The sequence below is a fragment of the Bombina bombina genome, chromosome 5, assembly GCF_027579735.1.
Source record: "Bombina bombina isolate aBomBom1 chromosome 5, aBomBom1.pri, whole genome shotgun sequence".
NCBI classification, from domain to species: Eukaryota; Metazoa; Chordata; class Amphibia; order Anura; family Bombinatoridae; genus Bombina; species Bombina bombina.
Window position 1 is genome coordinate 529,964,639 of NC_069503.1, and position 72,089 is coordinate 530,036,727.

Here is a 72,089-nt window from a genome sequence, read left to right on the forward strand (position 1 = left end):
ATAATCTTAAAAACGGTACTGCGCCTTTAAGAGAAAAAAAGCATACACGTTCTGCAAAACTGCTTTAAAATACACCAATCTTTTCAAATTTTTGATATCAGACTCAATTTGTGTAGTTAAGTTTGCCCCACAAGAAAAACAAACATTTAACCCTTTATTGTGCAAACCGGATTGATAATAGGCCTAAATCCGGAAAAAAACAACCCAAGCACCTCGCCACAGCCCTGCTGGGCGCCTACCTGCCCTCAGGGATTGTAAAAATAGGGTTAAAGCTTCGATTTGGCTGAAAACTTCCACAAGGGCCCTCCGGAGTTGAAGCTTGCTGCATCTAACTTTGTCTTTACAGCCTCAAAGAACCGCACCAGAGCGGTTTTGAACTAGCCATGTGGGTTCTGAGACATCAAAAAATAAGCCAAGTGTACCCTCAAAGTTGCCAAAAAACGTTATGGCCCAAAAAAACGTTAACAGCACTCCCAGTTCACAAAACGTTTGCCCACAAACATTCAAAAACTCAGTGTCAACCATTTTTTAATTAGCCCTTAGGATTACTGTTTACCCTTACCATCATGGGGATACTGTCAGCCTTTCGGAAATACACAGTCTCTCCAGAAAAAATGACTGAATATACCTCACTGCTATATAGCATGAAAATGTTCCTCACACTGAAGTTTCTTGTACCCCTCAGCCTCTGTGGGAACTGTTCTGGATCTTAGTGACAAATGCTAAGATCATCATCCTCCAGGCAGAAGTCTTCATCCATCTGCTGCCTGAGAGTAAATAGTACACACCGGTACCATTTAAAAAAAAAAAAACTCTTGCTTGAAGAAATTAAAAACTAATATTTTATCACCTTTCACTTTACCCTTCCTAGTACTTAGAGTAGGCAAAGAGAATGACTGGGGGGTGGAGCTAAGGGAGGAGCTATATAGACAGCTCTGCTGTGTCAGTATATTTATGAAAATCTAAGTAGTGCTCTCCAAATAATACATCAGCTTATGGCAGGGTTATAACACACTACAAATAATAATTATCCTTAAAAATAGAAACCCTTAACCAACATGCATCTACTAGAAACCATACGATTAATATAAATACCTGAATTCTTTTATTTAGTTAATATCCATGAACATTTTGAAATATATTTGCAATACCAGAATATGACACAATATTATATGCCCTTGAAAACTATTTAAATATGCTATGCAAAGTTCATACACGCTTACCTTTAAAACCAGCCTTATTTACAAATAGCCTTTCATTCAGTTTACACGAGACTAAAATCTTTATCTTTTAACATCCAAGCGATACAATTCTAACAGTGCTTATAATCAATAGGATATATATATATATATATATATATATATATATATATATATATATATATATATATATTCTGCTATTTAACTGCAATTTATCCTAATACAATATTAATTTACAATATCAGAACTTGCACAGATAAGTTACTTAGACAATCAGATACAGATTTAAACCATATATAGGCTTTCACTACCAATTTAAAATACAATTTATTTCTCTGACTCTGCCAAACCCAGCAACAATAAATGCTTATTTTAAATTGTTTTTGCATACAAACAGGCCAGCTAAGAACTATCCAAAACAATGACACAGTTTAAAAGTACAATCTGCTCTTTAAATCTATTTGTTATAGCAATCTTTTAATACATTACCAAAAAGAGTAACAAATCGATATTCAATATTCCTTGATAGGAATATTTTCACCTCAGAAAATACCAATAAGTATAATTTGCAGTCAATGAGAATAATAGATCAGCTTTGCTTGAGTAAATGGTAGCTTTTTGACCTCTCCTCTTACCAGAATAGACAAACAAGGATGACGTGTGTCTGAAATCTTTAGTTGCTTTTAAATAGAATTTTAAAGCACGAACCACATCAAGATTGTGTAACAGCCGTTCCTTCTTAGAAACTGAATTAGGACACAGAGAAGGAACAATGATTTCCTGGTTAATATTCTTTCGGAAGGAAACCAGGTTTTGTACGCAAAACAACCTTATCTGCATGAAACAGAAGATAGGGTGAATTACACTGCAAAGCAGACAATTCTGTAACTGTTCGAGCAGAAGAAATAGTTACCAAAAACAAAACTTTCCAAGATAATCACTTAATATCTATGGAATGTAAAAGTTCAAACGGAACCCCTTGAAGGACAGAAATAACTAAATTTAGACTCCATGGAGGAGCCACAGGTTTATAGACAGGCTTGATTCTGACTAAAGCCTATGCAAACGCTTGAACGTCTGGTACTTCCGTCAGATGCCTGTGAAACAGAATAGATAGAGCACATATCTGTCCCTTTAAGGAACTAGCTGACAATCCTTTCTCCAATCCTTCTTGGAGAAATGACAAAATCCTAGAAATCCTAATCTTACTCCATGAGTAACCCTTGGATTCACACCAACAAAGATATTTCCGCCATATCTTATAGTAAATGTTCCTGGTGACAGGTTTTCTAGCCTGGATCAAAGTATCTATAACTGATCCAGAGAACCCACACTTAGATAGAATTAAGCGTTCAATCTCCAAGCAGTCAGCTGCAGAGAACTAGATTTGGATGCTTGAATGGACCTTGAATTAGAAGATCCTGCCTCGATGGCAGTGTCCATGGTGGAACAGATGACATGTCCAGAAGGTCTGCATACCAAGTCCTGCGTGGCCACGCAGGCGCTATCAAAATTACCGAAGCCTTCTCCTGTTTGATTCTGGCTACCAGACGAGGGAGAAGGGGAAACGGTGGAAAAACATAAGCCATAATTGAAGGACCAAGGCGCTACTAGAGCATCTATCAATGCCGCCTTGGGGTCCCTGGACCTGGATCCGTAAAGAGAAAGTTTGGAGTTCTGACGGGACGCCATCAGATCCAACTCTGGAATACCCCATAGCTGGGTAAGCTGAGCAAAAACCTCCAGAAGGAGTTCCCACTCCCCCGGGTGAAAGGTCCAACGACTCAGAAAATCCGCCTCCCAGTTGTCTATTCCTGGGATGTGAATTGCAGATAGGTGGCAGGAGTGATCCTCCGCCCATTTGATGATCTTGGATACTTCCTTCATCGCTAGGGAACTCTTTGTTCCTCCCTGATGATTGATTTACGCTACAGTCGTGATGTTGTCCAACTGAAACCTGATGCACCTGGCCTCCGCTAGTTGAGGCTATGCCTGGAGCGTGTTGAATATCGCTCTCAGTTTCAAAATATTTATCGGGAGAAGAGACTCTTCCCGAGACCATAGGCCCTGAGCTTTCAGGGAGTCCCAGACCGCACCCCAGCCTAACAGACTGGAATCGGTCGTGACAATGATCCACTCTGGTCTGCGGAAGCACATTCCCTGAGACAGGTGATTCTGAGACAACCACCAGAGAAGAAAATCTCTGGTTTTCTCATCCATTTGTATCTAAGGAGACAATCTGCATAATCCCCATTCCACAGTTTGAGCATGCACAGCTGCAGTGGTCTGAGATGAATTCTGGCAAAGGGAACAACGTCCATTGCCGCAACCATTAACCCGATTACCTCCATGCACTGAGCCACAGAAGGCCAAGGAACAGAATGAATAACTCGGCAAGTAGTTAAAAGTTTTAACTTCCTGACCTCCGTCAGAAAAATTTTCATCTCTACCGAGTCTATTAGCGTTCCCAGGAAGGGAACCCTTGTGAGCGGGGACAGAGAACTTTTTTTGACGTTCACCTTCCACCCGTGAGACCTTAGAAAGGCCAGAACTATTTCTGTATGAGCCTTGGCTCTTTGAAAAGACGATGCCAGAATTAATATGTCGTCCAGATAAGGTGCTACTGCAATGCCCCGCGGTCTTAGTACTGCTAGAATGGACCCTAGCACCTTTGTGAAAATTCTTGTCCAGAAAGGCGAACCTTAGGAACTGATGGTGATCTTTGTGGATAGGAATATGTAGGTACGCATCCTTTAAATCCACGGTAGTCATATATTGATCTTCCTGGATCAATGGTAAGATTGTCCGAATGGTTTCCATTTTGAATGATGGAACTCTGAGGAATTTGTTTAGAATTTTTAAATCCAGGATTGGCCTGAAAGTTCCTTCCTTTTTGGGAACTACAAACAGGTTTGAGTGAAAACCCAGTCCTTGCTCTGCAGTTGGAACTGGGTGTATCACTCCCATCTTTAGAGGATATCCTACACAGCGTAAGAACGCCTGTTTCTTTGTCTGGTCTGAAGACAAACAAGAAATGTGGAACCTTCCCCTTGGGGGAAGAGTCTTTGAATTCTAGAAGATACCCTTGAGCAACAATTTCTAATGCCCAGGGATCTGGAACATCTCTTGCCCAAACGTGAGCAAGAGAAAAAGTCTGCCCCCTACTAGATCCGGTCCCGGAGCAAGGGCTACCCTTTCATGCTGTCTTGGTAGCACCAGCAGGCTTATTGGCCTGTTTACCCTTGTTCCAGCCCTGCAAAGGCTTTTATGTTGCTTTGGGCTGGGAAACGTTACCCTCTTGCTTTGCGGTTGCAGAGGTTGAAGCAGGTCCGCTCCTGAAGTTGCGAAAGGAGCGCAAATTAGCCTTAAAAGGTCTATCTTGTGGAAGGGCATGGCCCTTTCCTGATATTAAGTAATTGTTTTGGACGACACGTCAGCCGACCATGATTTGAGCCAGAGCGCTCTTCACGCCACAATGGCAAAACCAGAATTTTTCGCCGCTAATTTAGTTAATTGTAAAGCGGCATCTGTAATGAAAGAATTAACCAGCTTTAGAGCATGAATTCTATCCATGACTTCGTCATATGAAGTCTCCCTCTGGAGCGACTCCTCCAGCGCCTCAACCAAAAAGCCGCTGCAGTAGTTACAGGAATAATGCAGGCAATTGGTTGAAGGATACCTTGTTGAACAAATATTTTCTTTAGTAACCCTTCTAGTTTGTTATAGGATCTTTGAAAACACAACTGTCTTCTATTGGTATAGTTATGCGCTTAGCTAGTGTTGAAACTGCTCCCTCTACCTTAGGGACCGTCTGCCACGAGTCCCGCCTGGGGTCAGTTATGGGGAACATTTTCTTAAAGATAGGGGGGGGGGGGGGGGGAACAAAAGGTACGCCTGGTCTCTCCCACTCCCTAGTCACAATATCCGCCAACCTCTTAGGGATCGGAAACGCATCAGTGAATACATGGACTTCTAAAAACTTGTCCATTTTACACAATTTTTCTGGGACCACCATAGGGTCACAATCAACCAGCGTAGCTAAAACCTCCTTAAGCAGTACGCGGAGGTGTTCCAGCTTAAATTTAAACGCTAAGAAATCTGATTGTGCCCGCTGAGAAATTTTACCTGCGTCACAAATTTCTCCCTCAGACAGTACATCCTTCACCGCCACGTCAGAGGGTTGTGAGGGTACAACAGATAAATTATCCAAAACTTCTGATTGCTCATCCTCTGTTCTTAAAACTGAGCTATCACGCTTTTTAAGAAAAACAGGCGGTTTGTATAGAAATGCTGCAAGGGAATTATCCATGACTGTTGCTAATTGTTGCAATGTAATAGAAGCCAATGCGCTAGAGATACTAGGCATCGCTTGCACGGGCGTAACTGGTGTCGACACATGGGGAGAGGAAGGAGGGCTATCCTCATTACCTTCCGTTAAAGAATCATCTTAGGCCACATTTTTAAGTGTCACTGCATGGTCTTTAAAATGTTTGGATATGTTAGCACACTTTAAACACAAATGTAAAAGGGGGGACCGCCATGGCTTTTAAACACATAAAACAAAGTCTATCTGTAGGCTCAGACATGTTAAACAGACTTAGACAGCACTCAAATACAATTTTTGAAAAAACAGTACTGTGCCTTTAAATAATAAAAAGCGCATACTTTTTTTACTAAACCTCCAAAAATCTTTATGAATTTTTCACCATATGATCCTAATGCTTTGAAATGATTGCACAGTAAATTTCAAGTCAATTAACCCCCTACTGCCCAAACCGGAGCAAATTAACCATGCCACAGCCTTTGCTGTGTCCTACCTTCCTTGGGGATTAGTTTTGATCGAATATAAATCTCTCTGAAGTCAAGTAATCTTTGGACCCTTCACATGTATCTGCATGAGGCTGTTTGTAAAATCAACTGCGCAACTGAGGCGCGAAATTCAGGCCCCCCTCCATCTCTCTGGAGTTTGTGGAGCCTTCCCAAGCCAAAATAGGTGTCTAAATATATGCCATGGGGAATAAAACTGATTGAAGAAATAAAAAACTACAAACACCACATTCCCTTTACACTCCCGTGGAGATGCTACTTGTTAGAGCGGCAAAGAGAATGACTGGGGGGGCGGAGCCTGAGGGGAGCTATATGGACAGCTCTGCTGTGTGCTCTCTTTGCCACTTCCTGTAGGGATTGAGAATATCCCACAAGTAAGGATGAATCCGTGGACTGGATACACCAATGTAAGAGATATATATTTATTAATCTTGAAATATATGATTAAAATATATATTTATTAAAGGGCCACTGTAAGTAAATATTTTCTATGCCTGTTACTAACTACCCCAAATACGCTTTTTATCAATAGCATTTCATTAACATCTCTACCATATATCAGAAATCTTGTCTGCAAATTTAATTGTTTTCCAAACCCACTCCGTGAGTATCCTTTGCTCTGTACCAATCCGTTTACAATACCTAGGTTTCAAAATGGTGCTTTAAACACAAAGTTATTGGTTTAAGTATTTTGAACACACAGTGCTGAAAATAGTGGGCAGGATAACGTGACATCATCGGCGAATAAAATATATAACTTTTAGAACGTTATGAAACTTCGTTTTGGAGAAAATATAGGTCAGTAGGTTTTAATTAATGTTTATTAACTTTAATATGTTAGTTGTTTAGCTTAAAAATTATAACAGAAAGTAATCCTTTAACCTTACATATACCTTGACAGCTGTGGTGCTCTTTGCCACTTCCTGTTAGCAGGAGGATAATATCCCACAAGGATGAATCCGTGGACTCGTCGTACCTTATAGAATATATGTTACAGAATTCCCCCCCTGTAGATTGTGAAACAAGCACACTTTCAAAACAAAAACAGGGGGTGTTCAACATCCCACAAGACATTTCATAATTACCTGTGAATCAGACAATTCTTAACAAGGAGTTGTCCTTTTCTTCAGGTCTACTCTCCCCCCCTGCCTAGTTAAGTTTTCCCTTGGGTCACCTAAAGCTTTACTCAATTTAAGTGGTCTGGTGCTCAAATATCCATGAAATAATTCCCTGTGATCTCTTACCCCACATGTGACCCTGCACCTTACCCAGCTCTCTTAGTGGGACACCAAGAACCTGGAAACCTTAAGCTGGCCAGTGATGTGGGTCCTGAATCTGTCCAAGCTGGAGACAAGGAGGAAATCAATGACTCATGATAGCAAACAACCTACCCTTATTAAAAAGGGGTGACGTTTTGTACATGTACAATTTCGTGACCCTCTATGGCTTATTAGATAATAGGGCTCTAAAAACCTGCTACTCCTTATCAATAACAACCCTGTTGCCCAAGGTTGCTGGTGATCCAGATTACAGTAATTCAACCTACTAAAAAAAACAGAATTTATGTTTACCTGATAAATTACTTTCTCCAACGGTGTGTCCGGTCCACGGCGTCATCCTTACTTGTGGGATATTCTCCTCCCCAACAGGAAATGGCAAAGAGCCCAGCAAAGCTGGTCACATGATCCCTCCTAGGCTCCGCCTTCCCCAGTCATTCGACCGACGTAAAGGAGGAATATTTGCATAGGAGAAACCATATGATACCGTGGTGACTGTAGTTAAAGAAAATAAATTATCAGACCTGATTAAAAAACCAGGGCGGGCCGTGGACCGGACACACCGTTGGAGAAAGTAATTTATCAGGTAAACATAAATTCTGTTTTCTCCAACATAGGTGTGTCCGGTCCACGGCGTCATCCTTACTTGTGGGAACCAATACCAAAGCTTTAGGACACGGATGAAGGGAGGGAGCAAATCAGGTCACCTAGATGGAAGGCACCACGGCTTGCAAAACCTTTCTCCCAAAAATAGCCTCAGAAGAAGCAAAAGTATCAAACTTGTAAAATTTAGTAAAAGTGTGCAGTGAAGACCAAGTCGCTGCCTTACATATCTGATCAACAGAAGCCTCGTTCTTGAAGGCCCATGTGGAAGCCACAGCCCTAGTGGAATGAGCTGTGATTCTGTCAGGAGGCTGCCGTCCGGCAGTCTCGTAAACCAATCTGATGATGCTTTTAATCCAAAAAGAGAGAGAGGTAGAAGTTGCTTTTTGACCTCTCCTTTTACCAGAATAAACAACAAACAAGGAAGATGTTTGTCTAAAATCCTTTGTAGCATCTAAGGATAATTTTAGAGCACGAACAACATCCAAATAGTGCAACAAACGTTCCTTCTTTGAAACTGGAAGAAAAAAGAAGGTACGACTATCTCCTGGTTAATGTTTTTGTTAGAAACAACTTTCGGAAGAAAACCAGGTTTAGTACGTAAAACCACCTTATCTGCATGGAACACCAGATAAGGAGGAGAACACTGCAGAGCAGATAATTCTGAAACTCTTCTAGCAGAAGAAATTGCAACCAAAAACAAAACTTTCCAAGATAATAACTTAATATCAACGGAATGTAAGGGTTCAAACGGAACCCCCTGAAGAACTGAAAGAACTAAATTGAGACTCCAAGGAGGAGTCAAAGGTTTGTAAACAGGCTTGATTCTAACCAGAGCCTGAACAAAGGCTTGAACATCTGGCACAGCTGCTAGCTTTTGTGAAGTAGCACAGACAAGGCAGAAATCTGTCCCTTCAAGGAACTTGCAGATAATCCTTTCTCCAAACCTTCTTGAAGAAAGGATAGAATCTTAGGTATTTTTACCTTGTCCCAAGGGAATCCTTTAGATTCACACCAACAGATATATTTTTTCCATATTTTGTGGTAAATTTTTCTAGTTACAGGCTTTCTGGCCTGAACAAGAGTATCAATGACAGAATCTGAGAATCCTCGCTTTGATAAGATCAAGCGTTCAATCTCCAAGCAGTCAGTTGGAGTGAGACCAGATTCGGATGTTCGAACGGACCTTGAACAAGAAGGTCTCGTCTCAAAGGTAGCTTCCATGGTGGAGCCGATGACATATTCACCAGGTCTGCATACCAAGTCCTGCGTGGCCACGCAGGAGCTATCAAGATCACCGATGCCCTCTCCTGATTGATCCTGGCTACCAGCCTGGGGATGAGAGGAAACGGCGGGAATACATAAGCTAGTTTGAATGTCCAAGGTGCTACTAGTGCATCTACTAGAGTCGCCTTGGGATCCCTGGATCTGGACCCGTAGCACGGAACCTTGAAGTTCTGACGAGAGGCCATCAGATCCATGTCTGGAATGCCCCACAGTTGAGTAATTTGGGCAAAGTTTTCCGGATGGAGTTCCCACTCCCCCGGATGAAATGTCTGACGACTCAGAAAATCCGCTTCCCAATTTTCCACTCCTGGGATGTGGATTGCAGACAGGTGGCAGGAGTGAGTCTCCGCCCATTGAATGATTTTGGTCACTTCTTCCATCGCCAGGGAACTCCTTGTTCCCCCCTGATGGTTGATGTATGCAACAGTTGTCATGTTGTCTGATTGAAACCGTATGAACTTGGCCTTTGCTAGCTGAGGCCAAGCCTTGAGAGCATTGAATATCGCTCTCAGTTCCAGAATATTTATCGGTAGAAGAGATTCTTCCCGAGACCAAAGACCCTGAGCTTTCAGGGGTCCCCAGACCGCGCCCCAGCCCACCAGACTGGCGTCGGTCGTGACAATGACCCACTCTGGTCTGCGGAAGCTCATCCCCTGTGACAGGTTGTCCAGGGACAGCCACCAACGGAGTGAATCTCTGGTCCTCTGATTTACTTGTATCGTCGGAGACAAGTCTGTATAGTCCCCATTCCACTGACTGAGCATGCACAGTTGTAATGGTCTTAGATGAATGCGCGCAAAAGGAACTATGTCCATTGCCGCTACCATCAAACCTATTACTTCCATGCACTGCGCTATGGAAGGAAGAGGAACAGAATGAAGCATTTGACAAGAGTTCAGAAGTTTTGTCTTTCTGGCCTCTGTCAGAAAAATCCTCATTTCTAAGGAGTCTATTATTGTTCCCAAGAAGGGAACCCTTGTTGACGGAGATAGAGAACTCTTTTCTACGTTCACTTTCCATCCGTGAGATCTGAGAAAGGCCAGGACAATGTCCGTGTGAGCCTTTGCTTGAGGAAGGGACGACGCTTGAATCAGAATGTCGTCCAAGTAAGGTACTACTGCAATGCCCCTTGGTCTTAACACCGCTAGAAGGGACCCTAGTACCTTTGTGAAAATCCTTGGAGCAGTGGCTAATCCGAACGGAAGTGCCACAAACTGGTAATGCTTGTCCAGGAATGCGAACCTTAGGAACCGATGATGTTCCTTGTGGATAGGAATATGTAGATACGCATCCTTTAAATCCACCGTTGTCATGAATTGACCTTCCTGGATGGAAGGAAGAATTGTTCGAATGGTTTCCATTTTGAACGATGGAACCTTGAGAAACTTGTTTAGGATCTTGAGATCTAAGATTGGTCTGAACGTTCCCTCTTTTTTGGGAACTATGAACAGATTGGAGTAGAACCCCATCCCTTGTTCTGCTAATGGAACAGGATGAATCACTCCCATTTTTAACAGGTCTTCTACACAATGCAAGAATGCCTGTTTTTTATGTGGTCTGAAGACAATTGAGACCTGTGGAACCTCCCCCTTGGGGGAAGCCCCTTGAATTCCAGAAGATAACCTTGGGAGACTATTTCTAGCGCCCAAGGATCCAGAACATCTCTTGCCCAAGCCTGAGCGAAGAGAGAGAGTCTGCCCCCCACCAGATCCGGTCCTGGATCGGGGGCCAACATCTCATGCTGTCTTGGTAGCAGTGGCAGGTTTCTTGGCCTGCTTTCCTTTGTTCCAGCCTTGCATTGGTCTCCAGGCTGGTTTGGCTTGAGAAGTATTACCCTCCTGCTTAGAGGACGTAGCACCTGGGGCTGGTCCGTTTCTGCGAAAGGGACGAAAATTAGGTTTATTTTTGGCCTTGAAAGACCTATCCTGAGGAAGGGCGTGGCCCTTGCCCCCAGTGATATCAGAGATAATCTCTTTCAAGTCAGGGCCAAACAGTGTTTTCCCCTTGAAAGGAATGTTAAGCAATTTGTTCTTGGAAGACGCATCCGCTGACCAAGATTTTAACCAAAGCGCTCTGCGCGCCACAATAGCAAACCCAGAATTTTTCGCCGCTAACCTAGCCAATTGCAAAGTGGCGTCTAGAGTGAAAGAATTAGCCAATTTGAGAGCACGAATTCTGTCCATAATCTCCTCATAAGAAGAATTATTAGTGATCGCCTTTTCTAGCTCATCGAACCAGAAACACGCGGCTGTAGTGACAGGGACAATGCATGAAATTGGTTGTAGAAGGTAACCTTGCTGAACAAACATCTTTTTAAGCAAACCTTCTAATTTTTTATCCATAGGATCTTTGAAAGCACAACTATCTTCTATGGGTATAGTGGTGCGTTTGTTTAGAGTAGAAACCGCCCCCTCGACCTTGGGGACTGTCTGCCATAAGTCCTTTCTTTTTTTAAATATGGGGGGAGGGACGAAAGGTATACCGGGCCTTTCCCATTCTTTATTTACAATGTCCGCCACCCGCTTGGGTATAGGAAAAGCTTCGGGGGGCCCCGGGACCTCTAGGAACTTGTCCATTTTACATAAAGTTTCTCTGGGATGACCAAATTCTCACAATCATCCAGAGTGGATAACACCTCCTTAAGCAGAGCGCGGAGATGATCCAACTTAAATTTAAATGTAATCCCATCAGGTTCAGCTTGTTGAGAAATTTTCCCTGAATCTGAAATTTCTCCCTCAGACAAAACCTCCCTGGCCCCCTCATACTGGTGTAGGGGCCCTTCAGAAACAATATCATCAGCGTCCTCATGCTCTTCAGTATTTTCTAAAACAGAGCAGTCGCGCTTTCGCTGATAAGTGGGCATTTTGGCTAAAATGTTTTTGATAGAATTATCCATTACAGCCGTTAATTGTTGCATAGTAAGGAGTATTGGCGCGCTAGATGTACTAGGGGCCTCCTGTGTGGGCAAGACTGGTGTAGACGAAGGGGGGGATGATGCAGTACCATGCTTACTCCCCTCACTTGAGGAATCATCTTGGGCATCATTTTCTCTAAATTGTGTCACATAAATCACATCTATTTAAATGAGAAGGAACCTTGGCTTCCCCACATTCAGAACACAGTCTGGTAGTTCAGACATGTTAAACAGGCATAAACTTGATAACAAAGTACAAAAAACGTTTTAAAATAAAACCGTTACTGTCACTTTAAATTTTAAACTGAACACACTTTAATACTGCAAATGTGAAAAAGTATGAAGGAATTGTTCAAAATTCACCAAAATTTCACCACAGTGTCTTAAAGCCTTAAAAGTATTGCACACCAAATTTGGAAGCTTTAACCCTTAAAATAACGGAACCGGAGCCGTTTTTATATTTAACCCCTTTACAGTCCCTGGTATCTGCTTTGCTGAGACCCAACCAAGCCCAAAGGGGAATACGATACCAAATGACGCCTTCAGAAAGTCTTTTCTATGTATCAGAGCTCCTCACACATGCATCTGCATGTCATGCTTCTCAAAAACAAGTGCGCAATACAGGCGCGAAAATGAGACTCTGCCTATGATTAGGGAAAGCCCCTAGAGAATAAGGTGTCCAATACAGTGCCTGCCGGTTATTTTACAAAATTCCCAAGATTAAAATAATTCCTCAAGGCTATGGAGTATAAATATGTTTATATATAAATCGATTTAGCCCAGAAAATGTCTACAGTCTTAAAAAGCCCTTGTGAAGCCCTTTTTTACTGTCTGTATTAAAAATGGCTTACCGGATCCCATAGGGAAAATGACAGCTTCCAGCATTACATCGTCTTGTTAGAATGTGTCATACCTCAAGCAGCAAAAGTCTGCTCACTGTTCCCCCAACTGAAGTTAATTCCTCTCAACAGTCCTGTGTGGAACAGCCATCGATTTTAGTAACGGTTGCTAAAATCATTTTCCTCTTACAAACAGAAATCTTCATCTCTTTTCTGTTTCAGAGTAAATAGTACATACCAGCACTATTTTAAAATAACAAACTCTTGATTGAAGAATAAAAACTACATTTAAACACCAAAAAACTCTAAGCCATCTCCGTGGAGATGTTGCCTGTACAACGGCAAAGAGAATGACTGGGGAAGGCGGAGCCTAGGAGGGATCATGTGACCAGCTTTGCTGGGCTCTTTGCCATTTCCTGTTGGGGAGGAGAATATCCCACAAGTAAGGATGACGCCGTGGACCGGACACACCTATGTTGGAGAAAGTCTGTTGTCCTCTATCAATTGTGGGTGCCTCATGACCCTCCAAATGCTCATGTTCCACCCCAAGCATGAGCATCTGCCTTCATCCAAGTCCCCAATGAGTTAGATGTCATCATGGATCACCAGAATCTAGCAATGCAAATACTGATGTTCCTCGAGAGCAAGAGGTTTATAACTGTAGACCGTAAACATTTCATATTGTAAAGAGCCAAAAATAAACACACACCCATGTAAGAGAAGTCAGAGCTTTATTGACACACAGCAACACAACATTTAAAATAGCAGGCAGAGGTCATAAATCCAAATTACATCCATGTTTATCGTTCAAGGTAGTCGAAGAAAAATGCTGCACTTCTGCCATAATCACCTTTTTTTCCCTGTGCGCACCATGTGTGTATATAAGTTTAATTGTTCATCTTTAAAGAGACAGCTATGACAGAACCTGCAATAAAAAAAAAAAAAAAATGAGCACATGGGACAAACATTCATGCCAAACAGAAGTTTCCATCCTACAATACAATCATCTGAACAATAACATAGCTATTTCTTTCTCCCCATACAGGTTTTGAAAGTATTGTTGAAATTCCTTAATAATCTCTAATGGCTGAGTAAGGACTTAATCTTTTACTTTAATGGAAGTTATATTTTTACTCGACTTCTGAAAATTGATCATTTTAGCTAGGAATTTCCCTGTCTTGTTACCATAAGACATGAACTTACTATTCCGCCTAATTTCTGCTTGTGTTTCTCTCGCCATGCACCAGTCATCCCTCATCCCTAAATACCGTTTCCAGTTCTCACTATTATTATTCTGTATATATATTTGGTATTTGTTGATAACCTGATTTGTGAGCTGCAACCAATAGTTATTTATTGCCTTCTTTGTTTTAACCAAGAAGGCTATTATTTCTCCCCGAGCAACTGCCTTAAATGCCTGCCATAGTATCTCTATATTTTCAACTGATTCTTTATTCTTGGCATAATATTCTTCCCATAAACTAGGCAGAAAATTCAGAAATTTCAAATTTGTATATAGGTAATTTGGAAAAGAGAGCCTATTTGGTAAGTTACTGGCGTTAATTATCAGAGAGAGCAGGACTGGTGCATGATCAGAGATGGTAATTGGGTGATTGTTGTCTTTTGAAGCAGGGTAAACAGATTCTTACTGATCAGAAACATATCAATGCGCGACAGAGATTTGTATGCCTTAGTTAAACAAGTATATTCCTTACTGTCTGGGAAAGTATTCCCCCATATATCTATGAGTTCCAAGTTATAACAAAACTGTTTAAATGTTCTAGTGTCTCTATTCCCCAATTGCTGCCTACCCGCATGTTGTTTCCTATGTAATAGTCCAGATGCTACCATATTCAGATCCCCACCCAAAATAACATTTCTGTCTGCCCCCATCAATTTGTCTTGGGATTGTTTTCCAAAAACACCTTTTCTTCTCATTTGGGCCATATATATTGCAGTTATTTTTTTTCCCCCGAACTCCATTTCTAGAATAATAAATCTACCCTGTGAGTCTACTTTTCTAAAAATTTGATATTGCAAATTTTTCTTAAACAGTACGGCCACACCTTTTTTTCTTGTGCGTACCTGGGGCATATACTACTTAGCCAACCCAACCCCATTTAAGCTTCTGACTTTCTCTAACTCGTCAAGGTGCGTTTCTTGTAACATACCTATATCTACTTTAAGTTTGTTCAAATGTTGTAACACCGCTTTCCTCTTTATATAATTTATAATAAAATCAAATTATATTAAATTGTGCAATTTGTGCTTTGGCTAGCTCAAAAAAGGGACACAAGTCAAAATTAAACATTTAAATCTTTATGATTCAGATAGAACATGCAATTTTTAACAACTTTCCAATTTACTACCACCATTAAGATGTGCAGTCTTTTTAGATTTACACTTTGAGTCACGAGCAGCAACACAGTAAGTACCATGGGCTGTTTGGATTAACTTGATTGGTTAAATATAGTGTAATATAATTTGAAAATACCTATTTTATTTGCACTGCCAATTGTACCACAGTCTGCAAAATTTTAAGAACCCCTGTTCTAGACAACTAAACTTTTATAGGGTCCTCTTTATAAAAAGGGATTATAAAAATAGGAATGTATATTTTTATTTCATTAGGACAACACATTTTATTTTTCCTTCTAAAACAGACAAAAATCTTCACTTCCAGTCCAGTGCTTAAACAATACGCTGCATATTAAAAGGAACATGAAACCCCAATTTTCTTTCATTAATTAGAAAGAGTGTGCAATTTTAAACATTCTAATTTACTTCTATTATCTACTTTGTTTCATTCTCTTGATATTCTTTGCTGAAAAGCATATCTAGATAGGCTCAGTAGCTGCTGATTGGTGCGTGCACATAGATGCCTCGTGCGATTGGTTCACCCATATGCATTGCTATTTCTTCAACAAAGGATATCTAGAAAATAAAACAAATTAGATAATAGAAGTAAATTTGAATGTTGTTTAAAATTGTATTCTCTAACTGAATAATGAAAGAAAATTTTTGGGTTTAGTGGCCCTTTAAATAAGTCACTGCTGTGATCAGTCCGATTACAAAGCAAGTGAGCAAATATGCTATTAACCATTCCTGTATGTCAATACACTACCAAAAGCAAAACCGTTCATTCTTACCTAGCTTGATGTCACTGGGCTAAAGTTACAAGTTGTGTTCCAATTATTCAATAGTTGCAGAAAGGCGTTCGATTAGGTTCTCTGTAATCTGAAAAAAAAAAAAAAAAAAAAAAAAAAAAACCAAACACACACTTAGCGTAAGAAACCAGACAACTTGATGCTTTAGGTGCATCAAGTATACAAATGTACAGAGCTGTTGCCTTTCCCATATTAGCATAAAAAAAACCATATCAACAATTTGATTTGAGAAATGTCCTCTGTCTGTTTTGCATGAAAATCTAAACGGTGAAGAATTCTATTTGAAGTGAAAAACAAGAATGACATGAAAAGTTATGGTATGGAAACCATTTCTCTTTTGGGGACTACCTACCCAACTGCTAAGAATTCACAACACATACTATCAGCTCATCACATAAGGGAAAATTGTGCCAAAGGCAACTTCCCTAAAAAACCAAACAATATTGTACACAATATCGTATCAGAGGTGCGCACTCAAATACAATATATGACAGACTGTAAAATATGATAGTACAATCAAAAAAGGCAAAACAAATGATCACACAATTGGGGAAAATTGATTAAAAAGTCAGTTGAGAAATATCTGTGACCAGATGATCTCAATCCAATATTATGAGCAGTCAGCTCTCTTCGAATGGTGAAAAATACAAACGATGTTCTAAAAGACAAAAAGAAGAGATGCCTTATTATGCAGTTTCTTATACTTGGAGATTCACATGTATTCAATATACAGGGTACTCACAAGGAGAACGCACACAGTGCAATTCAGACAAGCCAAGGCTTCGGAGCCGCTCGGCTGTATCACCCTCTCCACCAAGGAGCATGAACGTGCATCGATTCCTCACACCTATGAAAGCATAAGTACCAGGCAAAGAAAATGCCCAATTACACAAATTGAAGTCTTTTCAGATGATTTCTTGTAACTGTTCCATCAAGGTCAGTCATATTCTGAAGACCCCACCGGTAAAGAAATTTCTTTGAACCACTGAAGGTATGGAGAGACAAATAGGAGGGACCATTTACCTTTTGGTCACTACCTACCCAATTGCTAAGAATCCACAACACATGCTATCAGCTCATCACATAAGGGAAAAGTGTGCCAAAGGCAACTTCCCTAACTATGCATGGCCAAAAGAACCGATTACACTCTGCTTCCACTTCCCATGACCACAGAATGTGGGAACAGCCGCACTCTGCTCCCACAGCCAGTAGACACAGTTCGCAGTCACAGAATGAAATGTTTACCTTCGGACCATGTTGAGAAGACATTTCCCTACCTATATCCCTTAGGCTCAGAGAGATAGCACATGAAGTAAACATTAACAACTGGGTCTGCGCTCAAGCCATAAAAAAAATAAAAAATAATAATATTGTACACAATATAGTATCAGAGGTGCGCACACAAATACAATATATGATAGACTGTAAAATATGATAGTACAATCAAAAAATAAAATAGATCACACAATCGGGGTAAATTGATTAAAAAGTCAGTTGAGAAATATCTGTGACCAGATGATCTCAATACAATATTATGAGCAGTCAGCTCTCTTCGAATGGTGAAAAATAAAATGTCCTAAAAAAGACAAAAGTAGAAGAGATGCCTTTTTATGCAGTCTCTCTTATACTTGGAGATTCACATGTATTCAATATACAGGGTACTCACAAGGAGAATGCACACAGTGCAATTCAGACAAGCCAAGGCTTCGGAGCCGCTCGGCTTATTCACCCTCTCCACCAAGGAGCATGAACGCGTGTTGATTCCTCACACCTATGAAAGCATAAGCACCGGGCAAAGAAAATGCCCAATTACACAAATTGAAGTCTTTTCAGAGGATTTCTTGTAACCGTTCCATCAAGGTCAGTCATCGGTCACATCTTGAAGACCCCACCGGTAAAGAAATCTTTCAACCACTGAAGGTATGGAGAGACAAATGGAGGAACCATTTACCTTTTAGTCACTACCTACCCAATTGCTAAGAATTCACAACACATGCTATCACATCATCACATAAGGGAAAAGTGTGCCAAAGGCAACTTCCCTAACTATGCATGGCCAAAAGAACCGATTGCACTCTGCTTCCACTTCCCATGACCACAGAATGTGGGAACAGCCGCACTCTGCTCCCACAGCCAGTAGACACAGTTGGCAGTCACAGAATGAAATGTTTACCTTCTGACCATGTTGAGAAGACATTTCCCTACCTATATCCCTTAGGCTCAGAGATAGCACATGAAGTAAACATTAACTGGGTCTGCGCTCAAGCCATAAAAAAAAATAAAAAATAATATTGTACACAATATCGTATCAGAGGTGCGCACACAAATACAATATATGACAGACTGTAAAATATGATAGTACAATCAAAAAAGGCAAAACAAATGATCACACAATCGGGGTAAATTGATTAAAAAGTCAGTTGAGAAATATCTGTGACCAGATGATCTCAATCCAATATTATGAGCAGTCAGCTCTCTTTGAACAGTGAAAAATAAAATGTCCTAAAAGACAAAAAGTAGAAGAGATGCCTTATTATGCAGTCTTATACTTGGAGATTCACATGTATTCAATATACAGGGTACTCACAAGGAGAACGCACACGGTGCAATTCAGAAAAGCCAAGACTTGGGAGCCGCTCAGCTGATTCACCCTCTCCACCAAGGAGCATGAACGCGTGTTGATTCCTCACACCTATAAAAGCATAAGCACCGGGCAAAGAAAATGCCCAATTACACAAATTGAAGTCTTTTCAGAGGATTTCTTGTAACCGTTCGATCAAGGTCAGTCACATCCTGAAGACCCCAACGGTAAAGAAATCTTTCAACCACTGAAGGTATGGAGAGACAAATGGAGGGACCATTTACCTTTTGGTCACTAACTACCCAATTGCTAAGAATTCACAACACATGCTATCAGCTCATCACATACGGGAAAAGTGTGCCAAAGGCAACTTCCCTAACTATGCATGGCCAAAAGAACCGATTGCACTCTGCTTCCACTTCCCATGAACACAGAATGTGGGAACAGCCGCACTCTGCTCCCACAGCCCATAAACACAGTTGGCAGTCACAGAATAAAATGTTTACCTTCTGACCATGTTAAGAAGAGACATTTCCCTAACTATTTCCCATAAGCTCAGAGAGATAGCACATGAAGTAAACATTAACTGGGTCAGCACACAAGCCATAAAAAACAAACAATATTGTACACAATATCGTATCAGAGGTGCGCACACAAATACAATATATGACAGACTGTAAAATATGACAGTACAATCAAAAAAGGCAAAACAAATGATCACACAATTGGAGAAAATTGATTAAAAAGTCAGTTGAGAAATATCTGTGACCAGATGATCTCAATACAATATTATGAGCAGTCTGTTCTCATCGAATGGAGAAAAATAAAAACTATGTCCTAAAAGACAAAAGTAGAAGAGATGCCTTATTATGCAGTCTCTCTTATACTTGGAGATTCACATGTATTCAATATACAGGGTACTCACAAGGAGAATGCAAACAGTGCAATTCAGACAAGCCAAGGCTTCGGAGCATCTTGGCTTATTCACCCTCTCCACCAAGGAGCATGAACGCTTGTTGATTCCTCACACCTATGAAAGCATAAGCACCGGGCAAAGAAAATGCCTGATTGCTGTAATTGAAAGAATGTTTGCCACATCCTGAAGATCCCACCGGTAAAGAAATCTTTGAACCACAGAAGGTATGGAGACACAAATTTTGACTATGTACCCAAATTGCTAAGAATTCAACACATGCTATCAGCTCATAACATAGGGAAGTTGCCTTTGGCACACTTTTTCCTTAACTATGCATGGCCAAAAGAACCGATTGCACTCTGCTTCCACTTCCCATGACCACAGAATGTGGGAACAGCCGCACTCTGCTCCCACAGCCAGTAGACACAGTTGGCAGTCACAGAATGAAATGTTTACCTTCGGACCATGTTGAGAAGACATTTCCCTACCTATATCCCTTAGGCTCAGAGAGATAGCACATGAAGTAAACATTAACAACTGGGTCTGCGCTCAAGCCATAAAAAAAAAACAAACAATATTTTACACAATATCGTATCAGAGGTGCGCACACAAATACAATATATGACAGACTGTAAAATATGATAGTACAATCAAAAAAGGCAAAACAAATGATCACACAATTGGAGAAAATTGATTAAAAAGTCAGTTGAGAAATATCTGTGACCAGATGATCTCAATACAATATTAAGTAGAAGAGATGCCTTATTATGCAGTCTCTTATACTTGGAGATTCACATGTATTCAATATACAGGGTACTCACAAGGAGAATGCACACAGTGCAATTCAGACAAGTCAAGGCTTCAGAGCCGCTCGGCTGTATCACCCTCTCCACCAAGGAGCATGAACGTGCATCGATTCCTCACACCTATGAAAGCATAAGTACAAGGCAAAGAAAATGCCCAATTACACAAATTGAAGTCTTTTCAGATGATTGCTTGTAACTGTTCCATCAAGGTCAGTCACATCCTGAAGACCCCACCGATAAAGAAATTTCTTTGAACCACTGACGGTATGGAGAGACAAATTGAGGGACCATTTACATTTTGGTCACTACCTACCCAATTGCTAAGAATCCACAACACATGCTATCAGCTCATCACATAAGGGAATAGTGTGCCAAAGGCAACTTCCCTAACTATGCATGGCCAAAAGAACCGATTGCACTCTGCTTCCACTTCCCATGACCACAGAATGTGGGAACAGCCGCACTCTGCTCCCACAGCCAGTAGACACAGTTGGCAGTCACAGAATGAAATGTTTACCTTCGGACCATGTTGAGAAGACATTTCCCTAACTATTTCCCTTAGGCTCAGAGAGATAGCACATGAAGTAAACATTAACACTGGGTCAGCGCTCAAGCCATAAAAAGGCATGAGCACCGGGCAAAGAAAATGCCTGGTAGATCTAATTGAAAGTCCGTTTGCTGATGCAAACACAAACTGAAGTATTTTCAGATGAGCTGATGTAGCTCATCCATCAAGGTTGGCCTTCTGTAACATACGGAAGATCCAACCGGTAAATAATTCTTTATTTGAAGCAATGAAGAACTGTAGGAATCCTTTCCACAGTTGTATATGCAGACGTGCAAAACAAGAATGAAGTGAAAAGTGATGGTATATACAGACAAATGGAGGGGAAAACTGAGAGGCCATACAACTTTTGGTAACTACCTACCCAATTGCTAAGAATTCACAACACATGCTATCACATCATCACTTAAGGAAAAAGTGTGCCAAAGGCAATTTCCCTAACTATGCATGGCCAAAGGAACCGATTGCACTCTGCTTCCACTTCCCATGACCACAGAATGTGGGAACAGCCGCACTCTGCTCCCACAGCCAGTAGACACAGTTGGCAGTCACAGAATGAAATGTTTACCTTCGGACCATGTTGAGAAGACATTTCCCTAACTATTTCCCTTAGGCTCAGAGAGATAGCACATGAAGTAAACATTAACACTGGGTCAGCGCTCAAGCCATAAAAAGGCATGAGCACCGGGCAAAGAAAATGCCTGGTAGATCTAATTGAAAGTCCGTTTGCTGATGCAAACACAAACTGAAGTATTTTCAGATGAGCTGATGTAGCTCATCCATCAAGGTTGGCCTTCTGTAACATACGGAAGATCCAACCGGTAAATAATTCTTTATTTGAAGCAATGAAGAACTGTAGGAATCCTTTCCACAGTTGTATATGCAGACGTGCAAAACAAGAATGAAGTGAAAAGTGATGGTATATACAGACAAATGGAGGGGAAAACTGAGAGGCCATACAACTTTTGGTAACTACCTACCCAATTGCTAAGAATTCACAACACATGCTATCACATCATCACTTAAGGAAAAAGTGTGCCAAAGGCAATTTCCCTAACTATGCATGGCCAAAGGAACCGATTGCACTCTGCTTCCACTTCCCATGACCACAGAATGTGGGAACAGCCGCACTCTGCTCCCACAGCCAGTAGACACAGTTGGCAGTCACAGAATGAAATGTTTACCTTCGGACCATGTTGAGAAGACATTTCCCTAACTATTTCCCTTAGGCTCAGAGAGATAGCACATGAAGTAAACATTAACACTGGGTCAGCGCTCAAGCCATAAAAAGGCATGAGCACCGGGCAAAGAAAATGCCTGGTAGATCTAATTGAAAGTCCGTTTGCTGATGCAAACACAAACTGAAGTATTTTCAGATGAGCTGATGTAGCTCATCCATCAAGGTTGGCCTTCTGTAACATACGGAAGATCCAACCGGTAAATAATTCTTTATTTGAAGCAATGAAGAACTGTAGGAATCCTTCCCACAGTTGTATATGCAGACGTGCAAAACAAGAATGAAGTGAAAAGTGATGGTATATACAGACAAATGGAGGGGGGAAACGGAGAGGCCATACAACTTTTGGTAACTACCTACCCAATTGCTAAGAATTCACAACACATGCTATCACATCATCACTTAAGGAAAAAGTGTGCCAAAGGCAATTTCCCTAACTATGCATGGCCAAAGGAACCGATTGCACTCTGCTTCCACTTCCCATGACCACAGAATGTGGGAACAGCCGCACTCTGCTCCCACAGCCAGAAGACACAGTTGGCAGTCACAGAATGAAATGTTTACCTTCTGACCATGTTAAGAAGAGACATTTCCCTACCTATTTCCCTTAGGCTCAGAGAGATAGCACATGAAGTAAACATTAACAACTGGGTCAGCCCTCAAGCTATAAAAGGCATGAGCACCGGGCAAAGAAAATGCCTGATAGCTGCAATTGAAAGTCTGTTTGCTGATGCAAACACAAATGTAAGTCTTTCCAGTGGTCTATTGACAACTGGTTGAACAGGAGGTCACAACAAATAAAATCTAGCAGTCACTGCAAGTTAATAACAATAAAGCATATGCCATATAGGAAAAGGCAACAGTAGCTCCAGTCTGCCCTTACCTGTAAGCAGTCATCATGGTGCCATTGTAATGAGTGAGAATCATCTAGCGACAGCGTGGAAGCATTTCTTCTGCGTAAACAAGAGGTGAAGTGAGCATCTCTCCATACACGGTCACACATGCTGAGGAAGAAAAAAAAGAAAGCGTTAATGCTCTCGTAGTGCCATATATATTTTACAGCAATTAGAAAATACCTCTCAAAACAAGCTTGGTCCCACTAGAAACCGTTATATTTTTCACCACCTCTAATTTTATCTTCACAATAGCAAAATTAGCTTTCATTTTCTAAATACGCTTCCATAAGTTGTGTCACCTTAAAAACAATTTTACATTTCAGCAGATGGTATTAGAAGACTTTTTTTTTTAGTGTTAAACAAAGTTATAAATTATAAAATGGAGCTCAAAATGTAAAATTTTGAATTAAAGAACCCTGAAAGAATTTTATGGATAAAGTGAAAGTGTTCTCCCCAAGACCTTTTTGATTAGGGCACTAGTCTACTATTTTACTGACCCCAGATAAAATGTAAGCCAATATTAAGCTAAAATAGCTAATATTCATTTTTTTAAATGTTTTCTTGCCTAAATTAAAAACTTTTATACAAAATTGTGCAATTAATGTGCGCTTTGTATTATAACATTTTCTGCCAAAGTATTGCACTGCCCCCACTCAGCAACTTCATCATCCCACCAGGGTGGCTACATTTTCTGTGAGTGTTTTAGCCCTGTATCATAAAATCTATAACCTACAGTGCGCTTTACGTCATACACTACTCCCTTTTCTACAGTAAGTTTTCCTTTCAAGGGACATATATGTTAATATATTCACAATCAGAAGGGAGATTAAAGTGACAAACTTCTCTGGTCCAGTAATTTTAAGAGACTATGCAATTTACTTATATTAACAAAATGTACTTTAAATAAACGTAGAAGTGCAAAAAGAGTTCAAGAGATTAAAGTGAACGTCACAATCAAGAGGAAGAACAATAGCCTGATAAATAACCATGTACCCATCACATTATGGTCCCTTTACGCAAATAAACTGGAATGGGTACACATCACAAAATAATAACACATCTATATTATAAAGTGTTCTCCTCAGGGCATATTTAGTGGGTACCACCAGCTAATTTTACAGACCACCTAACTAAAATGTAAGGCAGTATTCAGATAAAATAAGCAAATAAATATTTGTAGTTCAAATTATCATTTAATCAACACGTGTTAAAAACTCAGCAATTAATGTGCGATTTGGTTTAAAAAGGGACACTAAACCCATTTGTTCTCTTTCATGGATTAGAAAGAGCAGCAATTTTAATCAACTTTCTAATTTACTCCTATTAATTTTTCTGTTCTCTTGCTATCTTTATTTAAAAAGCAGGAATGTAAAGCTTACCAGCTGGCTCATTTTAAGTTCAGAACCCTGGATAGTGCTTGCTTATGGGTAAGTCACCAATAAGCAAGCATAACCCAGGTTCTCAACCAAAAATGGACAGGCTCCTAAGCTAAACATTCCTGCTTTTTAAAATAAAGATAGCAAGAGAACAAAGAAGGTGATAATGGGATTAAATTAGAAAGTTGCCTGTTCTAAATCATGAAAGCTTTTTTTTGGGGGGGGGGGGATTTAGTGTCACTTTAAAGGAAATGTAAAGTTAAAGTGTTTACCTAAAGTGAAATGATAGAAGTTAAAAAGAAGATTTCATGAATTAAACCCTCATTCATTTTTTTTTTAAGATATACTTAACCTTCAGATATATTTCACTATAAACGCTACACGGATAAGAGCTCAAGCTCCGGTCGCCATTTTCATCAATTGATTGACAGATGACTCATCTGCAATAAACTAATAGTTTTCCCCCCGGGCAGTGACAATTGTGCAAAGGGATTGAACGCAGATGAGTCATCTGTCAATCAATTGATGAAAATGGCGACCGGAGCTTGAGCTCTTATCAGTGTAGCGTTTATAGTGAAATCTCTCAATAAGTATATCCTAAAGATTTAAAAAATGAAACTCATTCATTTACCTTCTATCGTTTCACTTTAGGTAAACGCTTTAACTTTACATTCCCTTTAAGTAATATTTATAAATCACATCAGGATCATCTTATGATGAAGGCTGCTAGACATGAAGCCAACGCTATTAGACAATAAGGGCTTTTAAATGTCAAAATACAAATTTTGCAACATGTAATTCGGCTTCCTCTTATTTGCAAGGAGCACTGAAAGATGTTCCAGCAATTAAATATTGCTCGACTATATTTACATTTTGTAATCTAATACATCAACAATGATTTATTGCTAGGCTTAAACAATCCCCAATTTATATTTTTTGTGTAACAGCAAGTTGGAAAAAAAAAAGCCAAAAACTTATTACTTATATTAGCAAATGTACTTTATTTTCATGCAATTCTTTAAGAGATACTTCTGTAGAAAGTGTGCACTTGTCTGGAGAACTGTAAGGCAGCAGTTTTGCAAGAATGCTTTTGAGCACTAGATGGCAGCAGACTACACACAATGTACAATATTGTTACAAGCATTTTTGTAAAACTCCTACAATATGGTTCTCCTGACACATGGATGCTCCTGAACCTATATGCCTATTTTTTTTATTTTGTTTTACTTAACATAGGATAATAGAATATAAATTTGCTAATAGACATAACATGATACAGAGACATAGGTTGTCCTGAAAAATGAACAAGATTACCAAAAGTTCTAGTATCAGAGAAAAAATAAAACTACTGCTGCTGATCAAGGCCTATAGATTGAGTTGTTTTTTGTGGTTTGCTCCCCAAATGTTAAGCTTTTTTTGTGAGGTACCCATATAACATACATTGTTTTCAGGCGCCCAAACATTAGAAAATAACTGTAGTTTACAGAAATAGAATGAGTAAATGCCACCACACGCAAAATTGTAAAGATTCCACTCTCTATTGTATGAGTTAAAGTGAAGTGTAAGGAACAGGATCCAACAATTGATTTGTGAATGTGCGCTGCTAAGGTCACACAGGGTGCAAGAATACGAGAGATGGCAGCTTCATCAATTGGCACCACTAAAAGTTTAAAATAAAAAGTGCAGTTTTGAAGACCGAAGCCAGCACAGGAGGGAAAAATGATGTCTTAGCGAGTATTAACCCACTACATGGTGCAGACACATTAAAAAGGAACACTAAACCCAATTTTTTTCTTTTTGTGATTCAGATAGATAATGCAATTTTAAGCAAATTTCTCATTTACTCCTAATATCAAATTTTCTTCGTTCTCTTGCTATCTTTATTTAAAAAGCAGGAATTGATGCATAGGAGCCGGCTCATTTCTGGTTGAGAACCTGGGGTTATGCTTGCTTATTGGTGGGTAAATGTAAGCTTCCAATAAGCAAGCGCTATCCATGGTGCTGAACCTAAAATGGGCTGGCTCCTATGCATCACATTCCTGCTTTTAAAATAAAGATAGCAAGAGAACAAAGAAAATTTGATAATAGGAGTAAATTAGAAAGTTGCTTAAAATTCCATGCTCTATCTGAATCATGAAAGAAACCATTTCGGTTCAATGTACCTTTAAAGGGACATGAAACCCACATTTTTTATTTAATGATTCAGAAAGAGCATGTAATGTTAAACGACTTTCTAAATTACTTCTATTATCTAATTTGCTTAATTCTCTTAATATCATGTGCGGAAAAGCATATCTAGATAGGCTCAGTAGCTGCTGATTGGTGGCTACACATAGATTCCTCGTGTGATTGGCTCACCCATGTGCATAGCTTTTTCTTCAACAAAGGATATCTGAAGAATTAAGCAAATTAGATAATAGAAGTAAATTGGGATGCTGTTTAAAATTGTATTCTCTATCTGAATAATGAAAGAAATATTTTGGGTTTAATGTCCCTTTAATAAGAAGCTACCTAGAACTAAATGCTAATCTGGATTAAGAATATAAAACAACCCCCTCCCCCCCCAATTAAAAGTATACAGATTGCAAGCAGCAATATACATATGCTATGTTATATAGCTCACACATACTACAAACAAAACAAAACACCTACCTATGTATTTACTCAAAGAATACCATAAGAATGAAGCAAATTTGTGTGCAAAAAGAAATTGGAAAAGATTGTGGGTTTAATATCCCTTTTTAAAGGAATAGTAAGTGGTAGTATCCTTCACTTACAAATGTATACTACCACTTCCTATTCCTTTAAAAAGGGATATTAAACCCACAATTTCTCTTTTCCAATTTCTTCTTGCTCTCAAATTTGCTTCATACTCATGGTATTCTTTGTTGAGTAGATACATGGGTAGGTGTCTGGAGCACTACATAACAATGCACAAAGGTGGGGAATCGCAGATCAAAATTGTTTTTTGGTAATCACATGAACTGCAGGCCAGGGACCATTAGTGACCTAATGGACGGCACTCCCAGGCTTCACAGGAGTGCTGGTGATGTCACCACGTACGCACGTGATGACATCACAAAGGGGCTGAACCAGGATGCACCGGTAGCAGAAAGGGAGCTGGATGGGGAATTCCTACAAACCCTAGAGAATAACATACAGTAGACATGGTGTACACTTTTCTCCTCAACTGCATCCATTTGAATATGTTGTATTCAGGGAACACCTACAACTGGTATCAACTCATTCAGCAATATGCATTTTTTCCGTTTAACCCCTTAACTAACAGTGCCGTACAGGCGCAGTAGTTTATTATCCCTAAAGGATGCCGCTGTCCTGGGCTTTCTGTGGCAATCTAGCTGACAGTGGCGAGATTGCTCTATTCTGCATGTCCCACTCGAGAAAAGAGAGCCGTGTGTGAATCCTACACTGCACAAAAGGAAAAAAAACAAAACAAAAACACACTACAGCCACACTTAATCTTACAAGCTACATAATTAACCCCTACACTGTCAGGAATTTCATAAGTCTGTGCCAAGTTCATACTTTACCGTTATCTTGTGGGATTTAACAAAAAATTAATCATAGTAAAGCAGAGAACGGAAATAAAGGGACATCTAAGGGGCATGATCCTGTGCTAGTCCTGGGACAAGCATACAGATGCTTACATTTGCTCTATAATGGGATGAGGCTACCAAAGACACAGAGGTCACATACAGTCATTTTTTACAGAGATACTATTTTATTGTCAGCCTTTTACAGATTTGCTACATCACTTTCAAATGATTCAGCATTTGGTTGTCGCTTTAAAAGTACAACTCCATCAGATCTGAAACCATTTGTCTTAATACAGAATTAAAGAGACACTGAAGTCAAAATAAACTTTGAATGATTCAGAAATGACATGCAGTTTTAAGACATCAAAATTTTGCAGTCTTTTTATATTCACACTTTCTGGGGGAACAAGCCCCTAACTGAGCACGTGCACAAGCTCACAGGGTATATTTTTCTTTTTAGGAAAAGAAGTTTAAGCAAAAAGGGGGAAAAAATAAAAAATAAAGTGTGAGGTACATTATAAACAGAAGTAAAATAAAGCGTGAGGTATATTATAAACAGAAGTAAAATAAAGCGTGAGGTACATTATAAACAGAAGTAAAATAAAGCGTGAGGTACATTATAAACAGAAGTAAAATAAAGCGTGAGGTACATTATAAACAGAAGTAAAATAAAGCGTGAGGTACATTATAAACAGAAGTAAAATAAAGTGTGAGGTACATTATAAACAGAAGTAAAATAAAGTTGTACACAAATATTCTGACAGACTGAAGCAAAGCGTTAGTGATCATTACAGCATCCCAGAACCAGTTCTCACCTATAGAGGCAATAGGAAATGAAGTAACTGAACAAGGTACAGTTTATATAGAGGGTGTGCGAGTTCTAGATGTGTTACAATAGTCACATTTTATCTATACTGATGAACCTATGAGATGGTGACAAAACAAGTTGAAATCCTTAAAAATGCCAAATGCTTAAGTTTTGCGATTTGGAAATAAACAATTTTAAAACAGCTTTCCTTATTACTTCTATTATCAAATTGGCTTCATTCTCTTGTTATCCTTTGCTGAAAGAACATTGCACTACTGGCAGCTAGCTGAACACATCTAGTTAGCCAATCACAAGAGACAAATGTCTGCAGGAACCAATAAGCAGCTAGCTCCCTTTACTGTAGGATATGTCTTTTTTTGACCAGAAATACCAAGAGAAAATTGAAGTGAATTTAGAAGTGAGGTAGACATAGATATTCCTTCCACCTGGGCCATGTGAATTTTTAAACCCGGAACCTTAGTGACTTAGCATTAAGTGCCATTGCTATGACAAAACCAAGTAAGCAGAACATAAAAAGGGATATGAAACCCAAATGTTCTGGGTAGCGCTTGCTGATTGGTGGCTAAATGTAGCCAATAAATCAGCAAGCGCTACCCAGGGTTCTGAATCAAAAATGGGTGGCCTCCTAAGCTTACATTCCTGCTTTTTCAAATAAAGATTAAGAGAACAACAAAAATTTGATAATATGAGTAAATTGGAAAGTTGCATGCTCTATCGGAATCATGAAATAAAAACATTTGGGTTTTTATATCCCTTTTAGATGCAGGGAAACAAAAATGCAAGCATTGAAAGTTGTAAATGCTACATCTTCACAACCACTCATGCTTACCTGGGCTGATGTAACGGAGAAATGTTTCATGTAGACATTTTGTCCAGTGCTTGAACATCTGTATATAAAACAAAATCTATATACAGAAAACAAAATTAGTGTAAGAAACTAGACAACCTGGTGCTCTAAATGCACCCAGTGTACAAAAAGTACAGAGTTAAAGTTGCCTTTCCCATATTTAAGCCAAACATATTATACATAACAATCATACATAATTATAGATATTATACATAATTATAGAAATATTGTACAATAGATAACCAAACTGAAATCTGATTAGCTTCCCATGATCACAGCCGCACGAGCCCATGAGCAGCCGCACTCTACTCTCACTATCCGTGAACACTTCAGCAGACACAGAATTCAATGTGTTCAGTTACCATACTACAAATTAACTTTATACAGAATAATCATCAAACATTATACATATATATCAACGTAGCATTCTGAACACGTCTGATGACTGACTAATCTGGTTGAATCCTTGTCATACTTGAATGGTGTCCCAGCGAATTTTCATCTTGTGCAGCAGAATGACGTAGCAAATCTTGAGCAGCAGAAGTGTCCTTTTCATGCAGCAAACAGCAGCTTGACCGGATAACCTTAAACAAAATGTTAATGGGAGATGCACAGGAGACAGATATACATTCACAATAGACAAAGAAAAAAAAATGCCAAAAGGCATTTGGAGGTACAGATTGGAATCTGCCTAGCTTTCCATGATCATGGGTGGTGAGAGCAGTCGGCCGCATTGTCCCCACTGCCTATAAACACAGTTGTCAAACACAGAATACAATGTATACCTCCTGCCTTTGTTGTGGCAAATGATCAAACATCAAATCATAAAACCTTAGCTTAACAGCAGCATTAAGGTTTCTGCTTTATAAAGCAGTTTGTTACAAAATTGAATCTAATATATGGGAAAGGCAACAGTAGCCCCAGTCTCTGTCCTTACCAACTTGCAGCCTGGATGTCAGCAGACGCAGTTGAAGTAAAGACCTCTCTGTATATTATGGCCTCTCGCTTCACATTGCTACATCTGTTGAGAGGAAACAAAGTTTCAGTTCTTGCACAGCAATACATAAGTAGCTATAAAAAGTAGTTATCCCTAAAAGGCAAATACAGAGAAGGGGGGTGTAGTGAAGTTTGCTTCTCGCACTGCATGATAAACACAAATATGATCATTCATGTACAGATTATAAGAACAACTTATTAGCTCTGTCTAAAAGGTAATGGAAAGAAAGTATTTTCTATCTTTCACATCTGTTTCCCAATGATGTATATATAATATATGTTAACATAACAAAAGTGACATAGGGACACAGAAACTAAATTAAATTACAACACATAAGAAAATACAGTAATATTTAAACTTAAACATGGTTTTAAAATATACTCTAGGATGCTTGACTTATAAATTAAACATTCACGATTCAGCTACAGTATATAATTTTTAACAACTTTCCAATTTATATTTCTATTACCAAATTTGCTTTATTCTTTTTGGTATCCTTTGTTGAATAAAGCCAAGTCGGCTGAAAGGAGCCCAGGAGTGTGCATGTAAAATACAAAGTCTGTCGAAAGAACTGAAATAAGAGGGCAGTCTGCAGAAGCTTAGATACAAGGTAATCAGAGGTAAAAAGTATATTTAACATAACAGTGTTGGTTATGCAAAACTGGGGAATGGGTAATAAAGGGATTATCTATCTTTTTAAACCATGACAATTCTGGTGTAGACTGTCCCTTTAACAAAAGGATACTAAGCAAAATTGATAACCGAAATAAAATAGGAAAAACTTGTTTAAATGGATTAGATAGAGTGATATTTTAAAAAGGACAGTTCACCTAAAAATGTTCTCCAATTTAAATTGTTCTCAATGATCCCTTTTACCTGCTGGAGTGCATTTAATTGTTTCTAAGTAACTCCTTTACCCCTATTTTGGCATTTGAAATAGTTTATTTAGCTTGTGGTTTCCCAACCTATACTGAAAGTTTTGATACTGGAGTCTCAGCTTTTGAATAGCCTAAGTAAACACAGCCAGCAGAAGAAATGGCACTCACAGTGGGGTGCAGGATAGTCAAGTAATAAAATGATCATTTTCCATTGTTCCCTCTATGTATTGAGCTTTAGTATTCCAGACTAAGATAAGGAAGCAAGTGTGTGTACACAAAGTGATAACATAATGAGCTAGGATATTACCTGAAGCTCAAACCATTGTAATAGGCTGTGGTTTAGAAGCACAAAACCAGCTACTTCATATACACAAAAAAACCTGAAAATGCAATTTCTCACATTTTATCTACTGCAGCTGGTATAAACAAGTCACTGAAAATAAATTAATATAAAAACTATTTTACAGTGTACTGTCCCTTTAAAGGGACAGTCTACACCAGAATGGTTATTGTTTTAAAAGATAGATAATCCCTTGTTTACCCATTCCCTAGTTTTGCATAACCAACAGTTATATTTATATATATTTTACCTCTGTGATTATCTTGTATCTAAGCCTCTGCAGACTGCCCCTTTATTTGTTCTTTTGACAGACTTGCAGTTTAGCCAATCAGTGATGGCTCCCAGGTAACTTCACGTGCACGAGCACAGTGTTATCTATATGAAAAACATGAACTAACACCCTCTAGTGGTGAAAAAACTGTTAAAATGCATTAAGAGGCGGCCTTCAAGGTCTAAGAAATTAGCATATAAACCTCCTAAGTTAAGCTTTCAACTAATACCAAGAGAACAAAGAAAAATTGGTGATAAAAGTAAATTGGAAAATTGTTTAAAATTACATGCCCTATCTAAATCATGAAAGTTTTTTTTGGACTAGACTGTCCCTTTAAGTTTAATTATTTTTTTTTTTACCACTGGCTGTTATTATGATCCCATGTGCAAGCAAGTAAACATTTACATTAAAAGGGACAGTCTAGTCAAAATTAAACTTTTATTATTCAGATAGGACTTGTAATTTTATTCAACTTTCCAATTTACTTTTATTATCAAATTTGTTTTGTTTTCTTCTTATTCTTGGTTGAAACTAAACCTAGGTAGGGTCATATGCTAATTTCTAAGCCCTTCGGGCTGCCTCTTACCACATTTTTTAAATTGCTTTAAACAACAAGAGACTGTGGGCCATATAGATAATACTGTGTTCAGGCACAAGGAGTTATTTAAGAGTAAGCATAGCACAATACTAAATGCAACTCAATAGATTTGATATAGTCACATTCATGTGTTACGGGGGCTTTCAGAAGGTTCTTAGATACAAAGTAATCAGAGGAAAAAAAAAAAAAAAAAAAAAACACACACCTGTCCCTTTAATAGCCGCCTATGCTCGTCAATCTTGCTTAAGAAGCTAAAACACTTTTATCTCAGGGAAAAAAATAAAAAAAAGCTATATTGCCCCACAACATACTATGTAATGCCCCTTTAAGAGACAAGATAGATATACACTAGGACTATCAAATTCTTTCCCTATTCCTTTGATAAAAAGTACAGTCAGGCCTCAAAAAGACACTGCAAGGACAAGTGGACAACATTACAGGGTCATTATAGTGGTAAAATTACATTAGTTAGAATATGTAATTTTAAGGCTAGTGATCCTGCACCACTGTGTGGGTTAACACACAGTAGAAATACTGCTTGGGACACCCAGAGCAGTGCCGGTCCCAATCAGCAGCGCTTTCTGCTTGGGACTAGCAGTGCTCTGTGGGTCTTGAGCAGGACATTGTCTAATGCTATGTGTTTAGTCCCAAGCAGATACAATCAGTAACACAACTCAGATGTTTAACTAGCGCCACCAATTGGGACCAGCACTGCTTTGCTGGTCCGAAGAAGTACTTCTACTCTGTGTTTACCCCTTTGCGGGTTAAAACACACAATAATGCAGGGTCGCTAGTCTTAAAATTCCATTTGCTAATAACAAATTAGAGCATGTAATGTTTGACTTTTATCACCATTTAATTATACTATTATATGTCTGCAACAAAAATGATCTACTGTTATACAGGAAACAGCTTGAATACTATGAATTTAATGTATTTTACAACAATTTAACTCTTACCTGTTGTAACAAAGGAGCCACAGACATTTCTTTTGACAATGAAGTAGACACTAAGTGTTGGCTGTATGTCACCTGGTGCTGTAGATCTGAACTTTAGCATCACCTGCAGATACGGGGGGAAAAAAAAAAATACATACTACTTAAAGGGACATTCCAGTCAAAATCTAAATGCACATAGATTAATTACATCTTTGAATAGAAACATATTTACAATATACATTTATTAGCAAAAATGTTTCTAGTAAAAGTTATCACTATTTTAGTGTTAACATTTTTCTCTGCACGTGCATGTGAAGCATTGCTAGATATTGTCACTATACCCACATTTTAAATAATGCAGCTGCTCAGATCATCACCGGGGCTTGTATCATGTCAGCAATGAACAAATTGAGTAATTACCAGACGGTACCAGCACCTTAGGCTCTCTAAGCAAGTGCTGTGTTTAAAATGCTGGTGCACGGTGCATACTTAAATACACTTTGGAAACAGCTATAGCTTTTATTAGAAGCATTTTTGATAATGCATGTATATTACAAAATTGCTTCTGTTCAATACCGAAATGCACCCATGTGGTTTCCAATTTTGGCTGGATTATCCCTTTAACATAAGAAACAGGACATTGTGGTAAATTTGCATTGCCTATAGTTAATACTCAAGTAGAAAATGCAGAGATAAAACACTTATAAGAATGAACCTTAGATATGAACATAAAGTCTTACAGTCTATATTCTGGGCTGTACAGCTAATCTATTTAGTGGGTTTAAGTTAAGTTCATAAATGCAACAATTATAAAATAAAGAGCATAAGAAGGGAAAGAAGAGTAAGAAATCCAGGTGTCTGTGGAATGGTATAAAAGGATCAGGAATTGGGTTAGTAAAGATTTGGTAATTATAGGCAGTGACAGAGCAATAATAAATACAACAAGAGTTTACCATGAATGTTAGCTGTGCATTTTCTAGGTTTGGCTTGCATGGGACATATGATGGGGAGCATGACCTAAAGCTGAGGAGACAAACTTGTAATGTACCACAGTATATAACTAGCCTTGGGTAGCTTCAGCAGGGGCCCGCTGCTTCCACTTCCCAAATACACAGCTGCTATGAAGACCGTTTACTGTACCTACCGCTAATAAACATATGGAAAAGAGATCTTTGCCAAAGAGGAGTTACTTGGATATAGCATGTGTGAAGCAGTCATGTAGGAAAACAAGACAAGGGTCCTTAGAGTACTTTGAAAAGGAGAGATATAGTGGTCATGTACTTTAATAGGAGAAATGCATTTGGCTACTTTTATTTAATATAGACTATAAAGTCAGAAACTTTACTTTGAAAAATAGGGGAAAAAGGGAAAATTCAAAATGCTATATTAGAGGTAAATTATTTTATTTTAAAATATCATGCTCATAGGCGTCAAGAGACAATTTACAATCCACCATAGTTTTACAGCTGTATCCATGGGCACAGGGAGCAGGCGCGCACTGCTCCATATGTCCAAAAAAACAGCTGCCACCATGTGCAGAGAGCTCACTGTAACATCTGCCAGTGATCATGTTGGGTCTAACAGGTCAGAAGAAAGTAAATTATGCTGTTAAACAGCCATTGAAAATAAGGGGGGGGGGGGGGGGGATAAAATGCCATGCTAGAGGCAGTAATTTATTTTAGACTATACATGCCCAAAGGCTTCAGAAACAGTTTACACCCCACCATAGCCTTACAGCTGTAGCCACGGGCACCAGGAGCAGGTGCGGACTGCTCTTAGTGTCCGTAACTACAGCTGCCACCATGCGCAGAGAGCTCACTGTAACGTCTGCCAGTGACCATGTTGGGACTATCAGGAGGGAAGAAAGTAAAATTATGCTGTTAAGCAGCCATTGAAAATAAGGGGGGGATAAAATGCCATGCTAGAGGCAATAATTTATTTTAGACTATACATGCCCAAAGGCTTCAGAAACAGTTTACGCCCCACCATAGCCTTACAGCTGTAGTCGCGGGCACCAGGAGCAGGTGCGGACTGCTCTTAGTGTCCGTAACTACAGCTGCCACCATGTGCAGAGCGCTCACTGTAGCGTCTGCCAGTGACCATGTTGGGACTATCAGGAGGGAAGAAAGTAAAATTATGCTGTTAAGCAGCCATTGAAAATAAGGGGGGGGGGGAATGCCATGCTAGAGGCAGTAATTTATATTAGACTATACATGACCAAAGGCTTCAGAAACAGTTTACGCCCCACCATAGCCTTACAGCTGTAGTCACGGGCACCAGGAGCAGGTGCGGACTGCTCTTAGTGTCCGTAACTACAGCTGCCACCATGTGCAGAGAGCTCACTGTAACGTCTGCCAGTGACCATGTTGGGTTTTATGGGAGAGAAGTAAATTATGCTGTTAAGCAGTCTTTGAAAATAGGGGGAAATAAAATATAATCCTAGGGGTAGAAATTAATTATTTTAGACTAGTCACATGTCCAGAGGCTTCAGAAACAGTTTACACCCCACCATAGCTTTACAGCTGTAGTCACGGGCACCAGGAGCAGCCGCGGACTGCTCTTAGTGTCCGTAACTACAGCTGCCACCATGTGCAGAGAGCTCACTATAACATCTGCCAGTGACCATGTGACACCTACATATTAATAACCTGTACTTACCTGCAACCTGGGGTCTCAGCCTTGTGGAAGAAAATTAAGCTGTCATATGCTTGAAGTTTCCATAAAACCATTCTGCCATCCAACACCGCTGGAGCCATTTTTGAGCTGGACAGATATTCCAAACAAGCCAGCTAGAAGAGACAAAATAGACTTAATGCATTTACATTATAGATTCCAGAGAAGTAACCTAGCAGAGGTAGTCAGGCTATGGCAACAGTATACTAAGGGATTTATTATAATAATTTGAGAAACCATTATTTAGCCTGTGAGAGAGAGATGAGAGAGAACATACATACATTTTACCTGCTGGAGTGCATTGCATTGTTTACAAGTAGCTAGTTTACCCTTATTTTGGCATTTGAAATAGCTGATTTAGCCTGTGGTATCCCAACCTATACTGAAGGTTTTTGGACTTAAAATGACAGTCATTTTGGGAACAAAAACCATTTAAAAAAAAAAAAAATTTACTTGACATTTACATTTTTATAATTAAAATCCATTAATATTGTTTGTGCATTTCAAATTTATGAGCTTCCCAGGGCAGGGCAGTCATACGACCCCTGTGTACACCTGCTCATGCAGACTGCCTGGCTTATTCATCCGCGCACAGAAACTGAGCAGTGTTTGAGAATGCTGGTGCACCGGCAACCAATCAGCCTTCTCTGCAAGCTGACATCTCCAAGGCAACCACAAAGCATCCTCCGTGTCTGCAGCTCAATTTGAGCAGATCTGCATGCAGTGGGTGTTCATTTTCTATTATGAGACCAGCAGAACTATAACAGCTATATTTTAAATGAAGAAAAGTGTCTGTTTTGTTTACCAAGCCCCTTACAGCGAGTGCCCCAGACTACCTCATCAACAGTGCTAAACTGGGAGCTCCCAAGTACGTTTGTAAAAGGTTTTATACTGGATTTTTAGATCAGTATCTGTGTATCTTATTCTTTATAGTAGTGTCTATTACATGCAGTTAAAGGGACACTGAACCCAAATTTTTTCTTTCGTGATTCAGATAGAGCATGCAATTTTAAGCAACTTTCTAATTTACTCTTATTAATTTTTCTTCGTTCTCTGGCTATCTTTATTTGAAAAAGAAAGCATCTAAGCTTTTTTTTTCGTTCAGAACTCTGGATAGCACTTTTTTATTGGTGGATGAATTTATCCACCAATCAGAAAGGACAACCCAGGTTGTTCACCAAAAATGGGCCGGCATCTAAACTTACATTCTTGCATTTCAAATAAAGATACCAAGAGAATAAAGAAAATTTGATAATAGGGGTAAATTAGAAAGTTGCATGCTCTATCTGAATCACGAAAGAAAAAATTTGGGTTCAGTGTCCCTTTAAATGAAAATTGGTGTATACTGTCCCTTTAATGATTTCATATACTTGTAGTTGCTTAATCAAAATAAAAGCAATTAACTTGTAATGTGTTAGTAAAATATTTTACATCATAATCCCTTTATTAGCTATTCCCTAGTTTTGCATAACCAACGCTGTTATAGAAATATACTTTTTACCTCTGATTAACTTGTATCAATGCTTCTGAAGACTGCCTCCTTATCTCAGATCTTTTGACAGACTTGCATGTCAGGCAATAAATGTGCTTACTCTTAAATAAATCCACAGCCACATGCACAATGTTATTTATATGAAACACATGAACTAAAGCCCACTAGCAGTAAAAACTGTCAAATACATTCAGATAAGAGGCGGCCTCCAAGGGCTTATGAGCCTACCTAGGTTAGCTTTACACTAAGAATACAAAAAGAACAAAGCAAATTGGAAAGTTGTTTAAAATTGCATGCACTATCTGAATCATGAAAGTTTAAGTCTGACTAGACTGTCCCTTTAAGTCCAAGTAATTGACAAACTATGTAAACACAGCCAGCAGAAGAAATGACACTCCTGGTGGGTAGAAGAGATAACTAAATAAAATACTTTTCCATTGTAAGTATTGGGGTTTGGTTTACAAACAGACAAGATAAGGAAGCAAATGTGTGTACACAAACTGGTAACATAATGAGATAAATTGTACCTGCAAGGTCAGTCAACCAAGTTTAAAACCAGAAATTTAATATCTTATAAATAAACCTGAAAATGCAATTCCCCATACACTTTATATACTCTGCAGCTGGTATAACAAGTCATTGGAAATACATTAAGCAAACAACAATTTCACTGTATACTGTCCCTTTAAATAGAAAGGTAAAAACAGAAATGTGCATAAATACATTTAACCTTTTAAAGCCGTTATGCCGTTCCATTCCGTCATAATTAGACTGGGCTTTAAAGCCGTTATGACGGAATGGAACGTCATAACTAACGGCTGTCCTGAAGCCTTCTGTGCTTCAGGGATTTAATCGCGGTCTGGAGGGCGTTCCTAGGATTGTAGGGACGCCCCCCAGATGCGATCCAATAATTGAAATCTCGCGATCGTATGCACGATCGCGTAGTTTCAATTTGTCTACATCGGAACAGTTGTTTCGATGTAGGCACTTTAACCCTGTCACGAAAGGGTTAAATAGAAGCATTTACACAATACTGTATACAAAACATGCTCAAACAACACAAAGCCCACTGTATAAATTTAAAAAGAGTAATATACTAGCAGGCAAGTTTTTTCCTTTTTAAAAAAAAAAAAAAAAAAAATATTTAAAAAAAATCTTCCTTGTGCAAGTGAGTAATACACCCATTTATGTAAAATGTTGGCTATTTCTATTGGATACTTCTAGAGATATTTACAGACTGATCTCTTACACTAAAAATAATATTAATCTGCCATTGCAAGAGTTTCCGTTCCTTCCTAGCCTAATTATGGGCTTACACACAAACAAGCTACACATTCCATTCAGTCAGTACAAAGCAGTTTGTTTTTTACACTGCAGAGCTGTAACTCATTTACTTAGGAACTTTTTATCCACTGAAATAAAGAGTATGGTCTCTTATTTGTAATCTGAGCTATAGATCAAATCAATGCTACACAACTAAATGTTTATAAACAGCAAGAAATCTTTTGTAAAAGTTTAACAGCAAAATGCTTACAGTATTAATGGGTAAAGCACACGTAATGAAGATAGTGCATTTATAGGATTCTGCATTGCAGCTAAACCATTTACTAGGTCACATCAAAAGCATAATAAGCAGACAATAATCATGGTCTCATATACACACTCATCTGCAGGCAAACACATGATATAAATATCACTGCTGAATATAAGATACAAATCACATATTTAACACAACAAAGTAATGCAAATCTCACCTGCACAAACATCTCACAATTTTTTTGGCGCAATTTCAGCCTTCCAGAAGCAACCTCATGGCTTTATGATCATGTGGCATACAGCAACCAATCAGAATAAAGGTTTTTTTTTTTTCCTTTTTTTTTTTTAAACATACTTTATTTGTATGTAACACTACATGATGAAAAGTGAATTTCTGACTAAACAAGTTCATTTGTATAATGTTTTTTTTTTCTAGCAGATTTAACAACATTTAATTAAATGTAAGTTATTTTCTTGGATATACAGCAATATTTTACTTTAAAAATTGGTATGGGGTGACCAACAATAATGCAGGACTGGTTATATCTCCAAAAGCAAAAGGGAACAGTCTTAAAGGGACATGCACACACAGCCTTTAAATAGACAACTCATGTCACACACAGTCTTAAAGGGACAGATCACAGTATGTGAACACACTCTAAGTCTTAAAGGGGCAGGCACACACAATGCACACAGACTTAAAGGGACATGAAACATTTTTTTCTAACATGTTTCAGATAGAGAATACAATTTTAAACAACATTCCAATTTATTTCTATTATTTAATTTGCTTCATTCTTCAGATATCCTTTGTTGAATAAATATCAATGCACATGGGTGAGCAAATCAGCAGCTACTGAGCCTATTTAGATATTCTTTTGAACAAAGGATATCAAAAGAATGAAGAATATAAGATAATGGAAGTAAATTGGAAAATTGTTTAAAATTGCATGCTCTTTCTTAATCATGAAAGAAAAATTGTGAGTTTCATGTACCTTTAAGGGGACAGCACACCACATGCATGAAATTATGGTACAGGCACACAAGGAACACTTAGTCTTAAAAGGATAGGCGCACACACATTTTGCACACAGCCTTTAAAGGGACAGGCACTCACACAATGCACACAGACTTAAAGGGGCAACACACCACACATGCAATCTTAATGGCACAGGTGCACAAGCACCCAAGGAACACTCAGTCTTAAAGGGATAGGCGCAGACACACATAATGCACACAGCATTTAAAAGGAACATGCACACACACAACGTACACATACTTAAAAGAGGCAATACACCACACATATGCAATCTTAATGGTACAGGTTTACAAGCACCCACGGAACACTTAGTCTTAAAGGGATAGGCACAGACACACAATGCACACAGCTTTTAAAGGGACAAGCACACACACAATGCACACAGACTTAAAGGGACAGCACACCACACGTATGCAATCTAAATAGTACAGGCACATAACCACCCAAGAAACACTCGGTCTTAAAGGGGTATGCATACACACAGCTTTTAAAGGGACAAGCACACACAACGCACACAGACTTAAAGGGACAACAAACCACACGCACGCAATCTTAATGGTACAGACGCACAAGCACCCAAGGAACACTCAGTCTTAAAGGGACAGGCACACACACAATGCGCACAGCCTTTAAAGGGACAGACACACATACACAACACACACAGACTTAAAGGGGCAACACACCACACGCATGCATTCTTAATGCTATAGGCGCACAACCACCCAAAGAACACTCAGTCTTAAAGGGGTAGGCATACTAGGGTTGCCACCCGTTCCTTAAAATACAGAACACTTATACGTTATACATGCTGCAGGGTGTGCAGAGAGGAATATGAATAGTGCTGTCTATAAACACAATACATGTTCCTCCCTGCACACCCTGCAGCATGTGTAACTCATATGTGTCCAGGAAAACATGGCTGAGGTGGCAACCCTAAAGCATACACAAATAATGCATACAGCCTTTAAAGGGACAGGCACAACACACACAGACTTAAAGGAATAACAAACCACATGCATGCAATCTTAATGGTAAAGGTGCACCCAAACAACAGTCTTAAAGGGATAGGTGCAGACACACAACACACACAGCCTTTAAAGGAACCGGCAGACACAACACAGACTTAAAGGGGCCACACACATGCAATCTTAATAGTACAGGCGCACAACCACCAATGGAACACTCAGTCTTAAAGGGGTAGGCATACATACAATGCACACAACCTTTAAAAAGGGACAGATCACCGTATGTGCACACACACAACCTTGCACTCTCTCAAAGCAATGCACACAGCCTTAAAGGGTCAGACACGTACACTCATGCACACAAGTCACTCAGCCTTTAAAGGGACTTTAAACACTTGTCCTTAGGATTTGTGTTTTTTTACTCATAAAGTTTTTTTAGTTTTTAAAATGCAAATCCTTTTTTTTTTTTATTATAGGTGTTCCAATTTGTCTTTTTTTTACATTTACTTCCGCTTTCTGAGCGCTCCATGCCGAATCCGTGCAGACATGGCTGTGAGTGGACAAAACCGGAAGTCTGTGCTTATTGTAGTGAGCGCACAGGAATGTAGACATCGCGCTCACAGCATAACTAAAAAACTACTGCTGCTATAAAGTTTGCAGCTATTATCTTTATTTTTTTTCTCAAGAATATCTTTGAAACCGGCATCAGCTAGTGTTTGCTATATAGCTATAGCTAATACACTTGTAAGCTAATCATTCTTTTTTACTCTGTTCATAATGTAAAATTCATTCTTGTGGTGTGAGCGAAAGAGGGATGGGTAGGGATCGCCCAACACACTGTTCCATCGGCGAGGCGGCTGCTGTCTCAAATTTATTCTGGTATCTTCAACACTAAGCTGTGTCACCCTTCTACCCCTCTCCTTTCTCTCCAAGCTCCCAGGGTCCCGCTCAAGCCATACATTTTTTTTTCTTTCCTATACCTTTCAGAGTTTGTTTAGATCAGACCCTTTGCAAATCTTCTCCTTAGTTTTTGATTTGTGGCTTTGACCAGCAGCTCACGCTCTCTGTGCTCCTCATGTTATAGCATCAGTGGCTTGTCTAATTAGCAGGTATTAGGAAGATCATAAAAGATACTGTCATGAGATGCAGGACATATGCAGGTCACAGCAATGATGGTACAACTCTATTTTATTGCAGAGCATAACAATACACATCTAGTCAGGTTGATTGTACTAAACTAACTGCGACACAGACACCGGACCTCAGCCCCGCCCACATACTAGTGACATCACATCCTGCTCTCATCACATCTTCCCCTTTTTCAAAGGCAAAGCATACATTTGCATATAATAAATAACAGAGTACACCAACAGGGTATACAACAACATTTTTGTTTTTGAACTTTATAAAAACAGATAGATTAGAAAACATGAACAAATAAATTACATCCTGACTTGGACATCGGGGTAGACTACCCTAGTCCACGGTGACCATGGGATTATTCTGCCCATACTTCCGGTCACTGTTCTAGCTAAAGTCAGTCCCTGTATCGGGCCGGAAGTTTCACCACTCTTCCGCTTGATGTAACTTTGCATGAACTGTCCTCTGATACAGAAGATGGTGAACAAGAGTCTGCTGGAGGCAAAGATATATCCCCGCTGTGATCTTGCAGAGGGGAAGGCACCTCTCTTAGAACAGGGGATCCCACCGGCGGTGGTACTGAGGTATCCGGTTCCAGACTCTCAGGTACAGACTGAAGATGTCTTCGGTTACGGCGTGTAACCGTCCCTCCCTCTGTAAGGACTGTGTAAGACCTTGGTTCTGGAGAGCGGCCCACTACCGTAGCAGGCGTCTTCCATTTCTTCTCATCATCCAGTTTAATTCTGACACTTTGCCCCGCTTTCAGTTCCTGTAAAGGCCTGACAGAATGTCTCCTGTCGTAGAAGAAACGATAACCCTTTTTGGCCTCTTCATCCCTCCTAAGGACTTCGTCCCGAGGAACAGGGCCAGGCGGCTTGAAGACACCCACTGAGGGTAAAGTGGTGCGAATCTGGCGTCCTAGCATCAGCTGTGCCGGGCTAAACCCGGTGGCTTGAATGGGCGTCGCCCTGTATGACAGGAGGGTTAGGTACGGCTCAGATTGCTTTAGAATGAATTTTGTTGTTTGAACTGCCCTTTCAGCCATTCCGTTGGCCTGCGGATAATGTGGACTTGACGTGGAATGTACAAAATCATATTCCCTGCTGAAAGCACTGAACTCTGTAGAAGCGAACTGCATACCATTATCACTCACCAGCTCCATTGGAATGCCCCAGCGGGCGAACAAGCTCTTCAGGCGAATGATAACGGCCTGACTTGTGATATCATTCAGGGGTGCAATTTCCAAATACCTGGAATAGTAGTCGATCACAACAAGAAACTTTTTCCTGTGCAGTTCACACAAATCAGCAGCTATTTTCTGCCACGGCCCCGCAGGCAGCGGAGTAGACATCAAGGGCTCCCTTCTCTGAGTAGGCCGGCGTTCCCGGCAAAAGACACATTTAGACATGTGATTTGCAATGTCGGAGCTGATCCCAGGCCACCACACAGCTGTAGCTGCTCTCTCTCTGCACTTTGTAATGCCTAAGTGGCCATCATGAATCCTGTTTAACATCTCTTTCCTCATGCTGACAGGAATTACAATGCGGTCTTGGAACAGCACCAAGCCCTCCAGCTCCGTGAGCTGCGACCTCTCTGGCTGGTAAGCACTTAAAGACATCCAGGCTGCCCGGCTCTCGGGCCAGCCTTCTCTTATGTACCTTATAACTTCTTGCAGATCTGTGTCCAAATATGTCTCTTTCTTTATCTCTTCCAGTTTCCTTGAAGAAATGGACTTAGAGGCCAGAACTGAATCAACATACACTTTCACATCCGATTCTGTGGAGGATTCTTCAGCAGCAGCCAGCGGGAGCCTGGATAGTGTATCTGCCACAACCAGCTGTTTCCCCGGCACATGCACTGCCTGAACATTGAACCTGAGCAGTCTCATTAAAAGTCTCTGGCATCTCAAGGGTGTTTTGTCAATGTCATAAGAATTGATTAGAGGGACTAGCGGTTTGTGGTCAGTTTCCAGACTAAATTTCTCCAAACCCACTAGATAACGCTGAAAGCGCTCACAGGCCCAAACTGCAGCCAGGCACTCTTTCTCAATTTGAGCGTATTTTGACTCCGCAGCCGTCATTGTGCGGGAACAGTAGGTGATGGGCTGTAGTTTGTTGTCATTCAGCTGCAGGAGTGCAGCCCCCAACCCATAACTGCTTGCATCAGCACTAACCACAGTCTTTTTTGAAGGGTCGTAGAACCCCAGCACCGGGGCAGACCCCAGCAGGGACTTGGCATGCAGGAATGCTTTTTCTTGTGAAGGTCCCCAGACCCAGGCAACATCTTTCTTAAGCAACTCTGTGATAGGGTGTAAAACTGTAGATAAATCTGGAAGAAACTTGCCCACGTAATTTACAAGGCCCAATATCTGTCTCAGCTCATGTACATCAGAAGGGCTTTTCATCTGTTCAATAGCCCGAATTTTCTCGGGGTCTGGCTTGATGCCATCCCCGTTGATGATATGCCCAAAGTAGCATAATTCAGTTTTCATAAAATGAAATTTTTCTTTATTCAGCTTCAGTCCAGACTCTTTGATAGCCTGCAGCACGCAACTCAAACGCTGATCATGCTCCTCCACTGTAGACCCATACACTAGAATGTCGTCCATGACGACCGCTGTGCCCACGTGGCCACCCAGGAGAGAACTCATTTCCCTTTGAAAGATTTCAGGAGCGGAGGATATCCCAAAGGGGAGTCTGCAGAAGCAGAACCGACCTACCGGTGTGATAAAGGTAGTCAGTTTGCGGCACTTTGGATCCAGGGGGATCTGCCAAAAGCCGCTAGAAGCGTCTAATGTGGAAAAGAACTTCGCCCCAGCCAACTTCGGGGCTATATCTTCCAATGTCGGCAGCACAAATCTCTCCCTCTTCACTGCCTCATTCAACCTTTTCAGGTCCACACAGCGCACCTTTCCGTTTTTCTTTGCAACTGGAACAATGGGGGCACACCAATCAGTTGCTTCAACAACCTCTTCAATAACCCCCATAGACTTCATGCGCATAAGCTCTTTCTCCACTTGAGGCATGAGCGGGAACGGGATTCTATGAGGGGTAGAAATACTGTATGGGACTGAGTCACTTTTAAGTGCTATACGGACAGGTTTGCAGTTCAGTAGGCCCAACTCGCCAAACATATCTTCAGAGATCTCATTCACTCTGGCCACGAGGCCCAAGTCACAGGCTGCTTTTCTGCTCAATAAACTGTTAACACACTGACCTCGGATCACATGCACCCACATGGTAAACTTCCTTTGCTTGTACTCACAGCTGGCAAGAAATTTCCCCACACAATCAATGCGGCCACCAGGACTATGGACATTTGTAGTAACCTTCGCCAGCTGGGGCTGTCGAGGCAGTTTCATAAATTCAGCAAAAGACATTACAGTGATATCTGCTCCTGTGTCAATCTTAAAATCAACTTTGGCTCCCATTACAGTAAAAGTAACTTTCCAATCTTCCTCTGAGCTTGTCCGTTCCACAACAGACCCCACAAAAGACACTTCCTGACCCTCCTGGTCACTGTCCACCTGCATCTCCTTAATGTATTCAGTTTTACACACCACTTCAAAATGGCCTATTCTGTTGCATTTTCTGCATCTTCTATCTCTGGCCGGGCATATAGCACTCTGATCATGAGCACGGTAGCACCGTGTGCATCGGCCATGTTGCGCCCATCCACTTCTAGGCCTTTCCAGTACTTTAGATCTACCGCTCACACTGTGCTTTTCACTAGCAGTTTTTCTAGACTGTTGCACTTCATCCACAATACTCAGACCTCAGATCAGCACTTTGCTTTTTCAACAGTTCACTCTGGCGGGCCATCCTAATAGCCCCGTCTAACGTTAAATCAGGCTCTAACTGCAGCTTCAGGGAGACTTCAGCATCTGCAATTCCAATAACTATTCTGTCTCTGATTTGCTCTTCTTTAGCAACACCAAACTCACAGAATTCAGCTAATTCATACAGGCTGCGCACAAATGACTCCACAGATTCTCCCACACGCTGATTACGTTTGTGAAAACAAGCTCTCTCATGAATCACATTTCTTTTGGGCACAAAGTGGGCACTGAGTTTATCCATAACTATATCAAAGTTAAATTCTTCCCCTTCTTGGAAAATAAAAGCATTGAACACTGGCTCCACATCTTTCCCCATAGAGTATAAAAGAGAATAAACTTGTACTTCACCACTCTCCTTGTTCAGTTTGGAAGCAATCTTGAAGCGCTGAAACCGCTGACGCCATGTGGGCCAAGCTGCAGGCTGAGAGAAGTTAAAAGGCTCAGGTGGGGTAAACTTTGATATTGCAATCGATCAGGAACAGAAGCGCAGTCCAGAACTTCTGACACCATGTCATGAGATGCAGGACATATGCAGGACACAGCAATGATGGTACAACTCTATTCTATTGCAGAGCATAACAATACACATCTAGTCAGGTTGATTGTACTAAACTAACTGCGACACAGACCTCAGCCCCGCCCACATACTAGTGACATCACATCCTGCTCTCATCACAGATACTGTAGGGAATGCTTCATTTGTCTTGTTTAGGAGTAGGGAGAGGTCAGCTATAGTGTAGTGTTCTGTGCACACCATGGATAATAATGATCAGGCAGCCATATGATCATTATTATCCATGGTTTGCACAGAACAGAACACTACACTATAGCTGACCTCTCCCTACTCCTAAACAAGACAAATGAAGCACTCCCTACAGTATCTTTTATTACAATCTAAACATAAATGGTAAAAATAAATGATAATTACATGGAAACAGAAGGTTTTTAGGGTCCCTTTAAAAAGACAACTTACACCACACGCACACAATCTTATTGGTAAAGGAGCACAAATACCCAAAGCACATAGTCTTAAAAGAACAGCTGATACCATACACAGTCTGAGAGGCAAACACAAGTCTGTGTATCCTTCAGACTAGTACCAGGCTCCTCTCCCCTGGACTCTTCCTCAGGCATTAAAGGGACATAAAACTCAAACATTTTCTTTCATTATTCAGATAGAGCATGCAATTTGAAACTTTCTAATATAGTTCTATTATCTAAACTGTTTTGTTCTCTTGAATTCTTTTATTGACAGGGATACCTAGGTAGACTCAGGAGATGCTGATTGTTGGCTGCACATATATGTCTCATGTTATTGGCTTTCCAATGCTCCTAGTAATGCATTGCTGCTGCTTCAACAAAGGATACCAAGAGAATGAAGCAAATTAAATAATAGAGTAAACTGGACAGTTGTCTAAAATTGAATCATGAAAGAAAGATTTCAACATCCATGTCCCTTTAAGGCCTAATTGATCTTTTATGCCTCCTTAAAAGGTACAGGACACCTTACTGCAGCATGAACAAAAATCACTCTCTTTGACAAAAGCCTTTTATAATACTACCCCTGTCACATAAATTACACATTTGGGGCTGTTAGCTACTGGGACCCATGAAGCACCTAAGCTAACAGAGCTTTAAAAGGACACCGTCTTAAAGAAACAGGCACACAGGCAGCCTTTAAAGGGACAACTGCACACAATTTAAATGGTACACGCCTTAAAGGAATAGATTACACCACACACAGACAACAAACAGTCTTAAAGGGACAGATGCTCTCATACAATACATACAGCCTTAAAGCACTCTAAATACAGTATTAAAGGGACAGATCACAGCATGCACAAAGACAGGTGGTGCATGCAGTCTTAAAGGGAGAGCTCACACTATATGCACAGTGTCTTCAGGGTACAGTCGCACGCAGAGTCACACAACCTTAAAGGAACAGCTCACACCATGCGGACACAGTCTTAAATGGGCTTGCACACACACAATACACGCAGGCTTACAGGGACAAACAAACAGCAGGCACAAAAACACACAGCCTTAAAGGGACAGCTCACAGTTTTCATTCACAGATTCAAATGGTTTAAAATTGTTATTGTTTAAAAAGATAGACAATCCCTTTATTTACCATTCCCCAGTTTTGCATAACCAACACTTAAAGAAATATACTTTTTACCTCTGTAATTACCTTGTATCTAAGCTTCTGCACACTGCCTCCTCATCTCAGATCTCAGCATACAATTTTAGGCAATTTTCCAATTTACTTCTATTATCAAATTTGATTAATTCTCTTGGTATAATTTGTTGAAGGAGCAGCAAAGCACTATTGGGAGCTAGCTGGACATATTGCATCAGTCAATAACAAGATCCATATAAGTGCAGCCACCAATTAGCAGCAAGCTCCCAGTAGTGCATTACTGCTCTTGAGCCTACCTAGTTATGCTTTTAAAATAAGGATTCAAAGGGAACAAATTAGATAATAAAAGTACAATGTAAAGCAGTTTAAAATGGCATGTTCTATCTGAATCACAAAAGTTTAATTTTGACTTTACAGTCCCTTTAATCCCATAGTTCCTCTGCAGTTCTATGTAATTAGAATCAACCCCTTACTAGATTTCAAGAAGCACAATGAAAAGAATTTTGTTTGGATTGGGACAGATTAAGATAATTATTATGTTTCTTTGCTGAAAAGTTGATCAAATATGAACAATTGACTTATTAAACTAGAGATAATTCACCTCCCAATAATTTCATAATACAACTGGAAAAAAAAATCTGAAATCTTATTCTAAAAATTAAACCTTTATGTAGAAAACCATGATTTAAATTGAGTCTGACTCTAGTGATTTCAATTGTGGTTTAAAAATTTGTAATTCGGGATTGAAATGAATTTGATTTTCTTTTTGTCTGGTTATATTGATGTAATGCAGGTTAAATAATCATACTCTTCATCGGCTGCCTTATCCCCACTCAAGCATATAATTGGCATAGGAAGAATACTTTTGCATCAAGAACAAAGTCAATTATTAACAATTCGGCATCTGTATAGCAGGACACCACAAAGCATCCTGGTTTATATGATGTTACACATCCTGAAAGTATGCATGAGGAAGGGCTGAGCTAGGCCCGAAACGTTTCAGATATTTGTTGACTCATGTTGTAATATTATTGGAAGTGCTGGAGGACTTGTTGCTTTACATATGATTTAAGACTTGGTAAGTCTCCTCCGGGCACTCCGTTTAACCCTTTAACGCCATTAGGACATTGTATTTTGTCCGAATTTTGCTGGTGCTTTAGCGTCGAAGGACGAAATACAACGTCCTAACTGCTTTCCCGAAGCCACTGGCGCTTCCCTGATGGGATCGTGATCTGGAGGGCGTGCCTAGCATCATAGGGACGCCCCCTGACGCAATCCCATCATTGAAATCTTGTGATCACTTGCACGATCGCAAGATTTCAATTTGTTCCGATGTAGACAAGTTAACCCCGGCAGGAAAAGGGTTAAAAAGTGCTGTTCCTATTCCTGGATTGCTTACACATCCTGAAATTAGTCAGTGTTATTACCTCAGTATGTTTAACCTGCTAACCTATAGTCAAATAAGTGTGTATCTTGCAGCGCCACAATAAACAACCATACAAGCTATACCTCAAAAGGTGGAATCTCCCAACCAGATTCCGATGAATCAGTAAAATAAAATGCCAAGATACAGCGCTACAATACCCCTGATGGGGGGTATGTGGCTAAAGATGGTGTCCACGATCAGTTATAAATAAAATAAAATGGATAACTGGTTTTATCCAAATATAAAAATCCAAATGTAAAAAACAATCAGTATATAGTGTGAATAAAGTATAACATTTAATTGGATAAAATATACAATAAGTTAAAATACAAAATAAATGCAAAATAAATGATTGATAAAAGACTGTGTTAAAAAATAAAAAATAAATATATATATATATATAGAACCGAGGTATGTATATGTATATATAGAAAACTATAGGCAAAACTCTATAGTGGGTATTTTGCAGAAGCTGTATTGCTAGTGTGAATGTTCCACTGATAGGCAATGTAAACAATTTAGATTTTATAGTCCTATTAGATTTTATAGTCCTATTAGATGTCCAAATTGAGATGCGGATATGTGATGATCCAAAAAAGTGCCCAATCCTATTCGGCCGGTTAAATGTTCAATTCTATTTAGAATAGTTCAGTGTAACTCGTGGATGTGGAGGTGATAAAAAATTCAAAATTAAATTTCCATATGAACTCCAGAAATAGTGAAACAATATAAATACAATAAAGTGATCAAAAATATATAAAATGTAAAAAACTTCAAAATGAAATGAAAAAAATAAAAACATGAAATGAAATGAGTGTGCGTGAAAAATGTGATCAGCAATTCATATAGAAACAAAAAATGAAAAATATATGTAAGATGTACACCTAAAAATGTGCCCTAAAAAATGTCCTTGCAAATAATCCTTAAAGTAAGTCCTTGGTGATAACCAAATATAATGTTCCAAAAGTTAGTGTAGTTTATGAATAACCCAAAATTAAGTGATCCAAAAAATGGTGTAATTAGATTTTTTAGATGATGGTCCACTTCTCAAAGGGTATATCAGTAATTTATGATGTCATCATGAACCTATAAGAATATACAAAAAACGGACATAGTGCAATAAAGCTACTATAAAATAGAGGTATAAGTGTTCTACTCACCAGATAAGAGCCTGAGCCGTAATACCATTATATAGCCAACGCGTTTTGGTCCGCATTTTCGGTTTCTCAGACCAGTCTTGAGAAAGGTCCCTGCGGACCGAAACGCGTTGGCTATATACTAGTATTACGGCTCAGGCTCTTATCTGGTGAGTAGAACACTTATACCTCTATTTTAAAGTAGCTTTATTGCACTATGTCCGTTTTTTGTATATTCTTATAGGTTCATGATGACATCATAAATTACTGATATACCCTTTGAGAAGAGGACCATCATCTAAAAAATCTAAATACACCATTTTTTGGATCACTTAATTTTGGGTTATTCATAAACTACACTAACTTTTGGAACATTGTATTTGGTTATCACCAAGGACTTTCTTTAAGGATTATTTGCAAGGACATTTTTTAGGGCACATTTTTAGGTGTACATCTTACATATATTTTTCATTTTTTGTTTCTATATGAATTGCTGATCACATTTTTCACGCGCACTCATTTCATTTTATTTTTTTATTTTTTTTCATTTCATTTTGAAGTTTTTTACATTTTATATATTTTTGATCACTATTTTTGATCACTTTATTGTATTTATATTTTTTTCACTATTTCTGGAGTTCATATGGAAATTTAATTTTTGAATTTTTTATCACCTCCACATCCACGAGTTACACTGAACTATTCTAAATAGAATTGAACATTTAACCGGCCAGAATAGGATTGGGCACTTTTTTTGGATCATCACATATCCACATCTCAATTTGGACATCTAATAGGACTATAAAATCTAATAGGACTATAAAATCTAAATTGTTTACATTGCCTATCAGTTGAACATTCACACTAGCAATACAGCTTCTGCAAAATACCCACTATAGAGTTTTGCCTATAGTTTTCTATATATACATATACATACCTCGGGTTCTATATATATATATATATATATATATATATATATATATTGTATTTTTTTTTAACACAGTCTTTTATCAAACATTTATTTTGCATTTATTTTGTATTTTAACTTATTGTATATTTTATCCAATTAAATGTTATACTTTATTCACACTATATACTGATTGTTTTTTACATTTGGATTTTTATATTTGGATAAAACCAGTTATCCATTTTATTCTATTTTTAACTGATCGTGGACACCATCTTTAGCCACATACCCCCCATCAGGGGTATTGTAGCTCTGTATCTAGGCATTTTATTTTAACCTGCTAACCTACTCCTGTCATTGGGCTGTAGTAATCAAGAGCAATATATTTGTTTATGTTTTACTTCTGCTGAAACACTGAATGAGCATTTAACAAGTAGGCACCATTTTATGAGGTAAATAGTCATTTTGCTGCTGCAGTGATAGAAGATTTTAATTCAGTTCTCTGAATCAGTGGGATGTGGGGGTTGGGAGGTCACTGCTGGGGATCCACTGCCAAAAACTCTGTAGGCAGCAGCGGTGTCCATAGGAGACCATAAGCACTGGCCCCATAAAGCTAGCTCAAAGATGGGCCTAGAAAACAATTACATAACCAGCACACAAAGAGTCTGATATCTTAAAGGGATATAAGACCAAATGTTTTTCCCTTTCATGATTCAGATAGAGAATGTACTTTTAAACAACTTTCCAGTTTACTTCTATTATCTAATTTGTTTTAATCTCTTGAAATCGTATGTAAAAAAGGGATACCTAGGTAGACTCAGAGGCTGCTGATTGGTGGCTGCTCATATATGCCTCTATATATGGCTCTCCCATTGCATTCAGCGTCCTCCCAGTAGTGCATTGCTGCTTCTACAACAAAGGATACCAAGAGAATAAAGCAAATTGGATAATAAGTGAATTGGAAAGTTATTTAACATTGTATTCTTTCTCTGAATCATGAAATAAAATTTTGCATTTCATGTCCCTTTAAACCTTGCTAAGCCCTGAAATGAGCCGAACAGCATGAGCGGTAGCCTACTTCTTCATTCCGATCCTCACAAAGGATCTGAATGCACATATCTGAACTAGGGTTCCCCCCTCAGTCATGTTTTCCTGGACACTTATGAGTTACACATGCTGCAGGGTGTGCAGTAGACAACATGCATTGCACACCTAAACATCACACGAATAGTGACCCTAGAAAGCACTATTCATGTTCCTCCCTGCAACATGTGTAACTCATAAGTGTCCAGGAAAGCATTGCTGAGGTGTCAACCATAATCTAGCCTATATATACATCAATTAAAGTGATATAAAACAGTTGCAACAATAATTTTAATAAAACATATCTTATTTGCTTGTACATCAACTGCACAGCATCGTAAAAAAAATGTGCATTTTATGCAGATTATTACCTATATATTCTCCTTTGCTAGCAGGCTCCATAGCGTCTGGTAGCAGCCCTGCAAAGGGGCTGGGAGCTGTACAGGAAGTGGGCGGTGCTAACAAGTGCAGAGAGACTTATTTAAAAAGTACTTTAAGTTAAAATTAAATAAATATTGTTTATAAGCTTTATATTAAAAAAATATATGTATTGCCTTCTGTCTTACAGTAGTGGTGTGTGTAGTGCTCAACTTACAGTTGAGGTGGTCATTTTTAAAAAAAATCACCATATCTAAAAACAGAGAGGGACTGGGCCGGGGTAGGGTGGTAATTGCCTCCTGATCACTATTTATGGACTAAATCAGGGCCAATTGTTAATAAAAAATGTGTACTGTTTTTTTGTTATGTGTGTGTGTGTCAGCAGCCACGATAGAGAATTGCTGTGGGTATAATGACCCAGCTTCCTGCTAGCACTGCAGACTGTTTCTCAGACAGTTCTGCATCTGATATCTTGCCCCTCTTTCCCTCTCCCTTCTCTCTGCCCGAATGCGGTGCTGACAGCCTATAACTTGAGGCAGGCACTGCATGCAGCTATTGTACAGTAAATCAATTAATCTCTATCTAAGAGGGGCAGGGGGGCTGCTAAACTAAGGTAGGATGACCAGACATCTTGTTTTTAATAGGATTTTCCCACTTTTTCATACACTGTCCCAGTGTCTCCATAACTTTTTGAATTGCGCCAAATCGTCCTGTTTTTTTACATGAGTAGTAATCATACACTCACCTAGTACATTATATAACACAGGGTTATATACACAGCCGATAAAATATACAGCTCTTAGACTTTTTAGCATTAGACAGCATGGCATTATATACACAGAACTACAATCTCCAGGCCAGCATGCCTTGTGTCAAGTAAATGCCACTTCTGTTCCTGTGTGAGATCTCTGGAGTGTATTGGAACCCAGAGTCAGAATTTGGTTCAAGTTGGGATTCTCTAAGTCCAGGTATAGACTTTGGTTTCTGTGCAAGGAGGTGCGGGTGATGTGGGGTGACCACAGTTGTCCAGACCTGGGGTGCTAACCTAGGGTTGCCACCTTGGCTAAAGTTTCCTGGACACTTATGAGTTACAGATGCTGTTGGGTGTGCCAGAAGGAACCTGTATTGTGCTGTTCATCAGCAGTATTCATGTGATGTCCAGAGACGCAATGCATGATCCCCTCTGCTCACCCTGCAGCATGTGTAACTCATAAGTGTCCAGGAAAACATGGCGAGGTAGCAACCCTATGCTAAGCACTCATAGCGCCACTTGTGTTCTACTGTGTAGCCAGCCAGCCCTACAGTGTATATGCACACTCTGGCTCCCACATACTCCAGCTACCAGGACCATTGTTGCTTTCCCTCTGCTGCAGGGACCACAATCAAAACCCAGATTTGGTGTGCGGATCTGGCAGCAGTGTCCTGCGTAGAGCCTGGGAGTGCAGAGGGTTGGCCATGGTCGAAATAATGAGAGGATGGGGTAATGGGACAATTATAACATGGGAAGTGAGTGGCTCAGATGTGCTATTGATTTAGTATGTTTAGTTTAAATATATAGTACATAAACAATAGTATCTTATACTGCAGTGTCCTATTGGTTAAATATATAGTACATAAACAATAGTATCTTATACTGCAGTGTCCTATTGGTTAAATATATAGTACATAAACAATAGTATCTTATACTGCAGTGTCCTATTGGTTAAATATATAGTACATACACAGTAGTATCTTATACAGCAGTGTCCTATTGGTTAAATATATAGTACATAAACAATAGTATCTTATACTGCAGTGTCCTATTGGTTAAATATATAGTACATAAACAATAGTATCTTATACTGCAGTGTCCTATTGGTTAAATATATAGTACATAAGCAATAGTATCTTATACTGCAGTGTCCTATTGGTTAAATATATAGTACACACGCAATAGTATCTTATACTGCAGTGTCCTATTGGTTAAATATATAGGATACTCACATATGCAGAGGGATAATTATTGAAGGTCAACCACAAGCAGTGCAGCTTCCATCGGGTTAAAAGTCTCATCATAGTATTCATTTAGTGTGACACGGTTTACAGACATCCCAACCTGCAAAAACTCATTTCAGGGAGGTGGCTTCACCCGGTACTGTGCCGCCCCCCCCCCCCCTCCCAGTTATATATTGGACACTTTGAAACCCTAAATAAGATAGAGACTTATAATTAAAGTAGCTTCCCGCTAAAGTCACATTTAAAATTTAAAAAAAGTAGCTTTATTGCACAACCACATACAATAAACCTATTTGCCAGTGATCATATGCTTGTTGAATGCATAAATATTTTAGAATACAAAGTTTAATTACGTGCAGTAAATAAGGTAGTATTTGTGTTTTATTTTATTAAAATCAGTGGGGACTTTTTGGTTACTGATGCAAGCTTTTAGGGTTTTATAACATCCCAAAAACTAAAGGCATTCCTTAAAGAAATACTTTTCCGGATTTGGGCCACATTGGATCATGGTACTTGGAGTTTCAGGGAGATTGCATTCCATTTGCTGGCATCAGGGAGCCGCTATCAGGGAGACTCCCTGAACTTCAGGGAGAGTTGGGGTGTCTGGGTTTACCTTGCTGGTTGCCCACAATCATTTAGCACAAAATGCTGTAGTAGTCAAATGGTTAAAGCTGCATGTGGCGTGCAGCATTGTATATAACATTGCAGCATCCAAGAGGTTAACCTTGTACCCATATTTAGTCCAATGTAGCAGCAGCAGTCAAGGAGTTAACCCTGTAGGGCACTTACTGCAGTTATGGGTTTGAGCCTGCTGTGTACTAATGATTTATATATAGGGAAGTTTTTATACAATATATATAGTGTGGAAATTTCCACTTACCCACGACCGATAAAAAAAACAGCAGATGAGTAATACTGATTGCACCAATAACAAAATGTTTTCCTCTTACTTAAAAGAAAGAAAAAAGTGCAAAAAGAAAATGCTGCAATATGTTAAATCATGGTGTTATTGCACAGTTGCTTGTATATAAGGAGTTAAACACATAGATAATATCAGCTCCAGTGCAGCAATGCACTACTGGGAGCTAGCTGAACACATCTGATGAGCCAATGACAAGAGAGAAATGTGGGTAGCCACCAATTACCAGCTAGCTCACAGTAGTGCAGTGCTGCTCCTGAGCCTACTTAGTTATGCTTTTTAACAAACGATACCAATATAACAAAGTAAATTAATTGAAACACAACATAAAACAACATGGTCTACTTGAACCATGAAGCTTTAGTTTTGACTCTCATGTCAATTTAAAGGGGCAGTCTAGTCAAAATTAAACTTTTGTGATTTAGATAGGACATGCAAGTTTTAACAACTTTCCAATTTACTTTTTTTTTTTCCCCAAAAAAATAGTTTTATTTTGCAAAGAAAGAATTATACACTGTGCATGTACTCTTGGTAGAGTTACAACTCAATATGACTTTACAGCTGCGTAGACTGCACATACACAATGCAGTTAACAAATAAACAGACAATAAAAAAGAAAGGAACAATAAATCATATAATAACACATAAAACAAACACACTGTGCCTCCCGGTATCTCTCATGTATTCCCCCTCTACTACTTCTATATCGGCTTCCATTTCCTACACTAATATCCTATGTCATGTGTTTGGGCGCTTTTTGTCTTACGGGTGTTATGATGTGTGGGAGTCAAATTTATTCCTCAAGTATTCTTCCCAGAGTATCTTAATCTGTATGTACTTGTCTAACCTTCGCTGTTTAAGGTAATGGTATTCCTCTAGCACTATGGAGCGGTTGCACTCTGGCACCCACAGCGCTGTGGTCGGGATTACGGAGCTTTTCCAATTCTTGGCTATCAGTATCTTAATACTATTACTTGCTATATTAAAAAATAACGTGGGGCATTTTGTTTCAGTAGCGCATATATCACTGATAGTGTGTGTTTTGTAGGAGATTCTTTATGACACAAGGACTCAAATATTGTCAGGGGTCTCAACTATTCCTTTTGTGTGGATGTCCTGATAGGTAGTTATAACACTGCATATAAAAATACCAATCTCCAAAACAATTAAAACCTTTTTCAATTAGGGCCGTCTTAGAAAGCAACTGAGTTTCATTCCCTAGGTGACATATCATCAACTCCCTGTCCGGTTGTGTGTCATTTTTTATCTTTGCCAAGAGGCCAGGGGCAAATTCCTTATTAGAGATGAAAGAAGTAGGAGGGGAGTAGGCAGAGGAGATGTTAGGGAACTCTACAAGGGTCCTTTCCCATATCAACGTGGTCTCCTGTACTGTGTGTGCGAGATGGACCTGTGACGATCCCATAATTGACGGCGTCCAGCACCGTGTACCCAAGTGTAAACAGCCAGTTATCTCATGTTCGAGGTGAACCCAAATTTTAAAATTGAAGTTAGTGTACCAGTACACTATTCTCTGTAAGTGTGTGGCCTTCCAATATACGACTAAGTCAGGTACACCTAGCCCCCCGTTATCTAATGTCTGATACATGTCCTTCCTATTGATCCTTGCATGGCGTTTGTTCCATATAAATTCAAAGATTTTAGTTTGCAAGGATGTAAGAAAAGTGTGTGGGAGGGCTATGGGTAGTGTCTGTATGATATATAGTATCTTTGGTAGGATACTCATCTTGAAAGCGTTGATCCTACCTATCCAGGATAGAGGTTTCCTACGCCAAGAGGACAAGGTGGATATAATGGTCGATTGGAGAGGTAAGAAATTTGTCTCGAATATTTGGATAATCTTTGGAGTCAGAAATATTCCTAAATATTTCAATCTTTCCAATTTACTTTTATCATCAAATTTGCTTTCTTCGCTTGGTATTCTTTGTTGAAAGCTAAACCTAGGTAGGCTCATATGCTAATTTCTAAGCCCTTGAAGGCCAATTCTTATCTCAGTGCATTTTGACAGTTTTCACAGCTAGACAGTACTAGTTCATGTGTGCCATATAGATAATGTGCTCACTCCTGGGGAGTTATTTATGATTCAGCACTGATTGGCTAAAATGCATGTCTGTCAAAAGAACTGAAAGGGGCAGTTTGCAGAGGCTTAGATACAAGGTAATCACAAAGGTAAAAGTGTATTAATATAACTGTGTTGGTTATGCAAAACTGGGGATTGGGTAATAAAGTGATTTCTATCTTTTTAAACAATAACAATTCTGAAGTAGACTCAGCAGGGCCGCCATCAGGGGATGACAGGGGTGACTCCTGCCAGGGGCCCAATGGGCCAGGGGGGCCCCATGAGGCAAGAACTACATTTTTTAAAAAAAATTTTTAATTTTGGCAGCCACCAGTGGGTACTACAGCAGAGTGCTAATTGAGCATGGGAAATGTTATTACAAGGAGTAAAGTATTAGCATTTGAGAGGATTTCTGAGTGTGCACTAAGCCCCTATGCACAGTGTGAGACAGACTTGGCACTTTGTTTGTACAGTGTGTGCCTGAGTCAGATGGCAGATCACTTTCATTTGCAGAGGAGGTAGAACTTACTTAGCAAATGTTTTTTATTTATTTGTGCAATTTCGGATTGTAACTTCAGTGTGGTAGTAGTTGTATGGTGGGACCAGGGGTCCATAAAAACACATTTTTCTTAGCAGCAGTGTTTTTATGATTATTTTACAATGCTGTAGAAATTCTTTATTTAAAACCATACAGAAATGTTTCCTCCTCAATACACAAATGGTAGGTGCCCTTTTGGAAGATATGCATTTTTTTAAATATATATATATATATATATATATATATATATATATATATATATATATATATATATATATATATATATATATATATATATATATATACAGTGAGGGAAAAAAAGTATTTAGTCAGCCACCAATTGTGCAAGTTCTCCTACTTAAGAAGATGAGAGAGGCCTGTAATTTTCATCATAGGTATACCTCAACTATGAGAGACAAAATGTGGAAACAAATCCAGACAATCACATTGTCTGATTTGTAAAGAATTTATTTGTAAATTATGGTGGAAAATTAGTATTTGGTCAATATCAAAAGTTTATCTCAATACTTTGTTATATATCCTTTGTTGGCAATGACAAAGGTCAAACGTTTTCTGTAAGTCTTCACAAGGTTGTCACACACTGTTGCTGGTATGTTGGCCCATTCCTGCATGCATATCTCCTCTAGAGCAGTGATGTTTTGGGGCTGTCGCTGGGCAACATAGACTTTTAACTCCCTCCAAAGGTTTTCTATGAGGTTGAGATCTGGAGACTGGCTAGGCCACTCCAGGACCTTGAAATGCTTCTTACGAAGCCACTCCTTCGCTGCCCGGGCGGTGTGTTTAGGATCATTGTCATGCTGAAAGACCCAGCCACGTTTCATCTTCAATGCCCTTGCTGATGGAAGGAGGTTTGCACTCAAAATCTCACGATACATGGCCCCATTCATTCTTTCATGTACATGGATCAGTCATCCTGTTCCCTTTGCAGAGAAACAGCCCCAAAGCATGATGTTGCCACCCCCATGCTTCACAGTAGGTATGGTGTTCTTTGGTTGCAACTCAGCATTCTTTCTCCTCCAAACACGACGAGTTGTGTTTCTACCAAACAGTTCTACTTTGGTTTCATCTGACCATATGACATTCTCCCAATCCACTTTTGGATCATCCAAATGCTCTCTAGCATACTTCAGACGGGCCCAGACATGTACTGGCTTAATCAGGGGGACACGTCTGGCACTGCAGGATCTGAGTCCCTGGCGGCGTAGTGTGTTACTGATGGTAGCCTTTGATACGTTGGTCCCAGCTCTCTGCAGGTCATTCACTAGGTCACCCCGTGTGGTTCTGGGATGTTTGCTCACCGTTCTTTTGATCATTTTGACCCCAAGGGGTGAGATCTTCCATGGAGCCCCAGATCGAGGGAGATTATCAGTGGTCTTGTATGTCTTCCATTTTCTAATTATTGCTCCCAAAGTTGATTTCTTCACACCAAGCTGCTTGCCTATTGAAGATTCAGTCTTCCCAGCCTGGTGCAGGTCTACAATTTTGTTTCTGGTGTCCTTCGACAGCTCTTTGGTCTTCACCATAGTGGAGTTTGGAGTGTGACTGTTTGAGGTTGTGGACAGGTGTCTTTTATACTGATAACAAGTTCAAACAGGTGCCATTAATACAGGCAATGAGTGGAGGACAGAGGAGCCTCTTAAAGAAGAAGATCAGGTCTGTGAAAGTCAGAAATCTTGCTTGTTTGTAGGTGACCAAATACTTATTTTCCGCCATAATATGCAAATAAATTCTTTCCAAATCAGACAATGTGATTGTCTGGATTTGTTTCCACATTTTGTCTCTCATAGTTGAGGTATACCTATGATGAAAATTACAGGCCTCTCTCATCTTCTTAAGTGGGAGAACTTGCACAAAATACTTTTTGCCCACTGTATGTATATATATATATATATATATATATATATATATATATATATATATATATATATATATATATATATATATATATAAACATTCCAGTTTACTGCCCCATTATGCAAGGAGGCATTTTATCTAACATTTTAACATCTGCATAAAATGTTATACTCAGACTAAGATTGCTCAGTGTTTGAAATGAGACAGGTTAACTTAAAACTGTTCAGTTTACACTACAGCTGACTTAATTTTGAAATACATACCAACAGGCCTAAATCCTGCATTTAACCAGATCTAATGGTATGAGTACCACAGCCTATGCTTCCACCAAGACCATATAGAGTACAGCATTTTCAAAATCCATATGTACAGCTGACAGATGGGAACATTTGTACACTATATTTCAAGTGGTGCTCTTGGTTGGGGGAAAAACAAACATATATCAACCTTTTAAAAGTACTTTTCTTCATCTAGCCATCTACCCAGATCATTAATGTACAATTTTGCCACAGCAGATAACATCTCACATCTCACTAACCTGACTCTGCACCTCATCAGGGCGAGAGTGGGACACTTTTAGCGAGAATATCTGTGCTAAAAGCTGTCACGTGGACACTAGAACGTAAGGCCCTGGGATACTAAAAAATACCTACAGCACTTAGAAAAAGATTTAAACTCTGCAATGTTTGGTTAAGCTTATAAAAATTCAACCTGGAGTAGTCTTAAAGAGACAATGAAGTTATAATCTGTTAAAATGCTGCCCAGCAACTAACTTATGTTTTTGTAAAACGGATGGAGGAGGGAAGGGAGGCGAGGTGAGCAAAGGAAAATTCAGGGGTCGTGTTTTCAATATATCTGTAACTCAGATTAACTCTATAACATATTTTCTGAAAGAGGTCACTCTCCAAGATGAAGAGCAGGAACCAAACAGTAAAGGACTGTTTATCTAAGTCGCAGCTTAAACTTAAACTCATAGATAAAGCTGCCTCTCCAACAAAGCTACCTACTGAAGTAGAATCAACAGAAGAGGATAGCCAAATAGGAAAAGATATTCCAAACAACGAACTGTTAACCCAGATCAAATCCTTCTTCCATGAAGAGTTGAAAACAGCAATACATGACCTCAAAAAGGACATAAGAGAAATAGGGGGAAGGACAACAGAATTGGAAAACAAAATTGATGATATCAAGGAAGAGATTCCCCAAATCAAATACACCCTGTTAGACCATGCTATATATATCAAAAAGCTTGAAGTGCAGGTGGAAGACTTAGAAAACAGATCTAGAAGATCAAACCTGAGAATCAGAAACCTCCCAGAAGATTACAAATATCTCCAAGCGGATGTTACGGAAATATTCCACCAACTAATTCCAGATACAGAAATCAACATGCTGCTATTCGATAGAATCCACAGAGCCCTCACCAGACCCTCCCAATCCAAAACCAGAGACATTATAGTTAAACTACATTAATATCATGTCAAGGAGATGATTTTGCAGGTAGCAAGACAAGCTAAGTCAATCACCTATGAGGGACACAATATCCAAATATATACGGATCTATCTCCCATAACACTGAGAAAAAGACGGGAAATTAAACCAATTGTAGAAGCACTTAACAAAGAGAAGATAAGGTACCGCTGGAACTTTCCCTTCAAGTTGATCTTTACTCACCAGAATACCTTGTATTCTTGCTCGTCACTAGAGGAGGGGCAAATGACACTGAACAAGCTGGATATAACAATGGAAGAACCCACAACGCAGACCACACAGCAGACAGCAAGAAGACCACCCCAGAGAGAATGGTCTATGGTCACTAAAAAAGGTAACCCAAAAAAATCAAGACCAACTACACCCTCCAATGAAGACCAGAACTCCAACAACGTGGAGATTCCTCCTGTCCATTGAAGAAGACATCCTTATGGAGTTAGGGTGAGAAGATTATTAAGAGTACAAACTTTACCTCACACAGTTGGACTGGGTATAAGGTATAATTGAAGGAGACATTAGTCCACGAATGGTAATTGAAAAGTGTATTGTCTCTCTCTCTTTTCTTTTTTCCTTTTTCTCTTACTTTCTCTACTTATCTCTATCCTTCATTCTCCTTTTGCTGGTATGTTTTCTCCCTCAAGGTATAATATCTGATTACATCCTTATGGAACTAGGGTGAGAAGATCCATAAGAGTTCGAACTTTACCTCACACAGTTGGACTGGATATAAGGTATAATGGAAAGATACATTAGTACACGAGTTGTAATGGAAAATTGTATTGTCCCTCTCTTCTTCTTTTCTTTTTCTCTTACTTTTCATACCGATCTCTATCCTTCATTCTCTTTTTGCTGGTATGTTTTCTCCCTCAAGGTATAATGTCAGATTATAGAAAATAAGAAAGTTATAACAAGACTATTCCAGAGTTGAATACTGACCAGAAGGTCAAAAATTTCGCAGGTGCAGTTTGTGGCACCCAGTTTGAATGTTATATTTAACTGTTTTATGTTTTATTGTTCAGTTCTAAAGGTTCAGGCACAACAGTCACGAAAAACAGGTTCATTAAGAAACTCCAAATATGAAGGTATCCTCCCAATGTGCAAAGGTCCCACATCTCCGGCCCGTATAGGCTACAGGTACCAAGGTTTCCTAGATGTTATTAAGCTTAAAAATAAAAAGTTACCATGCAGATTAAGATAATCTCACATAAGGCCAGGGGCCTTAATTCCAATATAAAAAGAAAGAAAGCCATTATAGAGTATAAAGCTCAAAAAGCTAACATAGTGATGATTCAGAAGACCCACTTCACCTCCACCATGACACCCAAATTTTGGGATAAACTTTTCCCTATTAAATATCATGCTATCAATAATAAGAAAAAATGTGGTGTTTCTATACTCTTACATGCCTCTCTTAACTTTAAGGAGGAAGAAATAATCACTGATAAGGAGGGAAGATACCTCATAGTAAGGGGATTGATACACAATACACCAATTCTGTTAGTGAACATTTATGCTCCTAATGATCACCAAGGGCCATTTTTCACCAAAATAAGTAAGCTACTAATATCCTGGAAGAGACACAAAATAATCATGGGGGGCGACTTTAATATGACTTTAGACGATAAATTAGACAGGACATCAACGGACCCACAAAAGAATAGAAGACAGACCCCAGACCAGCAAATCTTAAGAGATTTATTATTAGACCACAACTTACTAGACAGCTGGAGAGCAGTAAATAGAGGAGCCAAAGAATACACTTACTATTCATCAGTACATGGCACACGCTCTAGAATCGACTTAATTTTAATAAGTCAAATCATACTCCCTCTAGTTACAGAGGCTACTATAAGCAGCTGCGTATGGTCAGACCATGACATGATGACATTAGATCTAGAAGGAGTGTTAAATCCAGGCAGAATAAGATCCTGGACCCTACAACCCAAAGTACTTCAAAATGAAGTCTTTAAACAACAAATTGAGAAGCACATCGATGAATTCATGAGAATAAATGAGGGTTCCACAGCTAATCCAAACATAATTTGGAGTGCTCTGAAGGCTTCCATTAGGGGTTTGATTATAGCTGAATCCTCTAAAGTTAAAAAACAATATAACTCCACATTAGAAAAATTGAGGAAGGAGATTTCCACGATTCTAGAACAAATAATGAGAAATTCCAAGGGAGGTCTAACTAAATTATTAAAAAAGAAAAGTGAGGAACTTAACGTAATGCTTGATAAAGAGGCAATCTCCTCCTTCAAAGCTGTCAATACAAGATACTACACATATGGTAATAAACCTTACAAATTATTAGCAAATAAATTAAAAGATATGACCAGAGCCTCCACCACCCCACAAATACAATTAACAAATGGATCAGTAACCAATGATCCCCTGCAGATAGCTAATGAATTTGCCAACTATTACAACTCACTCTATAACCTGCCACAACCCAATATTGTAGTAGATAAACAAAAATAATTAGATAGGTTCCTGGAGAGTAGCTCACTAAAAAAAATCCCCCAAGAGGATCTAGATCTGCTTAATGCACCTATAACAATTCAGGAGATAAACCAAGCCATTAAAGGATTAAAGAGAAATAAAGCCCCGGGCCCGGACGGGTTCCCAGGCTCTTTTTATAAAGATCTTCAAAAATCGGTGGTACTACATTTAGTAACTATTTTTAATAATATTTTGCAAGGCACAGACATACCACAAGATATATTGACTGCGAGGGTGACAATTATCCCATAGCCGGGGAAATGCAAACAATATTGTCAAAATTATAGGCCAATTTCACTAATAAATCAGGACCTCAAACTTTTCACCAAAATTTTGGCAAATCGATTGGCTACCCCCATCACAAATTTAATAAATACTGATCAAGTGGGATTCATAGCTCAAAGAGAAGCCCCAGATAATGTAAGAAAGATCATAGACTTGATAAATTTAGCAACAAATAAAGGAATGCCTTCTCTGCTCCTTACTCTGGATGGGGAGAAGGCATTTGACAGGATCAATTGGGATTACATGCTAGCAGTCCTAAATAAGGTAGGAATCAAGGGTCCATTTTATATGGGGTTAAAAAAGTTGTACTCTGGGGGCGGAGCTAGGCACCGAAGTAGCAAGACGCAGTTCTGAAGAGCTCCTGATTATTTATTAAGTTTACGAATTAATAGCTTTGTTTGCCTATAATTTTTACATTGCCAAAGCCATTGAAGTACACAGGGATGCTGTCGCTACAAATTTATCCTGGACATAGAGACTTAACGCAACTTTTTACCCACTAAATGAGCTTTCATATGGTGAGGCCTAAAGGGCTAGCTGGGTGCCGCTTGTTGAAGTGATCTGTGCTGCCATGCACCAACCTAAACTGATCGGGTTACGCACCAGTTTTGCAGCGAACTACTACCCGTTGTTATAATCACAGATACTTCACGACCTTACACATGGAGGATATTGTGCAAAGCCTACAAGCCGTTTTCAATAACTTTGAAGTGGCTATAATCGGGAGTCTCTACGATCTCCTACCAACTACTCAGCCTGTGAAGCTGCCAATTAAAGCCGTAGCATCACCAGCTCAGGAAGTGCTTTTTGATATTACACAGCAGCAGCAGACCGTTGAACGCAACAACTATGTATGGACTGGCCAGACCTTGTGGGATATGGCCGATCCTAGGGGACGGATGCCAGAATACCTGATCTGCCAGACTGGAGACTTAGCTGAAATAAGGGCTGAGCCACAAGGCACCATGGCGTCTCCTTCTATTTTGTTACGGTCGGGGGTGAGGGGCCCTAACCCCTTGACTGGACAATGTCCGCTGTCTTTTCGGCAGATGAATGCAGAAGCAATTGCCCTGGGTCTGCATGGAGCAAAGAGCTGTGCGACAGTGTTCCTCCTACCGGTAAATCACGCCCGGACGACTGGGGACTCTAACTTACACTCCTGGATGGCATTCGGCACCGCTTCTACGAAATGGAGGAAACCTTACATAACTCTGTTGCAGCACATTGCAAGTAAAGTTGGAGTGGGGTAAAACGCTAAGTCCTACATAGAGACTCACTTGGTTAATGGGATTATCTCTTACTATTAGTTTACTTCCATAGTAGCTGCCCAATTACAGGAACTTCCTATGAAGACACTTGTCTGAAAACACGGAACTGTAACTATTTATGGGACAATTTTCTAATTCCAGTTAGTTTATAGGTTTATGGGTACTACCTATATAGGCTGGTTTATCTGTTCTCTTAGATTTTAAGTTATGGCACAGTTAGCTTGTTAGAGATTTACATAGAAAAGCAATGTGAGAGCTAATCTTCATCCCAGCTCTCACCACTAGATGGTACTCACAGCTTGATTTAACGTTAGGTTATCTATTTAAGGCGCTGGGGGATAACTCCAGGGATTAATATATTGTACACTCTTTGTCCTTCTGTGTGTATACAAGGTTTAAAGTGGAGGAATATATACACATCTAGCTATACATCATTGATATGTGTTGAGGCTCTTCTTTCACACCCAACAGGTTATGATACATAGTTTGCCTGTTACTACTATCTCTGCTGCCCCTCTCCTAGCTTTACATGTCGATATTGGGATTATATTATAACGTATTTATTTGCATGTCACTACATTTAATATGCTTGTACTCATTTGACATCTAGGAAGGGGCTATTATATTAACCTGTACCATATTCTAAGAGAGTTATATATGTGCTTACTCTATTTTTCATTACTTTACTTTCTGCATCCTGGAGTTCCCCTGGCCCCATATCACAAACATTGCCCCAGAAATCTTATATACCCGTTGATTGTAGGTTTAGAGGCATTATAGCTTTGGCTCCGCCCTCCCCCCTTTCTGGGGGTAGTTTACAAAGTAAACAAAGGAACGCAGATTCCCTCGCAATTTCTCCCCTATTATTCTTTATTTACCTGTTGCAATATAGCGGCTAAGGCTATTCCCCATTCCTCACCACCTTCTATGACATAATAGATCTAGATAACGCTACTTTTAAGTTTTCTATATTCCCCATATTTCTACTGGTTCATGAGTCATAACCTATTGGTTTTGGGAACTAATGTCATAGTTATAAAAGAGGTTAGTATTCCAATACACAGGACTTGTTTATATATTTCTAACCACATGAGTTTAGCTGGCAGGATGTTTTCCCTGTCAGTTGTGAATTAAGAGATCTGTTTAACAATCATATTATGATCGAGACATATGCCTATGTCTGATATTGCTCTGTTTAATACTCATATTATTGTCAAGACATGTGCCCATGTCTTTTGCTGTATGACCTCAATAAAAATAAAGTTTAAAAAAAAAGTTGTACTCTACGCCGGATGCGTTTATCAGACTCTCGGGATATCAATCAAAGCAAATCAAGATCCGGAATGGGACCAGACAGGGCTGCCCACTATCACCGTTGTTGTTTGCATTATGTATTGAACCACTAGCACAGAAAATTAGAGACAACCCCAATATAACAGGAATCAAAGTAGGTGAAAATGAATACAAAATATCACTGTATGCGGATGATGTCATCCTCGCAGTCACTAAGCCCCTTGTTAGGGGTAATATGAACCTGACGGCAGCCATCTTGTTCCCCGCAGCCATCTTGTGATGATTAGCATCCATTTTGTAATGATTAGACTTTTTATTATAGTGGTTTATTAGGTAGTAAGAAATATGCTGATGTTAGGGAGACTTGCATAGATATAATAGCCCTGAGAATGACCCTGAAGATGTGCTTAGATGCAGTGTTATCTCTACAAGATGTCAAACGGCTGTGATTTGTGCTGGGCTAGGAGGTCCAGTTACTGTTTATCTGTAGTTAGGTATTCCTGTAGAAATGACTCCCTAACACTCCTTTTATTCCAATTATATTTTCTATGAGTTTCTTTGTTCTTATAGAAATACCATGTGAAATGATGTAATTATGAATATGTCACTTGTTAAACCTATATGCTGTAACTCTTGTCTGCAAGGATATCTGACAAATGTGATGTACAACTTACAGGATGCCAGATGTTTTTCCTTATCTTAGAAATGAGCTAATGACTACAGATTTCAATGTATTCTGAAATGTATATAACTGGCTAACCTGACCAATAAAGTTAGAGTTGTTCTGCAAACATATCCTTGTGTCTTGTGAAACAACCCTCCAAGTACTTGTAACAACTTTGCAGTGCAGATACCAGAGTCCTGAAGCAGAGGAGAACAAGAGGGTCGTGGTCCTAGAGGAGTCCTCTAACACCCCTACTTTCCCTCCCAGTAATATACTCAGAGATGGGTAAGTTTGGTTCATTATCAGGATACAAGGTGAATGAAGGTAAATGCGAGGCCTTGGATATTCACCTACCTAATCACATGAAAAAATTACTGGAGATTAATTTTACCTTCTCTTGGGCAAAGACATCCATCAAGTATCTGGGTATTTTCCTTTCACGAAATGTGCATAATCTATACAACGAAAATTGCACAGGTATATTTAAACAGGTTAAAGCTTTGTTGACCAACTGGGCCAAATACAAACTCTCATTATATGGAAGGATTATGTCCATCAAAATGACGATACTGCCCAAGATCCTCTATCTATTTAGCTCTCTCCCAATAAATGTACCGATTTCAGAACTACAAATAATGCAAAAGGAAATTCTTAAATTTATATAGCAAGGGAAAAGGGCAAGAATTAATAAGGACACGTTGACCAGACATAAATCAGGGGGGGGGGGGCGACTTCCAGACTTAATATCTTATTATTATGCAGCTAGAATGGCCCAAACCATCCAATGGCATAGAACGACAAAGACTCCACAATGGGTTCAGTTAGAATCTGATATCATGGAAATAGGCAGATTAGAGAGATTACTATGGGCAGACAAACAAGACAGACCTCAAATTCTACGACAGTATGTAGCAATACACCACACCATTATTCTATGGGACAAACTGAACAGAACCTTTTCAATTATCAATAACCGCTTTCAGTCGACACCCTTGATACCCATCAAGTCAATAACAAATTCACAAATGCAGGGAAAATGGGAAAATAAAGGCCTATATCGCATAGCAGATACACTTGTCAATGGTAGGATACTGTCTTTTAAACAATATGAAGAACTGGGGGAACCTGATAGAAATCTCTGGTTTCACTACCTACAACTCAAATCCAGGGTACAAGAGATATTAGGAAACACAAAGAAAGAACATAACACTATATACGAGTCACTGTGCTTAACTAAAGAATATAAGAGGGGTACAGTTACTTTACTATACTATAAGAGAAGGATAAAAAAAACAATAGCATGATAAAATGGGAACAGGACTTAGGTAGATCTTGGTCAGTTGAAACCTGGGCAGAAAATATCCAGAGAGGTCTTAAATTCTCCCCTAATGCTACATTAAAAGAAAATTACCTCAACGTAATACATAGGTGGTATATTTACCCCAATAGGTGGGCTAAAGCCGAGGACCGTGAACACCATAAATGCTATAGAGGATGCAACGAAGTGGGGACATATCTATATATGTGGTGGCATTGTAGTAAGGTCAGGAGAGTATGGGATCGCACCTCACACTATTTAAGCTTAATACTTGAAGCAGATATAGCCCTTTCTCCAGAGCAGGCCCTTCTACATTTTCCATTAGAAGGGCATCTAAAGAGGCACTCCAAGTTAGTTAACATGATATGTACTGTTACACGTATGTGCATAGCGAAGTTCTGGAAGATAGATGTTCCTACCTTTGAATATATTGAAAAGAGAATACAGGGAGTGCAGAATTATTAGGCAAATGAGTATTTTGACCACATCATCCTCTTTATGCATGTTGTCTTACTCCAAGCTGTATAGGCTCGAAAGCCTACTACCAATTAAGCATATTAGGTGATGTGCATCTCTGTAATGAGAAGGGGTGTGGTCTAATGACATCAACACCCTATATCAGGTGTGCATAATTATTAGGCAACTTCCTTTCCTTTGGCAAAATGGGTCAAAAGGTCTTGACAGGCTCAGAAAAGTAAAAAATAGTGAGATATCTTGCAGAGGGATGCAGCACTCTTAAAATTGCAAAGCTTCTGAAGCGTGATCATCGAACAATCAATCGTTTCATTCAAAATAGTCAACAGGGTCGCAAGAAGCGTGTGGAAAAACCAAGGCGCAAAATAACTGCCCATGAACTGAGAAAAGTCAAGCGTGCAGCTGCCAAGATGCCACTTGCCACCAGTTTGGCCATATTTCAGAGCTGCAACATCACTGGTGTGCCCAAAAGCCCAAGGTGTGCAATACTCAGAGACATGGCCAAGGTAAGAAAGGCTGAAAGACGACCACCACTGAACAAGACACACAAGCTGAAACATCAAGACTGGGCCAAGAAATATCTCAAGACTGATTTTTCTAAGGTTTTATGGACTGATGAAATGAGAGTGAGTCTTGATGGGCCAGATGGATGGGCCCGTGGCTGGATTGGTAAAGGGCAGAGAGCTCCAGTCCGACTCAGACGCCAGCAAGGTGGAGGTGGAGTACTGGTTTGGGCTGGTATCATCAAATATGAGCTTGTGGGGCCTTTTCGGGTTGAGGATGGAGTCAAGCTCAACTCCCAGTCCTACTGCCAGTTTCTGGAAGACACCTTCTTCAAGCAGTGGTACAGGAAGAAGTCTGCATCCTTCAAGAAAAACATGATTTTCATGCAGGACAATGCTCCATCACACGCGTCCAAGTACTCCACAGCGTGGCTGGCAAGAAAGGGTATAAAAGAAGAAAATCTAATGACATGGCCTCCTTGTTCACCTGATCTGAACCCCATTGAGAACCTGTGGTCCATCATCAAATGTGAGATTTACAAGGAGGGAAAACAGTACACCTCTCTGAACAGTGTCTGGGAGGCTGTGGTTGCTGCTGCACGCAATGTTGATGGTGAACAGATCAAAACACTGACAGAATCCATGGATGGCAGGCTTTTGAGTGTCCTTGCAAAGAAAGGTGGCTATATTGGTCACTGATTTGTTTTTGTTTTGTTTTTGAATGTCAGAAATGTATATTTGTGAATGTTGAGATGTTATATTGGTTTCACTGGTAAAAATAAATAATTGAAATGGGTATATATTTGTTTTTTGTTAAGTTGCCTAATAATTATGCACAGTAATAGTCACCTGCACACACAGATATCCCCCTAAAATAGCTATAACTAAAAACAAACTAAAAACTACTTCCAAAACTATTCAGCTTTGATATTAATGAGTTTTTTGGGTTCATTGAGAACATGGTTGTTGTTCAATAATAAAATTAATCCTCAAAAATACAACTTGCCTAATAATTCTGCACTCCCTGTAGAATACCACTATAATATGTCAAATGCCATGGCAGAACTCCTAAATACTAGGGACCGCTTCATCGAAATGTGGGAACCATATATTATGTATGTGGAAGGGACTAGAAGGGTAAGAAGGATTGACACGTAGAAAATCAACGTTGAAGGTGATAATATATAAGAGTGTTTCTTTCTGTTGTGGATAAGATATTATGTTTATTACGATGACAAAGTTATTCAGAGTAAAATACCGACAAATATATAATGAATGTGACTCTTGAACAGACTGAACCTGTAATGTTACTTGTTTGAAGTTTATTTGTAAAATGATATTTTGATTTGAAAATTAATAAAAATATTAAAAAAAAAAGTGATCTCTTAA

The 72,089-nt window shown here is 39.3% G+C and overlaps 1 long non-coding RNA gene across 2 annotated transcripts; it reads right to left on the minus strand.

Annotated features, from left to right (window-relative positions):
* Positions 1 to 13,660: 13,660 nt before the first annotated feature.
* Positions 13,661 to 39,718, minus strand: LOC128660547 (uncharacterized). Of its 2 annotated transcripts, XR_008402551.1 has the most exons (9): positions 39,665 to 39,718; positions 36,404 to 36,534; positions 33,767 to 33,869; positions 30,661 to 30,744; positions 30,132 to 30,307; positions 29,706 to 29,781; positions 23,102 to 23,222; positions 16,096 to 16,183; positions 13,661 to 13,871 (listed from the first exon to the last, which is right to left on the minus strand). It is a non-coding gene; the product is annotated as an uncharacterized LOC128660547 (long non-coding RNA). The 2 variants fall into 2 exon arrangements; XR_008402550.1 differs by lacking the exon at positions 30,132 to 30,307.
* Positions 39,719 to 72,089: the final 32,371 nt, after the last annotated feature.